The sequence below is a fragment of the Oryza glaberrima genome, chromosome 10 (genome assembly GCF_000147395.1).
Source record: "Oryza glaberrima chromosome 10, OglaRS2, whole genome shotgun sequence".
NCBI lineage: Eukaryota > Viridiplantae > Streptophyta > Magnoliopsida > Poales > Poaceae > Oryza > Oryza glaberrima.
Window position 1 is genome coordinate 7,814,668 of NC_068335.1, and position 72,089 is coordinate 7,886,756.

General features: G+C 46.9%; 1 protein-coding gene and 2 long non-coding RNA genes across 3 annotated transcripts; 1 reads left to right on the forward strand and 2 right to left on the reverse strand.

The window, feature by feature from the left end:
• The first annotated feature begins 10,380 nt into the window (after window positions 1-10,380).
• LOC127753504 (uncharacterized) lies at window positions 10,381-11,509 on the forward strand. The gene is made up of 3 exons (XR_008012583.1): window positions 10,381-10,621; window positions 10,714-10,780; window positions 11,348-11,509. It is a non-coding gene; the product is annotated as an uncharacterized LOC127753504 (long non-coding RNA).
• A 17,297-nt stretch (window positions 11,510-28,806) lies between these two features.
• On the reverse strand, window positions 28,807-29,941 carry LOC127753416 (uncharacterized). Its single transcript, XR_008012547.1, has 3 exons — window positions 29,882-29,941; window positions 29,578-29,637; window positions 28,807-29,139 (listed from the first exon to the last, which is right to left on the reverse strand). It is a non-coding gene; the product is annotated as an uncharacterized LOC127753416 (long non-coding RNA).
• Window positions 29,942-34,879: 4,938 nt separating this feature from the next.
• LOC127753363 (bifunctional riboflavin kinase/FMN phosphatase-like) lies at window positions 34,880-39,107 on the reverse strand. The gene is made up of 10 exons (XM_052278838.1): window positions 39,032-39,107; window positions 38,742-38,928; window positions 36,563-36,693; window positions 36,382-36,451; window positions 36,180-36,245; window positions 35,862-36,016; window positions 35,686-35,780; window positions 35,328-35,498; window positions 35,166-35,249; window positions 34,880-35,070 (listed from the first exon to the last, which is right to left on the reverse strand). Exons 1-10 carry the CDS (start codon window positions 39,105-39,107, stop codon window positions 34,894-34,896), a joined length of 1,212 nt encoding a protein of 403 aa, XP_052134798.1. The 3' UTR covers window positions 34,880-34,893.
• Between the last annotated feature and the right edge of the window lie 32,982 nt (window positions 39,108-72,089).

Sequence of the window (72,089 nt, forward strand, 5' to 3'; positions counted from 1 at the left end):
ATGGTTTGTGATGAAATTTTACTCCATGTGCGGCAGCGATTAATTTCTGTCTCTCCAAATACCAAGGAGGCGAGCAGTTTCGAGGAGCCAGGGAGGCGCACGGGAGGTGGGGAGCCGGCGCATCGGCCGTTATTCGGGTGGCGCGGGCAGATGGGAACGCTCGGCAGTGTAGTAGGAAAGGGTGAATTGGGCCTAGGCAGTGGATTGGGCTTGCCCATGTATATTGGGCTGCTGTTAACGGAAGGGAAGCTAGGGACTGCAATATGAACCGTTGCTATTTCATCTAATGGCTGTGGTAATTTCAGGTGACGTGGCTTAACCACGGATTAGCTTTGGGTCTTAACTATATAGAAAGAAGGAATTGTGTTCAACACCTCGAATCAGAGCTCCTTCTCTTGTTAAAATGGATGAGATTCCAGCTTGACATCTCACATGCAAAGACACTACTTTGTGTCCAGTTATGTTATTTCCAATGTTTCCTCTAGGATCAGTTATAAGCTAGTCTGGATTCTTAGATTTGCTCGGTAATGCATCCATATTGTTATCATAATTCATTTATGTATTGATTGGTTTAAACCTTGTATTTTGCAGGACTCGCAACATGGATGAAACAAGCCAAGAGCTTTCTTGTAGTTGTATTCATGCCTAACTATATTCATGTACATTTCCAATTTTGTAATGAACGAGTTAGATTACTTCCATTTGATCAATAAAGAGTGACCAACACTTTTCAATTATATATTGTGTAGGGTCGAACAAGACCAAAAAACCTACCAGAGGGGGTGAATGGTAGGAAAAACCAAAACCCAAAAACTTTTTGCGGAAATAAAAGTTACCCTCAAATCAATGAAGATCTTGACGTAGTCCTATCGCCGCCGGTCGGACCGCCCACACGCCGCCGGTCTGATCGCCACCTTGTCATTGGTTGAACCGCCTCCCTGTCGCCGGTGTGACCGCTGCTACGCCGCCGGTTAGACCGCTCGGTAAACTCCGGTCAAACCGTCGAGATCTGGATAATACGTATTGACGAAACTCTTGATAGTGGATCAACTTTGTTGTATCAATATGTATTTACAAAGTGCATCTAAAACACTCATCTCTCAACTCACGAACTAGGAACTAGGATTGAAACCTCGAAACAAACCCTAACTTTTCTCTCCCAAAAGTCAATATTTTCTAGCCTCAACCCCTCATCTATTTATACCCAAAAGTCCTCCTAGTACACAAAGTAGTGTAGAACTCCTATTAACTATAAAACTAAACCCTCCATTTCCAAATCAAATACAATTTACCAAAATTGTATTTTCCTCTCAAAATACTGCAGCCACCTCCAGCTGCCCAACCGAGTCGGACTCGGCCTGCGCGCTGCCTCCGACTGCCTCCCAAGCCGACACCATCCAACCGAGCCGACCTGCTGGCTGCTTGACTTTCCTTCCCAGCAAGCCAATCAAAGGCCATCATTCATCAACATACATGCATACTGCATGCATCTCTGTACCTGCACCCGTACAGCACACATGCATGCTACAATGCATGTATCGATCACACATGCGCATACACTACTACATATTCTTCTATCTGTGACGGGCTCTAATATGCTTATAAATAGCGGGCCGTCACAAGAAAGTCATCTCAATCGGGTCGAAAAGTGCCCGATTGAGATATGGTCACACAGACATATTAGATGGACATAAAACTTAAACCCGTCACGGATGACACCTATCAGAGACGGGCCGTAGTTTAGACCCGATTGAGATAACATTTCATATCTCAAACGGGCCTAAAGTTGCGGCCGGTCACAAATGACCATCATCTGTGACGGGCACCAACTTTAGGCTGGATTGAGATAGCATTCCATATCTCAAACGGGCCTCAAATTGTGGCACGTCACGGATGATGGTCATCCGTGACGGGCCACAACTTGAGGCCCGTTTGAGATAACAACTAGGCCCGTCATAGATGACTCATCAGTGACGGGCTATATACTTAATTTCTATCGGGCATTAACTAAAGCCCGTCACCGATGACTATTTTTCCATTTTTCATCTGAAATATTTATATTTGTAAGTTGACTATAGCAAAATAATTAAGTGCAGTATAATAATTCATTTTATGAGTCAAAATAATTTTACGGGTAGTAAATAATTTCAAATGAAAAAAATGTCAACAACAAAGTTGTATAACTTATCAAGATTTACAATTTTTAGTTTGGTCATTTTTCTATATAACATTTTTTGAACAGTTTGAATTTGAATTTGAAAATATGACAACTTCAAACAACATTTTCAAATATTAAATGATTTTAATTGAAAAAGTCATCAACAACAAAGTTGAATAACTCATCAAGATCTAAAACTTTTATTTTTGTTATTTCTTCATCCGACGAAATGTTAGTAATATTATTCACAAATTTTACATATATGTGTTATAGTTTATAAAACCAGATAAGAGATATGTCAATTTTGTGAACAATGTTACTATCACTTTGTCATATGAAGAAATGACCAAAATAAAAGTTTTAGATCTTGATGAGTTATTCAACTTTGTTGTTGATGACTTTTTCAGTTGATATCATTTAATATTTGAAAATGTTGTTTGAAGTTGTTATATTTTCAAATTCAAATTCAAATGGTTCAAAAAATGTTATATAGAAAAATGACCAAAATAAAAGTTATAGATCTTGATGAGTTATACAACTTTGTTGTTGATGACTTTTTCAGTTGAAGTCGTTCACTGATCTAAAATTCTATTTGAACTTTTCAAACTTTGAATTTCAAATTTCAAATTGTTTAAATAGAGCCAGATGGAGAAATGACCAAAATAAAAATTTTGCACCTCGATGAGTTCTACAACTTTGGTTTCGGTGACTTTTCCATTTGAAATCTTTTAATAACCCCAATTTGACATCCTGGCCTAGGGCTTAATAGGATTAATAGAATACTCATACCAACAAGTTACAACTACTTTTCCGGAAGCCAATCTCCAAAGAACTTTGATGTCTGGAGCAATTTTCAGGATGGGTGACCGACCCAGAAGTTTGAATTTCCCGCGTGGGTGCACACGAGTGAGGGCAGGGCTAGCCAAAAAATAAAATTTATTTATTTTTGGATTATACTCATCTGTGACCGGCATTAGTATTTTTTGGTTATACTCATATGTGACGGGCATTAACTAATGCCGGTCACAGATGAGTATAATCCAAAAATAAATAAATTTTATTTTTTGGCTAGCCCTGCCCTATAGTTAATGCCCGTCACAGATGACTCATCTGTGACGGGCTATAGTTGATGCCCGTCACAGATAAGGGTCATCTGTGACGGGCGCTAGTTGTGACCCGATTGAGATAGGTCATTCGTGACGGGCTATAGTTTGACTGGTCGTCTGGGTCAAAGCTATCTGTGACGGGCTTTAATTAGGGCCCGATTGAGATAGATTCATCCGTGACGGCCGTTTGCCCGATTGAGATAACTCTTCACATCTGTGACTTCTAGCCTGTGATGGACACCGTGCCCGATTGAGATGGGGTTTACTGCCCGATTGAGATGATGGTATCCCTTCTAGTGATACTAACACCAGTAGACACACGTATATGCATACTACGGCACTGTAGCACCATATACTTGTTGACGCTTTTACATGGTCAACACAAGATCACCTAACGATTTGCGGTGTAAACAATAGAGTCGCCAAAATCGATAGATCAAAATCGGTTAGTGAAACCGATTTCGAGATTAATTCACTTTCGCGGAATCAAGCGACTAATTTACAAGCAAATTAGAAAAGAGGATAAATATCGTACTTACGTGACGACGAACGACTAGTTTCCGAGCAAACTAGTAAAGGATAACCTCCTCGCTTTCATGGAGAAGCACGACCGTTTTTCGCGCAAAACGGTAAAGATTAACCAAATCCTAAGGTTGCTAGAATTCAGCCATGAAAGCAAAATAGAAAATAACAGAAAAGTAGAGAACGAGAAAAATAGTAAATTGATAGATTGTTCGGGGTCCATTCTAACGTGACCTCGCACTCTATCTCATGCTGGGCGCTTGGCCCTGATCAAATCAGTTTTTGCTTCGATTCCTATTTATTACATGTCCACCATTTTACATTCAAAAGCTCTTTTATCTAAGCTCACTGCTATCATTAGGAAATTTTGGTGGGCTGGCAATCAAAATGTGGAAGATAAGAAAGGTATCTGTTGGAGATCTTGGTCAGATATTTGCAAACCTCTCTCTCAGGGTGGGCTGGGCATTAGAGATATGTTACTTGTCAACCAAAGTTTGCTGATTCAATCAGCTTGGAACATCATTTCAAACCCCTCAGATCTTGTTTCTCAAATAATTCAAAACAAGTATTTTCCAAACTGTTCCTTTTGGAATGCTTCAAAAAATATTTCAAAATTTGTTTTCTGGTCTTCAATTTTAAAAATCAGACAACATCTCTCAACCTCCTCTATTTGGCAGCTTTCTCAAGGAAATATTTCGATTTGGAATCAACCTTGATGTCCTATTTCGGAATCCATTCATGAACATATTAAGTCTTCTGCTATGCAAAGCCACTTACCTTCAAGGTTCAACAACTGTGGGATGAAAACAAGAATTGGGACAGAAAAAAGAATTCAAGGAATTTTTGATGATCAGGCTGTCCAGGTCATTATGAAAATCCAGGTAAACAATGATCAGGTTGCAGATAGACTTTGCTGGAAGCACACTTCTTCAGGTGATTGTTCTTCTAAAAGTCCTTATAAGCATTTAATGGCTGCTTCTCATATGACTCATACTGCCATTCCCTCTTTAACTTTGGATCTTTTGAGAAAATCTTGGGCTGAAAATTTTATTCCTCCCAAAGTTAAAACCTTCATGTGGAGATTACTTCGAAATGCTTTGCCAACTGCAAATAACTTACATGCCAGAATCTCTGAAATTCAAAACTCTTGTGCTAGATGTAATATGACTGAAACATCTGTTCATCTTTTCTTTCACTGTGCTTTTGCTCGTCTTTCTTGGCATATATCCGATTTCAATTTGAACATTCAAATCATCGACAATATGAATTCGGTTCCAGACATTGTGGCTTTTATCCTAGCTACTTGTCCTTTTCCTTCTGCTTTGCAGAAACTTTCTATTTTGCTTTGGTTCATCTGGATAGCTAGGAGTGATTTCTATTTCAAAAAGAAGATTTGGGAACCTGTTCAAGTTTGCATAGCAGCAAATGTTATGGCTGCCAATTTCTCTCAAATTCTTGACTTAACTGCTAAAGATTGCCTTCATGATAACAATTACACAATGGATTATGGGTTTAACATTCCCCAGGGAATCAGATGTTTTGTTGATGCCTCTTGGAAAGATGATAAATTAGGTTTTGGGATCTTTGTTCATGATCCTCAATCGCATAGAGCTCTGTTTATTCAAGCAAGCTCTTCTATTCACACAAATGCTACTCAAGCAGAGCTTGCAGTTATTCTCTTGGCTCTTCGTGTTTGCAATTTGTTAAATTTTTCAGGTGTGGTGATTCTCTCAGATAACTTGACTCTTGTCAAGCTTCTTCGTCACAGAAACTTTGTTTCACAGCCGCATCACTGGAGCATTCGTCTGTTACTTCTTAAGCTTCAAGACTTCACTCAAAGAGATTCAGTTAATGTGGTTTGGATATCTAGAAACTTGAATAGGGTGGCAGATTTTCTTTCAAAAAAGGCTAGACAATCAACAAATTCTCAAGCAGCTCAATTAATCTGCCAAAATGCGAAGTGAGCATATCTCAACTGGTTAGGTTCCTTGTGGTGGAACCAGCCCACCCGGGTTCAAATCCTAGATTTGACACGGGTGCTCGCATTTATGGCTAATTATTCTTTCAGTGGTAGGCGACATACCCGTCGACAGCGAGGTGCCTGTAGTGATTTCGTCAATCTCAAGACATGCTGGCTCAGTCTTTCGGAGGTGCTCATAGGGGTAGGGTGTGCATGTGTGCGTTCATAGGGATGAGTGTGCGTACGTTGTGGCTCAGTCTTTCGGAGGTGCTCATAGGGGTAGGGTGTGCATGTGTGCGTTCATAGGGATGAGTGTGCGTACGTTGTGAGCGCCTGCGTTTGTATTGTGTTCTCAAAAAAAAAAAATTAATCTGCCAAAATGTAACTCACTCCTTGGTTCCAAATAGTTGCCCTTTAATGGCAGCCCTTTGTCCAGCTCTTTCAGCTGAGAATGATAAGATCCTTCATGTAATATGCTTCTAATGAATAAATTTCCTTTGTTCTCAAAAAAAACTTCCTCGCCGCTGCACGCGTTAATTAAAAAAAATTAATCTGCCAAAATGTAACTCACTCCTTGGTTCCCCTTTGTCCAGATCTTTCAGCTGAGAATGATAAGATCCTTCATGTAATATGCTTCTAATGAATAAATTTCCTTTGTTCTCAAAAAAAAACTTCCTCGCCGCTGCACGCGTTAATTAGCCTCATCAGATGGAAACCAAGGCCGAAGCTCCGGGCCAATCCTCATACACGGCTGTGCCTTAGCAATGCGAAATCATATGCTTTTGCTTCTTCGGATCAGCACCGGCGTACCTCTACTGCAACGATACACATATCTCCATTACAGGCCATTCACTATCCGGCCGTCCTCGCTGTCTTCCATACAGGAGACCATGCATCTACACAGCAGCAGCTCAGGTCGATCGATCAACTATCAAGCAAACAAGACATGGCTTATTTCCACGATTTCCGAACTGACAGAGTCAGCCTCCCAGCCATTTGCACGCATGCAACGTCTCCTCCCTGTACACATTAATTTGCACACATTATGTCCATAATGCACTGCTAATTCCTGTCCACATATATTCCAAAGCACCCTCAAGCAAACCCCTTAATAATTCCAACAAACTCAATTCTAAATAATTTGGCCTTCCCAGATACACTAACAAAAAGCCAAATTATTATGCAAACACATGCCCCCCCTATTTTCGGTATAAGTAAAACGTATAAATTTTGTTTTACCGAAAACACCATAAAATTAACCAAACCACAATCGTCCTCTCAGAACGATACTGCACACACGGTATCGGTCCTAAGCCCTTCCACAGTTGTTCTCTTAAAATGATACTCAAATAAGTATTCGTTCAAAGCATTAAGCTTCCTACCATGCATAAAGATAATATCTTCTCAAATGTTTCCCATTTAGTTCAAATTTTACTACTAATTCGGTTGTCCCTAATATCCATCTAACCGAATTAACTCAACTCCGGGCAATTCTTGGACCCAAAATATTTTGAAAACAACATATCTAAACTTAGATACATTGAAAACAACTCATCATATAGCTCAGCAATATAATACGTCATCCAACAAAGTATATCTAAAAATCATGCATCGCCGAACTTTTCAACCTCTCATTTAACCCGGTTTTTCAAATAATCAACCAAATACTCACTCTAATCATCCGGTCACTACTGACTCGGCAGTCCCTGATGATCCCCATGCCGAATCTCCTAGACCTATTAACCTATTTTTATTTTTACTACTACACCCGCTGCCATTGCTACATGATGGTTCGGCATCATCAACTAAACAAGCCTTAGATCCTGTTGAACTCACCATGGCCGAACCACTGCTCTACTCAAAGCGATGTGATACCGAATCCATTAATTCCACATGCAAATTATTAGTCACTATGAACCCACGCACACACCATGCTAGTGCTACTAGAGTACACTTGTGCAGAACAATACTATTCCTAAGCAATTCGGTACAAAATATGAATAGTATGGCACCGAATTAATTTCATGGGCACTAGGATCACTCTCAACCACGACGACTAGCAGCATCGGCTTTGCATTTGCAAAACACTCCCCTGATAACCTAATAGCCGGATGGCTGTCTTACCAAATAAGTATACAATTCAATTAAATCTAAACATTATCCTGCATAATAAACATGCATACCATCCGCACACACCCATTATGCACAAAACTAACATCGCTGCTAGAACCACACACAACACGCACACGACAACCTCACCACTAGACAAACCGGCTCGCATATTTTACATCCAAACTGCTAATTATAGCCGGTTTATCTATTATCAAAAACACACTCTACTGTCTTGATAACTAGAATCCTATTATGCCAAAGAATTTCCGTTGTTAATTTTTCCAATCAATGTATCTAAACACCGGTCCAAATAATGATTTAACAGTCCAAGAAAATGCTGAAATAGATTAATTAATCTATTGGACTATTAAAATACCGAAAGCATCTACACCCCTCACACCAACAACAACTAAACTTTCCAAACCGAATAATAGAGCATCTACTCGGTCTAAAATCCAAGGATACTCTAAACGGACTGATTGGGACCAATGTGTCATAAGCAATATTACTTGGTGAATATAAAACAGTACCAACTCCTTGCCAACCCACACAAAACATGACCGAAATAAATTCTAAAGAATAATATATATAAATACAAGAATACAAAATATCTCTAGCCCTTAACTATTTCGGTCTCTAAAAATTAATATCAACATTTATAGTAATTAGTCAATATGCATAACTATATGGTAACATCCCTCCATGATATAAAGACCCATATGACATCCAAGGATAAGAATAAAACCATGAAGGATAACCATACGTACCTGAGAATTGATTCCATGACATAGGTATCGGTGGCATAAGTGAAGAATATATATAATATGGTGGCGAAAGAACCTGATGATTAGATGCAAACTGTTGATTAGATGCAAACTGTTGATTTGGCGCACACCTCCTAACTCCTTTCTCATTCTTTGCCTCCACTTCAACTTTAACATCTATTTCATTCTGCACCTGAACACTTTCTTTAGGAACCCATGCCATACCTCTCTCCCTCAGCTTTTTTGCAGTTAGCTTGTGGAGCTGCTTCTTCTGCCAATTTGACAAGCCGTGTGAGTGTCTCGATTGGCTGCCATTACCTCCCGAGCTCTTTGGCGGATTCTGACTTGTTACTAACTCTGCCGAAGATGCCTCTCGCTTCATATTCACATGGTGTACATTTTCTACCTGTTGTACATGTGCATGCCCCCGAGGTACAATAGCCTTTTTCTGAACTGAAGCATTTTGTACACTCACATGTGCACCAGCAGCTAGGCTCTTTTCTTGACCTCTAGACTTTGGCACCCAGATTTGCTTCCTTGTTGAACTACCTCCCGCCTGTGCCGAAGACTTCTTCCTAGACCACCTAGACCTATTTCTTTTATCAAAACGGTCATCCTTAGCATATGACTTTTTTGGAGTTGCAAAATGCAATCGGCCTTCATCAATAGCCGATTGTATTTTCTGACAAAAAATATTACAATCACTAGTACAATGATCGAACGAATTGTGCCACTTACAATGAATTCGTTCTTTTAAATCTGGAAGCGATGGCATGACATAGTGATCAAGTAATTTAATATAACCATTTTTTACCAAATCATCAAAAATATGATCGCACATAATCCAATCAAAAGTATACTTCTTTTCCTTTAACTGACACTTTTGTGGAGATGGTTTTAAAGCTAAGCAAACGAATGGTTTAGATTTGCTATCTACCCATTCGGCTACACAGTTGCTTATATTTTCCTTATCAAATGATTTAGAACTATCCACTATATTAGCATTAGCCTCATTAATATTTTCCAATTTTAGTTTTGTGCTTCTAGCTCTAGATTGATCATAAGCAAACTGTCACGCCCTGAAGTTCCCCTCCTTGCTTTAAATTTGTTAAATAAATCACTTGAAGAAATTGTTTAAATTAACCTAGAGCTAATTCTTTAATTAATAAATGTATTTAATAATCGGAAATGGCATGTTGAATTTTTCTTGGGTTCTACATGTCAGAAAACACTAACATGATTTTTAGTGGAATTTTCAGAGCCTTATAAATAATTTTAACCAATTAAAAAGAGCATGTGCAATATTTTAATCCCAAGAAAATCCCTTCTCCTTTTCTTCTTTTTATTTTCCCTCTTTTTCCTTTGTTGGGCCGTCGGCCCACTCTTCCCGCGCCGGCCTTCCCTCGGCTGGGCCGGCCCAAGCCAGCTCCTCCATTCCCCCTCCGGGTCACCGACAGGTGGGGCCCACCTGTCGGCCCCTTCTTCCACCTCCCGCCGCCGCTCCCCAAGCCGGCGGCAACCGTTGCCGAAGCCGCCCGTGCCGCCGCTTTCTCCGCTCCACCTCGTGCCCCCACTCTACCCGCGTCCCGCGCCCACGTCGCCCCGCCCACTTCCCCACTCCTCCCGCTCGCGCGCGCATCCCGCAACAGCGGGATTCGAATTCGAATCCCCCACTGTCTCCCCCACCTCCCCACGTTGTCGGCGAGAAATCCGGCCGCCCCCGGCCACGTCTGCCTCCCCCCTCCACCTATAAAACGCTCCCCGCGTCGCCCTCTCTCGTTTTTCGCTCTCGCCGCCCTCTCCCGAGCCCTCTATCGTCGCCGCACCATTTTCCCCTAGCGCCGCCGCCCGCCGCCGACCTCCGGCAGCCGCTAGCTGCCGCTAGGGCTGCCATCTAGCCTCGCGACCGCCGCCTCCGCGATCGCCGGTGCCACCCGCTTCTCGGCCGCCGTCTCCCGTCGCTGGAATCCCACCGGAATTCATCCCTCCTCGCACACCGGTGAGCACCCCATTTTTCCCCACCTTCGATTGGCATTGCCGCTCACCATGGACCTTCTCCCTCCCTCTAACTCCTCTCGGGTCTCTCCTTAGGCCCTTCCGAAGCCCGTTCGCCGCTTGTCGCCGTCTGCCAGTCGCTCGCCGACCCCGTTCGTCGTCGGTGAGGATCTCCCCTCCCTTCCTCTCTCTCTGCCGTGCCGCCCGCCGCTTTTGCCGTGTCGACGCGCCTCGATGCCGCGCCGCCGCGTCGTCGCATGCCGCCGTCCGCCGTCGTGCGCCGCCGGTCGCCGCCGGTGGCCGTGTCGCGCGTGCCGCAACCGCTCGCCATAGCCGGTCGGTCGGCTTGGAGCCGAGCCGAGCCAGGCGCCTCGCTCCGCTGCCCTTTGAGCCACCTCCTCCTCCTCATGTTCCGCTGCCCGGTGGGGCCCACCCGCCGGCATCTCTCCCTTCCCCCTTGAGTCACTGACCGTGGGTCCCGCCTATGGGCGCCCCTGCTAACGTCAGCCTGGGATGCTTTATTGCGCAAAAAATGATTAAGGACTTTTCTTTTATAGTAAAAACACAGGTAATCTTCTAAAATTCATAGAAAATTCATCCGAGCTCCGATTAAGTCCATTCAAGTCTCAGTAAATCAAGAAAAATCTCTAGAATCCATTAAAAATGGTTTTGTTTCCTGTTTCAGTAGACTTATAGCATGTTTTGCTTGGGTGCTTTGTTTGTCGCGTAGATTTCGGCCGTTCCGTCGATCCGTGGTTTCTCGAAGACGTTGTGGTCTCATCAGTGCGAGAACAAGGCAAGTCATGCATTACAATTGATCATATTGTACCCAATTGACAAGTGTCCTGCATTTGTATTAAATGTTGCATTGATTTACAATATCATGTGGGATGGGTCCTCGTACTCAGCCATATATTGTTTATCTTATGCCATTGATAACTTGGGTATTAAAATGATTAGATGTTGGTTTAGGGAATGCTTAGCCATGCTTAGTTCAACTAGTACACAAAGGGGGAATCACATTAATGCATAGACTTTGATTATTGGCATAGCTTTGGATTAGTGTCACCGCAATGGTGTTAGTTAATTAAAATACACTACATGGTGGGCTAGGGGTGCATGGTTTTGCTAGTCGTGCCCATGGCGATTAAGGACTGGTTCGCGGGATGCCCTGGAAGAACTTATCGTACTTACCACAAGTCAGCGTGGGCAATGGCTGGGCTTGTAGTGTAGCTTTCCTCTAGCCGACGTACCCAGGCAAGGGTGGGCGTGATGGAGTTGGGTCGGCCGGGGTGTCCGGTTGATTGGCTTCCGGATTCACCGTGGCACGAGAGGGGACTGCCCGCTGCCTTGCGAGGAGTGGGGGTGAAACATGAGGTGTGGTGCAATTGGTTAGAAGGGGTTATGCGAAGGGTCTTGTCACGGCCTCTTTTTGGTATGTCGTGGTGGCATGTCGGCGCACGGAAACGTGTCGTGGGACCGTGTCTTGTGGGTACAGTTGTACACCTCTGATCAGAGTAAAACTATTCGAATAGCCGTGCCCGCGGTTATGGGCGGTTGACCAGATTCACCGTGATTAGTCTCAACCCTAGTTAGCTAATGGAACTGGTGTAGTTCAGGTGGTTGGTTGGGACATGGTGTAGCGTTGGACAATGATTGGTTAATATTGATTAATTTCTACAACTGTTTTACTGCTTTTAAATGCTAGCATTATGCAAATGAACCTCTAGCCTCCTTTGGTTATACCTTGCATCATACCTCCTCTTCCGGTATGACTTGCTGAGTACAGTGGGTAGTACTCAGTCTTGCTCTCTTTTCCTTCACACCAGGGCGGAAGTTCTTCCCAGTTGGAGCCGTCTCAAAGAAGTTGGTTTCGTCGTTGCTGTCAAGGATGCCTGTGGAATGGAGTCGCCCGCTGCAGGAGTCAAGTCTTCAGGCTTAGTTCGCTTTTACCTTTTCCGCTGAATTTGTAATCTTTTATATTTTTGTAAGACGTGGATCTGTATGTCAACAATTGTCGTTTGTGTACCCTGGCTGGTCCTAGACAGGGGTTTAATGCACATTCAGCTTAGAAATTCTGGTTCATGAATTTCTGAGCATGATAAGTTGGTATCAGAGCCTGGTTGACCGTAGGACATGCAAACTGGAAACCCTAAGAGCCCTTTGAAACCTTTTCATCTGCATATGCTCTTGCACTTGGATTTGTTTAGGAAAATTTGGGGTTCGTTCTTTTGATTTTTCGGAGAAAAATCTTGATCGCTATTTAATCGATTTCTCGGCTAGAGGCAGTCTAGGGTTTTAGTGAAGGTTTATTTGGAATTTATTCGACGGTCAGTCGGGAATTTGTTAGGTGATATGCACTAAGTCGTGTCTAGGTTCGTTGGGGTGCAATCTTTATGCGCATCATTCTTATCATGCATCAATTTCATGCAATAAGTTATGGCTTAGTCAGTGTCATTAGTATCTTTTTTTTGGGATCATGAATAATGTTCCATGCATAAAAATCATCATGCTTGGCTAGGTTCTTGAGTCATTTGTTGCTTTGTTTAATTTGGATTTGAGCATGCGTTGGTTCCTATCCCTCTGTCCTCTTTAGATGTCAGACCTGTTCTTTGATCGCAAGCGCCGCTCCGAGCTTCAGAGTCGCCACCTTTAGCCTTAACGTTTTCTTAGTTTTGTTTGCTTGCTAGTTTCTGTGTTTAGGTTTGTTGCTTGTGGGTTAGTCGGCGGTCGATATCATGTGTCAGTGGTATGACTGCCTTAATTAGGAGTTGCTTGTCTCCTTTTTAGTGTTTTAATTCAAGTCAGATAATTGCACATAAATTTATAAGAAAGATTAGTTTCTAAGCCATCTGTTTTCTTCCTTTCTCTTATTTCTACCTATCCCCCTCCAGATGGTGAAGACAAGGAATGATCCTCGTGACTCCAACGACGCCAGTGGCAGCGAAGAGCAGATCGATGGAGCACATACCAGTGGTGTATCTGGCAGCAGTTCATCTCCACCGCCTTAGAACCCAACGATCACTCAGATGATGACAATGATGATGCAACAGATGCAGCAACATTACCATCAGATGTTGCAGCAAGCGCAGCAGAACCAGCAGTTTGGTCCTCCACCATCGCACCTATCCAAACTGTTAGACTTCCTCCGTATCAAGCCACCTACTTTCTCAAGCACTACCAACCCAATAGAGGCCAACGACAGGCTCCGTGCTATTGAGAAGAAGCTGAACCTTCTGCAATGCAATGACCAAGAGAAGGTGGCTTTTGCTACACACCAGTTGCAAGGTCCTGCTTCTACCTGGTGGGACAACTAGGTCCTGCTTCTGCCTGGTGGGACAACTATGTGATAACCCGTCCAGCTGCAACGGAGGTTACTTGGGCAGAGTTTTGTCAAAGCTTCAGGAAGGCACAGATTCCTGAGGGGATTATGGCACAAAAGAAAAGAGAGTTTTGTGCATTGCAACAAGGAACCAGGACAGTTACAAAGTACCTGCACGAGTTCAACCGCCTTGCGCGCTACGCTCTTGAGGACATGCGCACCGATGCCGAGAAGCAGGAGAAGTTTTTGTTTGGCCTTGATGATGAGTTGACTAACCAGCTGATCTTCGGAGTCTATGAGGACTTTGAGAAGCTTGTGGACAAGGCTATCCGTCAAGAAGAGCAACGCAACAAAATGGACCGTAAATGAAAGGCAGCTTAGTTCAGGACTCCTCAGGGGAACAATCCGAAGCCTCGCTTCATGACGGGACAGCTAGGTGAGCCCTCCACCCTGATCATCCGTCAACACCGTCCTTACCACCCGAATAACTTCAACAACGACTACAACGGTGGCAGTCACAACAGCAGTGAACAGCACCACCACAACTCAATTCCACCCCCACTAATGGCACCAGCTCAATCAGATCTGCCAGCTATGCTGGCTCAGTCAGAACAGCACAAGGAGTCTGCAATAAAGCCAAGACCCTGCTTCAACTGTGGCAAGCACGGTCACTTTGCTGGCAAGTGTGCGAAGCTGAAGCGCGCTGGACCCAGGTTCATCCTGGCTTGCGTCAATCATGCATCTACAGAGGAGGCACAAACAGCACCAGAGGTCGTGTTGGGCACGTTTCCAGTGAACTCATATCCGGCAATAGTTCTTTTTGATTCAGGTGCAATGCATTCTTTCATTTCCAAGAAGTTTGCTGGGACACATGGATTATCAGTAGTGGAACTTAAAACACCGATGCGGGTTCATACCCCTGGAAGTGACATGAAGACAACACACTACTACCCCTCAGTGACTGTAGAGATCAAAAGATCACAATTTCTATCCGACCTCATCCTTCTCAAATCCAAAGACCTTGATGTCATTCTCGGGATGGATTGGTTGACCAGACACAAGGGAGTGATTGACTGCGCCAGTCGTACCATCGCCCTAACCAACGACAAAGGAGAGAAGATCACCTTTCATTGTCTAGTGCCACAGAAGTCTATAGTAAGTCTGAATTAGGCTGCTACTGAGGATCAGACAGAAATAGTGGAGAAAAGTCCCAAGAAGTTGGAGGATATTCCCATAGTACAAGAGTATCTTGAAGTGTTTCCTGAAGACCTCACTACCATCGCCATGCCACCCAAGAGAGAGATCGAGTTCCGAATTGATTTGGCACCCGGAACTGCTCTAATTTACAAGAGGCCATACAGAATGGCAGCTAATGAGCTAGCAGAGGTCAAGAAGCAGGTTGATGAACAGCTGCAGAAAGGGTACATCCGACCGAGTACTTCGCCTTGGGGTGCTCCGGTCATTTTTGAGGAGAAGAAGGACAAGACGAAGAGGATGTGCGTGGATTATCGCGCCCTTAATGAGGTCACAATCAAGAACAAATATCCATGGCCAAGAATTGATGACCTTGATCAGTTAAAAGGAGCTAAAGTGTTTTCCAAGATAGACCTGCGATCAGGCTATCACCAGTTGAGAATCCGAGAAGAGGATATTCCCAAGACAGTCTTCACCACTCGGTTTGGGTTGTTTGAGTGCACGGTTATGTCATTCGGACTCACCAATGAACCGACCTTCTTCATGAACTTGATGAACAAAGTGTTTATGGAGTTTCTTGATAAGTTTGTAGTGGTGTTCATTGACGACATACTTATCTATTCAAATTCTGAAGAAGAACATGAGCAACACCTCCGTCTGGTACTCGAGAAATTGAAGGAGCACCAGTTATATGCCAAGTTCAGCAAGTGTGACTTCTGGTTATCGGAGGTCAAATTTCTTGGTCACATCATTACTGCTCAAGGTGTGGCAGTGGATCCGTCGAATGTGGAGCCAGTCACTAAGTGGACCTCACCAAAGACAGTTTCTCAGATCCGGAGTTTTCTTGGACTTGCGGGCTATTACCGTCGGTTCATTGAAAATTTCTCTAAGATTGCCAGGCCCATGACTCAGTTTCTGAAGAAAGATGAAAACTTCAAGTGGTCAGCTGAGTGTAACCAAAGTTTTGAAGAACTCAAGAAAAGGTTAGTATCTGCACCAGTTCTAATTCTGCCAGACCAGACGAAAGACTTCTAGGTCTATTGTGATGCATCTCGCCAAGGGCTGGGATGTGTGTTGATGCAAGAAGGCAGAGTGGTCGCATATGCCTCGCGGTAGTTGCGTCCACATGAGAGCAATTATCCTACTCATGACCTTGAGTTGGCAGTAGTGGTTCATGCTTTGAAAATCTGGCGGCACTATCTTATTGGGAACCGCTGTGAAGTCTACACTGATCACAAGAGTCTGAAGTATATCTTCACTCAGCCTGACTTGAACCTCCGACAACGAATATGGTTGGAGCTAATAAAATATTATGACATGGGGATACACTATCATCCAGGCAAAGCAAATGTGGTGGCAGATGCTCTGAGCAGAAAGAGCTATTGCAATACCCTATGTATTGAAGGCATGTGTGATGAATTGCAGCAAGACCTTGAGCGTCTAAACTTGGGTACGTGGCTGCCCTAGAGGCACGGACTACGCTCGTGGATCAAGTCAGAGCAGCTCAGGTAAATGATCCTGAAATAGCTGAGCTGCAAAAGAATATGAGGGTTGGAAAAGCCTGAGATTTTCAGGAGGATGAGCACGGCACAATCTGGTTGGGAGAAAGATTGTGCGTACCTAAAGACAAAGAGTTGAAAGACCTAATACTCACAGAGGCCCATCAGACTCAATATTCAATTCATCCCGGCAGTACTAAAATATACCAGGACCTCAAAGAGAAATTATGGTGGGCCAACATGAGAAGAGAAATTGCCGAATTCGTTGCACTCTACGATGTTTGTCAGCGAGTCAAAGCAGAACACCAGAGACTGCAGGATTGCTACAACCTCTTCAGATCCCGGAATGGAAATGGGAAGAGATTGGAATGGATTTCATCACCGGTCTGCCCAGGACGTTATCGGGGCACGATTCAATCTGGGTAGTCATGGATCGACTCACCAAAGTTGCTCATTTCATTCCAGTGCACACTACCTATACTGGGAAAAGATTGTTAGGCTCTACCTTTCAAGAATCATGTGTTTGCATGGGGTGCCTAAGAAGATAGTATCTGATCGAGGAAGTCAATTCACTTCAAAGTTCTGGCAGAAACTGTAAGAAGAACTGGGGACTCGTTTAAATTTCAGCACGGCTTATCATCCGCAAACTGATGGTCAGACCAAGCGAGTCAATCAAATATTGGAAGATATGTTGCGAGACTGTGCAGTTGACTTTGGTGGAGCTTGGGATAAAAGTCTGCCTTATGCAGAATTCTCTTACAACAACAGCTATCAGGCCAGTTTGCAAATGGGTCCGTTCGAAGCGTTGTATGGTCGTAAATGCCGCACACCTCTCTTCTGGGATCAGACAGGAGAATGCCAACTATTTGGAACAGAAGTGCTAACCGAGGCAGAGGAAAAAGTCAGAATCATCAGGGAAACGCTTTGTGGGACTATACAGAATCTTGGAACGTAGAGGTGAAGTCGCTTACCAGCTTGAGCTTCCCTCCAACATGCTTGGAATTCATAATGTTTTCCACATCTCTCAGTTGAAGAAATGTTTGAGAGTTCCTGAGGAACAGGCAAGTCCGGATCACATTGAAATTCAGGAAGATCTGACGTATGTGGAGAAGCCAACTCGGATCCTTGAAACCAGTGAGAGAAGGACCAGAAATAAAGTAACCAAATTTTGCAAAGTTCAGTGGAGCCATCACTCAGAGGAAGAGGCCACCTGGGAAAGAGAACATGAGTTGAAGGCTGCCCATCCGCACCTCTTCGCCACCTCTTCCGAATCTCGGGGTCGAGATTCCGTTTAAGGGGGATAGGTTTGTCACGCCCTGAAGTTTTCCCCTTCTTCTTTCTTTGAAAATTGTTAAATAAATTGTCCGAAGAAATTGTTCTAATTAACCTAGAGTTAAATCCCTAATTAATAAATGCAATTAATAATTGGAATCGGCGTGGTGGAATTTTTCTTGAGTTCCCCATGCTCCAATACATTAACAAGATTTTTATTGGAATTTTCAGAGCCTTGGAAATAATTTTAACCAATTAAAAATGAGCAGGCGCAATATTTTAATCCGAGGAAAATCCTTTTCCTTTTTCTCTTTTCTTTTCCTTCCTTTTTTCTCTTGATGGGCTGTCGGCCCATCTCTCTCCCGCGCCCCCTCCCTCTTGCTGGGCCGGCCCAAGCCGCCTCCTTCCTCTCCCCGGGTCACCGACAGGTGGGGCCCACCTGTCGGCCCCGTCTTCCTCCTCCAGCCGGCGGCAACCGCCGCCGCCGCCGCCATTTCCCACCTTTCTCCGCGCCCCCACTCCGCCCTCACCTCGCATCCACGTCGCCGCCCTCTCCCCCGCATCTCCCGCACGCGCGCGCGCGCCCGCAAGTAGTGGGGGATTTGAAATCCCCCAACACCCCCTCTCTCTCTCCCTCCACTCCCCACATCGCCGACCAAATAGGGGCCATCCCTGGCTGTTTTCGCCCCTCAAGCGCCCAAAAAAATCCTTCCCCGAGCTCTCTCTCTCGCTTCCCCCATTCACCGTCCTCTCCCACGCCCCCTACTGCCGTCGCGCCGCGCTCGCCGAGCTCCGCCGCCGCTGCCCATCTCCGGCCACATGCCGCCGCTGCTAGGGCCACTGCCGCTAGCTCCGCCGCCGCGAGAGCTACATCGGCCACCGCTCGCCTGCCGTGCACCGTCGCCGTACCGCTCTCCCCACGCGTTGCCGCGTACCGCCGCCTCCGGCAGCCGCTAGCCGCCGCTAGGGCCGTCGTAGAGCCTCGCCACCACCGCCTTCGCGATCCCCGGTGCCGTCCGCTCCTCATCTGCCGCTCAGTTGCCGCAAATCGCTGCCAGAGCCCCTTTTCCCTCGTGTTGCCGATGAGAATTCCCTCCCCTCCCACTCCGGCCGACATTGGCGATCGCCGTGGACTTCCTTCCTCTATTCCTAACCCCTGTCTTTTTCTCCTAGGGTGTCGTCGCTGCTCGTCGGGCCGTCCGTTCGCCGGCCGTTGCCGCCGCTTCCATCCTCTACTCCGGTCGCCGCCGACCCTCCGGTAAGGAGCCCCTCTCCTCCCTCCTTCCCTCTCTCCTGCGCGCGCCGCCGCTTTCCGCGCGCTCGCCATCGCCTTCGGCCGCCGCCGCTGGCCTATGCGCCATCCGCCGCCGCCTCCCGCGCCGCCGCCTCCTGCGCCGTCGCCTGCCGTCGCCGCTTGCCGCCGCCGCCGCACCCTCATGGCCGGCCGGCCGGCTTTGTGCCGAGCCGAGCTGTGCTAAGCCGCCGCCCGCACCGTCCGATCGGCCTCAGGCCGATCCGGACCGTCGGTCCCGTGGACCCGCGGTGGACCACCCGCGTGGTCCTGGTCCACGGTGGATCGGCCGTCTTGTGCCGTTGACATGCGGGGCCCGCCTGTCGGCGCTTCCCCCCTTGCTGACGTCAACCTGGGATTTATTGCGCAATAATTAATTAAGGCCTTTTCTTTATTAGTAAAAACACAGTTTATCTTCTGAAATTCATAAGTAATTCATCCGAGCTCCGTTTAAGTCCATTCAAGTCTCAGTAAATTCATAAAAACCCCTAGAATCCATTAAAAATGGTTTTGTTTCCTGTTTCAGTAGTCTTATAGCATGTTTTGCTTGTGTGCTTTGTTTGTCGCGTAGATTTCGGCCGTTTCGTCGATCCACGGTTCCACGAAGTCGTTGCTGTGGGCTCATCAGTGCGAGAGCAAGGCAAGTCATGCTTTACATTTGATCATATTGTTTTCAATTTACAAATATCCCGCATTTCTATTAAATGTTGCATTCTTTTACAATGTCATGTGGGATGGGTCCTATTACTCAGCCATACATTGTTTACCCTATGCCATTGATAACTTGGGTATCAAAATAACTAGATGTTGGTTTAGGAAATGCTTATCCATGCTTAGCTCAACTAGTACACAAATGGGATCACATTATTACATAGACTTTGACTATTACCATAGCTTTGGATTGGTGCCACCGCAATGGTTTTAGTTAAATAAAATACACTGAATGGTGGGCTGTGGGTGCATGGTTTTGCTGGTCGCACCCATGACAATTAAGGACCGGTTCACGGGAAACCCTGGGAGACTTACCGTGCTTACCACAAGCGGGATTGGGTTACTGCTTGATCTGAAGTATAGCTCGACCCTTTCCTAGGCACTGGTGGTGAGGGTGGGCGTGATGGAGTTGGGTCGGCTGGGGTGTCCGGTTGTCCAGCTGCCGGATTCACCGCGGCGCAAGAGGGGACCTCCCACTACCCGTTGGGGGTGAGGGTGAAACCTTAGCGTGGTGTGGGTGGTTAGGGGAGGGTTATGCGGAGGGTCTTGTCATGATTTCCCCCTTTGTAGTATCATGGTGATACTTCGGGCCATAGCAACATGTGTGGAATCGTGTCTTGTGGGTACAGTTGTACACCTCTAGCCAGAGTAAAACTATTCAAATAGCCGTGCCCGTGGTTATGGGCGATCAACCAGATTCACCGTGATTAGTCTCATCCCTAGTTTAGCTTAATGAACTGGTGTAGTTCAGGTGGTTGGTTGGGCCTGTTGCAACGTGGTGTAGTGTTGGACAGTGATTGGTTAATATTGCTTAATTACTACAACTATTTTACTGCTTTCAACTTCTGTTTTTAAATGCCTGCTTTATTGCAAATGAACCCTTAGCCTCCTTTGGTTATATCCTGCACCATACCTCCTCTTCCGGTGTGACTTGCTGAGTACAGTGGGTAGTACTCAGTCTTGCTCTCTTTTCCCCCACACCAAAGTTGAAGATCTTCCTAGTGGGAGCTGTCCTGTTGAAGTTGGTTTCGTCGCTGCCGTCAAGGATAGCCTGTGGAGTGGAGTCGCCCCGCTGCAGAAGTCAAGCTTCCAAGTTTAGTTCGTTTTATCTTTTTCCACTGCATGTGTAATCTTTTCTATTTTTGTAAGACGTGGATCTGTATGTCAACAATTGTCGTTTGTGTACCCTGGTTGGTCCTGGACAGGGATTTAATGCACATTCATCTTAGAAATTCTGGTTCGTGAATTTCTGGGCGTGACACTTTTCCAGGTGGAGCTCCCACAGTTGAGCCCGTCGGCGCTGGTCTGGATTGCTATCTCCGACTGGGCGTGCCGGACTTCTGGGTTTGAGCCTAGCGCCGAACTCTTTGGTGCCATATTCTTCGCCACCGTGAATTCGAAGATGGTGATTACCCCGGCTGGAACGAAGAAGACAGTGTTCGGGAGCGTAAACTTTAATATTCGCCCGAGCGGTTCGATCTCTGGCCGGTGAACGCCGCCATGTCGAAGTAGGACCGCCATTGGATGGCGAGGTGGTTTTACCACACCATCCCCTTCGAGGTTGGTTCTGACTCCGCGAAAGCCCTTCGGTGCCGGCGCAGGGCGATTGCGCCGAACCGAAAACCCAAGATCACCGTGGACGGTGCTATGGAGGCGCGGTTCCCTCTACTGCGTAAGGTCTGCTCCCGCCTTAGCTGCCGTGACTTGGTGGAAGAATTCTGCATGCTTCGCATCTTTCCCCTCTCCCAGTCGTGGCAAGTCACAGTTGAGCAAGGCGAAGAGGTTGATGGTTTGCCGAAGTTGGTTCCCCCTGAAGGGACGAATGGTAAGACTGCTCTTTGTTATTTTGCTTTGTTCAACACTTAATGTGGCTACACCCTTTATTTTTGTAGTGTTGATCCTCGACCAGGCTGACGCCGAAGCCCGTAGGATGATCGGCGACGTGTCGGTCGTCGAGTATAGCTAGCTGCTGATGCGACAAGCAGCTGGCCGGGCGAACCGGGTTTACAATGACGAATTGCCTCCCCAGGCGAATCTCCACAAGGCCGACGATGATGCAGGACCTTCACGAAAGCGAACGCGCGGACAAGTGAAGCTTGCGCCCAGGAAGCGAAGGGTTCCTATTTCGTCTAATTCCGACACCGACGACGAGGACGACGTCGAAGAGCATGACGACGAGGAGGAAGGGGAGGAAGGGGAGGAGGTGGAGGTCGTGGCCGAAAAGGCCGCGGACGAGGCGGTCGAAAACCGCGTCGACACCCTTGGCTACACTCCTACTCTAAGCCTAGGTCACAACGAGACCGGGGTGGATTCGAACACCTCCCCCCTTTGTCGAAAGGAGTTGGATGGGGTGAAGGTGCTAATTGCGTTTTCGGCAGGCAAGGCAGCAAAGGGAGGTCCGGTCAAAAAGATTTCCAAAAAGAAAGGACTCGTCGATGTCGCTCGCGTCTTCAGCGATGACGAGTCTTCTGACGAGACTCCGACTTCGCCCGCTGGCCGCAGCCTGGACCTTTCGACTGCCCCCATTATTTCACTCGGTGCTGATGGGGCAGGCGGTAGCGCCACCGCCGAGGCTTCAGCCTCCGCGGAACGGATCGTGACACCTGCGGCGAGGGTCTTCGGTAGCCCTCTGCGTCAACCGGTTGTTTCGCCGCTAGTCAAGGCGAAGGGGAAGGGTGCGGCAGTCGAAACATCTGCCTCAGAGTACTCCCTTGCGGCGCCCCATTTCGCCCCTGGCGATTTCGAGACCCGGGCAGACCTTATTCCCTTTGTCGAGGGAGTAAGCAATCTTGTCTTACCTGCCAGCACCCCGAGCCTATTCACCGAACTGAATGAGTTCGATGAGGGGTGTTCTGCTATTAAAAGCTTGGCGGTTCGGGTATGCTTTTTCTCTCTTGTTGGTTTTCCTCTTCTTTTTTACATGTCTCATAATTAACATTTGTTCTCTTCGCCCGTTCCTATTTTGCAGCTCACTGTTCGACAGAACGAACCGTGCGGGCCCGTCTTGACGGATTTAAGAACCATCTTCGGGCCAAGGATGACGAAATAGGCCACAAGAACTTGGAGATGGAGGCCCTCGCCAACACCCTGAAAGAGGCGGAATCCAAAAACAAGCGGCTCCAATCCGAGTTGGAGAAAGGAAGAGAGGCTAGGGCCGAGGACGATCGCCTCAAGGCCGAACTGGAGAAAGGGAGAGAAGCCATAGTTGAGGTTGATTGCCTCCAGGCCGAATTGAAGAAAGAAAAGGCCTATTCTGCCGTGCTGACAGATTATTATAACCTTACTGAGCCGAAGATGGAGGCTCTTCGCCTGGAGGTCAGCAAGGCCGAAGCGAGCGCTGTGGAGGAGTCACAGCGGTTTTCGCGGGAGATGGCGAAAACTACCGAATCCGCGAGAACAGCGTGCCAAACGTTTCGCCTCGCCCTTACTGACATGGGTGCAAAAGTGCGAGGGGTCCTTGCCGAAGATGCCTCGGCCTTCGACTTCTTCGACTGGACCCAGCAGGCTGGTGGATCGGTTTCGGACTGCGCCATTGCGTACGGCGATTGCTGTCCGCGTGTATCGGCGGCCTTTACTATGGGTCTTCTGCCACAGTTCGGCTGTGAGCACGTTACCGAGTTCCCTAACTATGCGAAGGGGGACTAGGAGATCAGTGCGCAGAACATTTGGCCCATGCTTCGTGCGTGGCGGAAACAGTTCTGGCAGAAGGATGGCTGGTCCACTGCCAAGGCGCGCCTTTTGGAGCAACTGGCGAAGGCAGAGGCGGCAGACCTGTGCGAAGAAGAGGACGCGGCGGCCAAAGGGGGTGGAGGCGATGCCTAGAATCACCCAGAGGTGTGAGGCCCTGCGCCCTTTCCTTAGATTTTTGTAGTTTCCCTTCTTCTTTTTGTGTTCGCCGGGAGTGGCGAACGATGTATATTCGGCGGGCTGCCGCTAACCCTCCTTATTGTAGCCGAAAAAGGGGCCCTTGGATATTTTGAATATATGACACACTCTTAGCCACTTTTTTGTGGTCGAAGTCTTTGGCGTATTTATGATTACGCCTATTTCACATTATGCAATACTTTCTCTTTTTTCGCCTATTTTTACTATGCAATTCGCCTTTTGCCCTTTTTGCACTGTCTACCAGGGTGTTCGCCGAAAGTTGTGCATTCGGCCCCCTTCTGGGAGTTGGCGAAACCAAAACGAGAAATTTGTGGCATTAAAGGATTTGCCGAAGGTGCGATGCCCATTTTGGCCTACTTATCGTGAAATGGTGATAAACGACCGCAGCTATAAGGTTTTTAAGGTTGCCGGGTGGCTTCGGGCGCACCCTGGGCGAACCTTAGAAGACTACGATCTTGTTCATCCAAGACGTTTGGAGGATATGGCTCGCTTTTGGCGAAACCATCAGAAGACTGATCGGCAGGAGCCGATCTCCCAGCGTCGTTACAGTCTAGTCTGTGTTTCGCCCCCTTCTCCTCTTAAGGTTGTGTATGATATTAGTAGTGATGACGAACCTAGTTCGCCCGATCATTCCTTAGAGAGAGAGAGAGATCGTGGGGGCGAAGATGTAATTTATCTGTAAGCTGGGCTGTAACGCCATTGCTCCTTTCTCTTCACTTGTACCATTGTGATGTGTTTGTATTCTTCGATACATTTTTATTTAAAATCAATAAAGGTGTGTTTTATTTCCTTTTCGCTATTTTTGCATTGTCACTTCGCGTGCTTTTTGTTGTGTCGGAACGTGTCGGCCCCTTTGCATATATTAGCGAAATAGGTTTTGACTTTTCAGCTTTCGGCTTCCGTTTTCGATCCGTTTTGTTCTATGTTGTAGGAAGCACTCGTGCTTTCCTTTTGATCGAGTGTAACGGTGTTCGGCTAATTGTTCTCTGAAACAAGCTGTTGCGGTTTCAACCGTTCGGCGAGCGATGCTTCAGCCGATTCGTTTCGCCCCCTGGCCTTTTTCGCTGATCAAGCGTTTGCCTTGGGGTTTTTCCACAAATTATCAATCACACAAACAAATAAAAAGAAGGCAGAGGACACAAAGATTTTATACTGGTTTGGGCCTCCGTGGTGGATAATAGCCCTACATCCAGTTTTTTGTCTTTTTTCATTTTCCTCTTTTTTTTCTTTTTTTCTTTTTTTTCTTGCCGAGAGGCTTACATGGTGCCGAAGGGCTTACATAACTTGCTATTCGCGTCTGTTTTCCCCCGTGCCGAAGGCTACCATCAACTGTGCTTGGCCAAGAACTTGAACTGCTTCTCCGCCAAATCCTCGGAGCGATGTTGGTGCTGGGGTAAGGGCTTGGGTAGTCAACCCAATCTTGGCATATGCTTCGGCGAAGATGACATTGACCGAACTTCCTCCGTCGACCAGGATTCGCCGGACGTCGAAACCAGCTATCTCGGCTGAGATCACCAGAGGATCTTGATGCGGGAACATTACTCCTTCGCCATCTCCTGGCCCAAAAGAGATTTGCTGGTTCAGATACTGCGGGGCCCCTTCGCCTGCCGAAGTGATATTGTTGACCGTTCGGAGTTGCATCTTCTTTTGATGCTTCGACAGCTGGATCGGCGGGTCGGCCCTTGTAATCACTTGGATTACTCTGCGCTGCGCCTCTTGGCACTGATCAGCCGGGAGTGCTTGTTCTTGAGCTGCTTCATGAGGTGCTTCGACAGCTGCTCCCTGCTGCGGCCTTGAGTCTTGCATGCTACCATGTTGCCGAATGTTTCGGCATTGCTCCGTGGTGTGTGAAGAGAGTCCGTGTAAGGCGCAGTAGAGGTCTCTTTGGACCTTCTTGCGAACAGGCTGCTGATGGTTGCTTGCTTGCTGGGCGTCGAACTCCTTGCGGAGGGCTTGCACTTCTTCGACAGCCATCACAGCCTTGCCCGCACGGTCGGTTCTGAACTACCTCCAGGTCATGGGGGCTTGACCTTGCCTTGGCGACTGTCCTTGGATCGCCGGCTGGGACTGGCGAACAGCGAGAGGAGGTGGTTCGGTAACTTGAACTTGTGCTTGGGCTTGGGCAGCGGCGACGGAAGCATTATCATACTCAACTTGTATTGCTTGCCGTTGCTTGGGATCCTCTTCGCCCCTTGCGTACCCGTCAATGATGCGAAGTAGGTGTTCAAGCGTCCGTGGCTCCTTGTTGGCGATTTTTCTTGTGAGTATGCCCTCGAGTAGACCGGCCGAAGCGGCGTTTATGACAGACGCCTCGGTTATGTCTTGAACTTTGCACCGGGCTTGAGAGAAGCGACACATGTACTCCCTTATCGACTCCCCCGGCCTCTGGCGAATGCCGAGTAGATGCTGCTGCGTCTTCGGCTCCTCATAAGTGCCTCGAAAGTTAAGGACAAAGACATCACGCAATTGCTTCCATGAGTAAATGCTATTGGCTGGTAAATTGAAATACCAAGAACGGGCGATGCCGTCTAGAGCGAGATGTATTACCTTTGCCTTGGTATTTTCGTCGCCATGAGCCGCTTCGATCGCGGACTCATAAATGCAGAGGAATTCTTTTGGGTCAGTTTCGCCTGAGTAGCGTGGGATGGGTGGGAACTTGAACTGGGGTGGGATTGGACGGGTCTTGATTCCCCCACTCAGCGGTAGCCCCTTTTCGCCTCCTGCCCTATTCACGGCACCTTGCTGCGGGTAAGGCGTGGTGAAGGGCGAAATCACGGCTTGCGCGTGAGGTTGGGCCATGGCATTCGGCTGCCCGGCTCCGATTGGTGATGCTTGCTGAGCTGCCATGGATGGGTCGAAAGTCGGCTGTGACCATGTCATGGCGACCTAGTTTGGTGCTTAGTTTGCTCCGAAGCCTAGCGTTGGTGCTCGTGGCCGAACAGTTGGTGCCTGAGCAGCATTGATGAAGTCGAACTGCGGTACTTGACTCCACGGCAAAGCCTCCAGACCTGGCTGATTCGACGGCAACCAACTAGGCGCACCTTGACTTGTATTCCCCTCCGGGTGAGCCGAAGGGGTTGCAACTGAAATGTTGTGGGGTTGGCTGAGCTGCTGAAGGAAAGCTTGGAGCTGCGCCTGCAGAGCCGAAGCCCCTTCTGCCATTGTTTGTGGCACTTGGCCAGGCTGTTGAGGATGTACTTGGGCAGCGATCGGTTGAGCTTGCAGTTGCACGTGAGGGGCCGGATGCGCTGCTGCGGTCGATGGCTGCCCGGTGAAGTACATTGGCGCTTGCACGACTTGTCGCGGAAGGGGCTGGGTCGACACTTGTGAATAGACTTGGGGTGGGACATAGCCTGCCGAATACTGGAGGATTGGTGCCAAAGTGACCTTGGACCGCCTTGCCGCCTCGTATGCTTGCTGCTGTTCTTGCATTTGGCGAAGCATGTCTTGGAGTTGTGTCATGTTTTGTCGCATGGCTTACATGTCGGCTTCGGTTTGTGTCTCGGGGTCAGGGTTGCCTAGGGCTTGCACAGCGGCGAGCGCAGTTGGGGCTGCTGCCGGCTGCGACGGAGCGGCTTGGGGCACCAGCAGTTGGCTTATCGAAAGGATCTCCGCCCTGGTCTGGAGTGCCCTCGCCGCCGTAGCCGCCTTCGCCATGTCAGCCGCGTTCAGCACCTGCACAGAAGTGGCAGGGGCCGAAGGCGGTAGTGATGGCGCAGGTAAGGAAGCAGATGACGCTCCTACATCTTCGGCGACGGGCGCCGAAGGCTCTGCTCCCTCTTCGGCGGCCATATCCGCCCCGGCGTCGCTTTCCTTTCGCTTTGTAACCTTCTCCTTCACGACCTTCTTCGGTGGCATTCGCTCTCAGTAGTTTCGCTCAGAGGTCCTCACAGTCGGCGCCAGCTGTTGCCGAAACGACAACCGCATACGTTGAAAGACGTGGTTACTCAACAGTGGTTTGGAAAGAAGTAAAGTGTATTAATTAGAGAATTTTTCTTCGGATCCCCCCATTCCATGGCCCTATAAGACTATTTATAGCCCCTATTACAGGTTCTTACTACTATGGTTTTGGTTATACAGGGGAATTTACATGGTTACCCTTATGAAAGGGACATTTACATGAGTATATAGTGTAATTGAGGTTCATGGACCCCTGATGGGCCGTCGGGCGATCGTCTGCCCAATAGCCCCTAGGCTTGATGGGCCGGAAAAGGCTTCTTCGGCCCTCGCGGGGGCGAGCTTGCTTTAGCGAAGTCGTCTCCCTTCGGCGTATACTCTTTGCCTTGCATCCTTCGCCCAAGAGGCCTCTGGCTTGGTAGAGTACCCGCGCGATCTCTCGCCTCTCGCCGTCCTTGTTCCATAGTTTTCGCCATGGGGGGACTTCGCCCCGACTAACTTTGATGTCTCGGGCTTGAATCCCCACTCTTCGTATAGCTTTCGGCAGATCTTGGTCGAAGGGCCTCATGCCATACCGCCAACACTTATTATCACCAGGATTAGCCCTGTCCTACAGAGCAAGATTAAAAAATAGGGTGGGTGGTTGTATGCACTCCGACGAAAAGCATGAGCCTATTTGTTGAGCTAGGAAGACTCTCACTTGTTAGGCAGCTCAAGGATGTACGCTGGTTTTCTAGCAGCTTCAAGCCTCCAACTGTGTCTCTGTTCAGCAGTGAGGATCCCGAATTCAGCAGTGACGATAACATGAACACATCATGTAGAACTTTATGGATAGTAAGTTAAAAGACCATAAGCTTGTTAACTGGCAGTGATAAATGAATTTTGTTTGTGGAGACGCTTTTTTAATACCTTTTCATGCAAGAATTACTCTGAGTTTTTGTAATTCAGCATATGCATTTTTTTGGATTGGTTTTGAAAATTATACTTCATCCTTTGGCATATTACTTTCAGTTTTTTAGTTTGCAGACTACTGAGAGTTTGTGTCCTTCAATATATGCAATGAAGCAATAAGAATTTATCTTTGGTACCTTTAATAGTATTTTCAGTTTGCACAGTTTTGGAAGAAGAGTTCTCATAGTGTGAAAAATGAACATCAATAATCATCACTGCGCATTTCTCATTGTGAAGAACAAGTGCAAAATATCTGCTCATATGAATCGCACAAGGGAAAAATGGAAAATAGTTTGTTTACTTTAAATTCAGATGAGGAGATACTGAGGACGTCGAATGGAAACAACAGGATATGGGCACAAGAGGTCTCTGATTGGCGAGGTCACGCATGGCGGATCGCTGCTGCCAACGTTCTGAAAGCAGACGTTGAGACCTTCAGGGGATTAGGACTAAACCTGAAGCAGATCGAGCACTGGACCACCTTAGTGAAAGATCCACGGCTGTGCATGAAAAAATGGACCTGATCATCTAAAAACCCCTGTGCTAGATAACTTGGTATCAGCTTCACCCATAAGTGGAACAATAGAATACTTAATAGTGCTAACAACAAACCACCCAAAGTTTACATCTCAATAAATTGTACGTTTGCACTCATTTTTTTTTTCCAAAAAGCACACAAGCTCATCTAGCCTGAAGATTTCACCAGCACAGACAAGTAAGCATCTTTACTTATTCAAGACTATCTTGCAAAACTTAAGTCTAATGCACTTGTTTATCAATGCAACAATTATTAACTACCACTGAGTATTCAATTAGAAATAAGCACCTAGAAGATAGTGCTAATTATATTCTAGTATATCATAAATTATATAACAATTTAACAATGACACATTTTCTCAGAATTTCAGAATTAACATTCTCAGAATTTCAGATAGAACCTTAGAGACATTATGTTGAGCAGTTCATTATAGTGAGGCGCGGAGGGCGGAGTCTTCTCCCTGTACGACGAGGAAATTCTGTAATTAGAGTACCAGTTAAGGACTTTAGCTAGATATGTATTGAATGCAAACGATAACATCAAAGGTATGAACGTTTCAGGGGACAAGGGAGTTGCTTGGTTAGTACTACAAACACAATCAGCACAGACATTATAATAGTAATGAAAAACAGACGTGCGCTTATAAAAGAACTAATTATGCCATTAATGATGATGATAACAGTAGTTGTTTCTTAGCATCTTACATATTAAGCTATCTGAAGAACAAATATGACAAGTTAGCAGCCGACGGAGGTCAGTCGACGGCTCCCGATGACGATGCAGGTGGAGCGGTCGGCGGCTCCTGTCGATTCGGCGGCTGCGCAGCCCATGGAGGAGGTCGGTCGACAGCTCCCGGCGACGATGCAGGTGGAGCGGCCGGCGGCTCCCATCGATTCGACGGCTGCCACTAATGGAGAAACCATCTTTGCCCGGTCGACAAAAAGCACAATAGTCTCGGATACAATAAAAACCGAGACTAAAAATGGTTTTTAGTCCCGATTTATAAGTAGAATGGGACTACGTGATCTTTAGTACGTGATCTTTAGTCCCGGTTCACATGCTGTCAGGTGTTGTCAGGCCCCTCCAGGATCTTTAGTCCCGGTTGGTGTTACGAACCGGGATTAAAGATCAAAACGCACTATATAATCCCTATTACTTATCCTCTTTTCTCATCCACTCTTTTCTCATCCACACCAACTCCTCTCTCCCTCCATCTCTAATCTTATCTCTTCCCTTCCTCCTTATCTCTTTTCCTTCTTATCCCTTCCCAACTCCCCTTCCCAACTCGATCCGGTGTGCACAGCAGGAGGGGGTGGGCGGCCCGGCCGGCGGAGGGCAGCGCGGCGGCGGCCGGCGTGGAGGGCCACGCGGCGGCGCGGCGAAGTGGAGGGCTGCGCGACGGCGGCCGGGGAGGAGGAGAGGCGACAGCCGGCTCAGCCGGCCGGCGGCTTTGCTTCGTTTTTTTTTCTTTTTTTTTCAAAGAATTTGTGATCCATGTATAGATTGAGATGAAGAATCTGTGGTTCATTGTATGGATTGAGATGTATAATTTTTTTTTTGCAATCTCATTGTATGGATCTGAGATGTACATGATTTGTGTATTTGGGATGTTTCTTTGATTTGGGGTTTGATTTGGGATGTATAATCTGTAGTGTATATGATTGATTGATTTGTGTATTTGGGATGGTACTTTGATTTTAGGGTTTGATTTAGGAATACGAATCCCACCTAATTTGGGAGAAAATAAATTAGAGATTAGATAGTAAGTAAATGAAAAAAAAAACTATTGCCCACTCCCATCTTTAGTCCCGGTTGGTACCGGGACTAAAGATCGATCTTTAGTCCCGGGTATTTGAACCGGGACTAAAGATAGGGATCTTTAGTCCCGGATTCGTAGTCTTGGTTTGAAAATCGGGAATATAGGGGGGTTACGAACCGGGACTAAAAACGATTTCTCCACCAGTGTGCGTAGCCCATGGAGGAGGTCGGTCGATGGCTCCCGACGATGTCGCAAGTGGAGCGGCCGGCGGCGCCCATTAATCTGGCGCAGGCGCAGCCCATGGAGGTCGTTTCACGGTTCCCGATGACGGCGCAAGTGGAGCGACCGGTGGCTCCCGTCGATCTGTCGCCAACCCAGCCGATGGAGGCTGGGCTCCGCAGATCGTGGCAGCGCGACGGTGGTCTGGCGGCGGAGAATGGTGGTGGCGAGAAGGAACCGGCGAGGACTCCGACGATGTTTTGTCGGCGGAGATCGGGAACGGTGCGGAGGAGACCGACGAGCCGGGCGACGGTGATTTGGTGGCATCAGCGGAGCAAGGCGTGGCGGCGCGACGGTGGTATGGCGATGGAGAACGATGCCGGCGAGGAGGATTTTGCGAGGGCGAGGGCGGTGCGGGTCTAGGGTTTCGGCAGTGGAACGAGTTGGGGAAGCCCGATGAGGGCGGCATCGGGTGACGGGGTGAGTGCGAGAGAGAGGAGGGCGGTGATGGCAAACGGTCGACGGTGATGATGGTGCCGGCGCGGCGAGGTGGGGAGGTGGGAGGCGATGGGGGCGCGGGCGCGGCGATGTGGGGAGGCGCTGTTTCTTTTTTTTTCTTTTTGCGTTGATTCTGGATCTCGCGCGGCGCGATGGTGGTGCGGAGGTGGAGCGTTTCGCTCTGATCGTGTCGATGTACCTTTTCTTTTTTAGGTTGGATGGTGCGTCTACGTTGGCTTCACCATCACCACTATGAATTTTTTAGGTAGTAGAGATACAGTTAGTGGGCCGTATCTTTATAAAATAAGAGATTAGAAAAACAAGAGAATTTAGAGTTTCAATCGATGCCACAAAATCAACCTAAAATCTCATGGAAGATTACAAGAGTCTTAGTAGCACCTTAGGTTCTGGGTTCAACTCCCTATGGGAGCGAATTTTTTAGAATTTAAAGGCTTTGTGCTTCCAGTTGTTTGTGACATACCCGTCGACAGCGAGGCACATGTGGTGACTTCGTTGATCTCCAGGATTTGCTGCCCAAGTCTTTAAAGATGCTCATAGAGGTAGGGTTTGCGTGCGTGCGTTTATAGAGATGAGTGTGCGTGTGTTGTGAGTGTCTGTATTGTACTCCCTCCATACCCACAAAACAAGTCGTTCTAGGCTCTTGGCCCGTTTTCACAAAACAAGTCGTCGTTCCTTAGTGGGGTATAGTTTGGACGCGTATGCCCCTGATGCGAGAGCCGAGCGACGAGCGGCGAGGCAAGAAACGAGGCGACGTGATTAATGCCGCCTTAAGCTGAATGGACGTGATTAATGGCACACGCACGTCGCTCGCACATGCTCGCCGCTCGCACACGTGTGTCTCTCTTCCTCGCTGCCCGCTTGCCGAGCGCCATGATGGAGTACGTCGAGGCGCCGGAGTACGTCGAGGCGTCGGACTCCGTCGACGAGCGCGCAAACGAGCACCATGCAAAATCAGCAAAAAAACAAGCCCACCAATAATCAAACCCAGACACTAAGCCTTCAAACCTCGCTGCACTAGCTATTTAAGCTCTGTTTCTCAAATGAATGCACCCGCACCCTCATTTTATAAGGGCAGACAAGGAAGAATAGCCCCTGATTAATCACTCCTTGGTAAGCACAATCTTGTTCTAAACCACTTGTTTTGTGGGTATGGAGGGAGTACTGTGTAATTTAAAAAAAAATCTCATGGGTTCCGACAGAAAACAACCGTACAACTTTCTTGGAGAAATGTTCACGCAGTACGCGTACCAGGACCCACCCAAGCAAAATGTGTACCCAAGTTATTCATGTTCCAGAAAGATCTAGCCCTTGGACCGGCCGTTTCACGCACGCGAGCGAATCCGCGAGGCAGCAGCTTTTCCGACGCGCGGCGCGGTGGCGCCACAACAACGCAAGCCAGACCGCCGGCCACCTTTCTTTTCAGCAGGGGGTGAGTGGGGGTCGAGGGAATTATTGGCTGCCTGGATGACGACGGCCGGCGTTGGAATCAGGCAGAGGGAGTCGCATAACCGCACATCCATCCCTACGTCTACACTACGCTTGCAGCCTGTTGGAATCCTTTTTGCTGTGCGTGGAGATGAGGTTCCCAATTGGATTCGGGAAGCGTTGAAACACACGAGGGGTGTGGCCCTGATGGAATGGAATCTACTCATTCCGTTTCACAATATAAGTCATTTTAGCATTTTCTACATTTATATTAATATTAATGAATCTAAATAAATATATATGTCTAGATTAATTAACATTAATATGAATGTAGAAAATACTAGAATGACTTATATTGTGAAACGGAGGGAGTAGCTACCATCTTAACATCGTTAAGACATTTGGTTGCTAAACAGCGTTCTTGTACGCGGATCGAGCAATAAAAATCTTGGCATGCTTTAACAACAGGTACTGTGCTGATCGGAATGAATTCTTTTTTAGACTTTGGCATGCTTAAGAAAGAGTATCTTCAACCATCCGTCCAAATGGCATTTACAAAATGCTTTACAAAATGTATACCGCATCAGTCACAAAATACAGTAGATTTCATCTACTGTATATATATATAACATATATAGTTACATGAACAAAATCCCTTATGTTTTGAAAAAGGTTAGTATATATTAAGGTTGTGTTGTTTGTTACCTTTTCCAACTCACCTCTCTCTTTTTTCACGTGCACACTTTTCAAATTACTAAACGATGCATTTTTTGCAAAAAAAAAAATCTATACGAAAGTTGCTTTAAAAAATATTAATCCATTTTTTTAAAAAAAGTTGCTAATATTTAATTAATTATATGCTAATGAGCATATATTAACATAATTAACATGTGCTAATGAGTACATCATCCAAAATTTAGGACGGACGGAGTAATACATAACATGTACATTTGCATGTTCGCTGCAGATCAATGAAAGAAATTCACTAATTATGGGTGTTTAGTTCCCACACCAAAACTTTACACACTGTCATATCGAATGTTTTAACACATACATAGAATATTAAACATAAACAAAAAAATAATTGTTTACACTCAAATTTGGCACATAGGTTAGAAATTGAATAGAGTTGCCAAAATTTGGAATCTACTAGTTATATCCTCTAGATGGCTGGTCTCACCGTCATATTGTGGCCGGTCAGATCGCCGGTTTGTGGCCGGTCTGTTTTCGTCAGGTCTTAGGTTTCCTTGCTTGGGAAGGAATATTTCGGATTTCCATTAATTTCTATTTCGAGTTGGACGTGAAGGACATGTAGGAGACAAGACCAACCCCTATTTAAGGGCCAAGGCCAATTCTATTGGAGACACACGATCTAGTCTCAAGTAATTAGCCAATTGAATAGTTCTTTCACTTTTTTCATATAATTCCAATTAGTCGTCCATATTTATCGATTTGCGTCGTAAATCATTCGCCGCCACTACGAGAGTACGACACCTCTTCGTAGATTTGTCTTGAAAACCTTCCGTTTACCCACGAGACGGGTAGTTATCCATCGTTCTATCTAAATTAGCTCCGCTAGCCGGTTTGATCTACAAAATCATGACTAACGATCATGTTTAAGCAGGTAATATGCAAAATACGGTCGAAACCTAAAAACCCAACAGGCAAGAAATATTACCTTCAGAATTCATGGAACATAATTCTGCAGTACAAGCACAAGAACTGTAGGACTCTTTCTGCATCAACAACGCTGCAAAAGAGAATTCTTCATGTTTTTCACTTCACAACGTTGAATCACTTGGAATCTATCACTGACTGCTTCCCGTTAGCAGAATTGTCCTCCTTCAAGGAATTTCTTAGATACGGCGAGTCTGTATACTTGGCGTATAATGGTAAATTCAGGGCCTTCCCTGCTATCCTTGCATCCTCGTGAATCCTCTCTATCAAGCTCTCTAGTGAAGGAAAGTTGGCCTAGGCATTTTCATAACAACGTGACAAGTCAGGAACATGAATTCACCATATAGTGGGATGGCTTTTGCAGTATAAATAGTCTGGTTCTAAATTACCTCGGGTCGTATGTAACCAACAATAACAAGGCGCAGCTCCTCTCCATAAAAGTCTTCACCAAAATCGTGAAGCAACCATGGTTCCTACAACCGATGTCTTTTAGAATAAACTAATATACTGAGGTACTAAACATGGAAGGGGCTGTATTGAGAAACACTCACAATAGTCTTCTCCGTGTTATCAAAATAAGGGTTCCACCCAATGCTCATGACCATCTTATATATACCTCGCGTTGAAAGTCCAGCCCAGCCAAAGTATACCCCTGATGTATGCTCTGATAGTACGTCGGAAAAGTTTTCTGCAGGTAAGTTGGCTGCAAGGAAAATATATAGCTATCAGTGACAGTGCTCACAATGGAAATTGGGCATGCTAGTATTGAAAAAATTAATCGGTTGAGTACTTTGACATGGTCCAGCAAATAAAGAAAGTAGCACACTACATGAGAAAAATCATTCTTGTGATTCATAGAATGTAAAACCACAAAAGCCATAGAGCTCATAAACTACTCTCATAAACTACTGTTGGAATTCCTAGTACTTTAGAACCACGGCCGAATCCTTTAATCACAGGTCCACCTATAAACCATGGTTCTATTGGTAAGGTATCATCAATCCCTGCATATAAAATATGTCAATAGATAAGATAAAGATGCCTGTAATTTTCTAACAGAAGTAGTCCCAAGAGTTAGAACCTACAATCACTAAATGGCCGCAATCCCCATTTTTCAGGCATTACGTCAAGGAGGGAATTGATCACCTCATCAGCAGAACTGAATTCAGCAGTCCTTTTGGGGACTGAAGGTACAGCTATGACATGCATTCCTGCAGCTTTTCCAGCTGCAACACCTGGCCTAGCACACTCAATAATTTACAGTATTAGAGGTAAAGTTGTGAAGAGAAAAGTAGAATATGCACAGTTATGTTCAAGTGTAGATCAAGATAAAATGTACACAACTAATCATGAGGTGGAAAGTTGCACATAGGAGAACCATATATAACAGGGAAAAAACTTACAAGGAATCCTCGATTACTAAGCAATTTGGAGGATTTGTGTTCATTCGTTTTGCAGCTTCCAAAAATCTTTAATATCAACACCCCAGCAGTTATAAGGAATGTCGGAACAAAATCAGATCAAAGCAAAGGAAATGATATGAGATGAGTTCAAAAGATCCATAAAGTACCAGTAACGAAAATGCTATATAGCACACTGCCTTACATATCTGGGGATGGCTTCCCCTTCTCTACTTCATCTCCACCAACAATTGCAGAGAATGACTCTTTCCATCCTAAACATGGTGAGAATACAGTAATTAATATATGATATATCTGTCGACAAAATCAATGAAAATAACATGCAAATTAACGAAAAAATTTTACCCTGAAGTATGAGAGGTTACCTTGATGGCAGGAAATTTTTGCTTCAATGTTTGATCCTGGTGAGTTGGAAGCCAAAGCAGCTGGTACTCCATTACTCTTCAAATGTTTTATCAACCGATTAGCTCCAGGAAGAGCTTTTATGTTGCACCATCTGCAATATGAAATTCATTGTGAGAACACGACAATTTTTCCCTTTTTCTACACAATCTTCTTTGCACAGTACAATATGAAAATTTTATCTTTTGAACAATGATTTAAAATCTTTCCAAAACTTCAGCTTAAAATAAAATCTGCATAAAGGGCTTTACTATGTTAGACATTGGACAATTCTTCTCCATTTATATAAAGTACTCTGCACTATATAGAATGTTTCATGTTCAACTTGAATCGAAGGAGCTTAACAAACCAGATACTATAAGAAATTCGGCTATTTAGTGACACAGCCTACGTATAGTTTCTTCCACAGTGACTTACAAAGTGAAACTTGCATTTCATTATTTCAAACAAATGCTATACTAAAAACAGACATACTTCCTACATGGCACTGACAGTTTGACATGGTTCCATAACGTACTAGATGCTTGTTCATAGAGTAAGGTAGAAAAATTGAAATCCATGCTAATAAAATATAGAAGAATGTGTAAGGCCAACCTACTGATGACATTTTATATTACTATTATTTCCATGAATCATTAGGCACCAAATCCACCAGAGCATGGTGTGTTGATGCAGACATAGTAAAATAAGTACACCAAAAGAAGATATTTGGGAGATATCATTGAGAAGTGGTCTGTAAATGACATCTCTCATAATCTAAAATATTTACGGGAACAACTGGCTGGTAAAACTACACATACACCCCTTCTTAAATATTAAAAATATTGAATAGACCGATGGGGTCTGGCAACAATTGATTCGTAACAAGTACTTGGGCTCAAAACCTGTGTCACAAGCTAAGTTGAGTTTAAAGTTGGGGACTCACAATTCTGGGCCAGCCTTATAAAGGTCAAACGTGACTTTTTACGATTTGGCAAATTCATTATGAGAGATGGTGCCCAAATCAGGTTTTGGGAAGACAAGTGGTTGGGAGAAGCACCATTGCGAGAATAATATCCTTGTCTATACAATATAGTTAGGAATAAACATGATACTGTAGCAAAAGTGCTACAAAATTACCCTCCGAATGTATCTTGGCGAAGGGATCTCATTGGGCCAAAATTAGTGGCGTGGAATAACCTTCTTCCACGAATCGCTAACCTAGTTCTTACTCAGGATCAAGATAAGTTTCATTGGAATTTAACCCAAAATGGAGAGTTTTCAGTGAAGTCGCATTATCTTGCCTTGGTACATTTAGATTTGCCCAACATAAACAAAGTAATTTGGAAATTAAAAATACCGCTTAAAGTGAAGATCTTCCTATGGTATTTACGTCGTGGGGTAGTTTTGACAAGGGATAACCTAGCTAAGCGCAATTGGCAAGGAAGTAAGAATTGTTGCTTTTGTCACAAAGATGAGACAATATTACATTTGTTTTATGAGTGCAGATTTGCCCGTTTTGTGTGGTGTATTATACAAGTGGCTACAGGGCTTTTCCCGCTACGTGGTGTATCCAATATGTTTGGTAATTGGCTACGGGGAATTAGGAAATACTTGAAGTCACTTATCCTATTAGAGGCAGCCACTATTTGTTGATCATTATGGCTTTGTAGGAATGATATGGTGTTTGACAAAAGAAAAATCTCTTCTCCTTTACTGGTTATTTTTTTAACTATCCACTTCCTTCGTATCTGGGCTATCCTTCAGAAGCCTGGTTCACGGGATTTGGTTGCAGCAGCGTGTCAGCGCTTGGAGCAGGTGGTCAGGGAATGTTTTACCTAGGGACATGGGTGGCGGTCTAGCCTGAAGATTAGTGCTCCCTGATTTTTACTGTTTTCCTTCTCTTGTTACAAACTCTTTTGTGGGTTTATGTGTTTTGGCTATGTGCATCCTAGTTATGCAGAGGCCGGGAGTTTTCTTAGTATGGTTCTATCAACTTGATATAATCGTCTGAGATTAATAAAAGCTTCCTTTATAAAAAAAAACAAAGTGAATGCAACCATCATAGAGAAATGTACGAAGATTCTCCATTGAGATAGCATGGCAGTATGCAATTTACAAAATGCAGGTTATATGAGTGCTAAGAAGTTTCAGCAACAGTACTGTTCATTGAACATTGGAGTAAGCATTGAGAGAAATTCTTCTGTTGAGTAAGGGAGTCCATAATCTTCTAAAACAACAGCTGCTGCTTCATAAGGTGTCTTTCCAACTAATTTGTGAGCTTTCTTGCTATCCCACTTTTTCCCATTTTTGACTAGAAACGGTTTCAGCACTTGACTTACAACACAATCTGTCAAATGATTAAAACAAGATAAGAAAATATGACTTTGAGATAACTGAACGAAGCAAAGGTTAATGATAAACGCAAGCAAATTTTGCAACATTTTAATCACATGTGTTTAAGAGGGTACCATCTAAATCCAGAATGACATGGGAAATAAGCCGAGCAATGGGCTCGGGAGTTGCCATTTGCAAAAATTGGAAGAGCCTAGTGCCGCAATAGACAGGCTATTTGGGAAGCCCAACCTGACAAAAAGCCAAAATATTCAGGCCAACATGACATTGGTAATAAGATGTAACCATAGAAGAAAATTGATGTTAAGTAGTAGCTCATATAGTAGCCATATAAGTTAAGTAGCTGCTTTAACATAAAAGGTGAGTCCAGTAATGCGTTTAAGAACGGATATCATATTTTCAATTAATTATAGGTTTAAACAGATCTTACACTATGTTCTTATAACTAAATTAGTAAGAAATCAGAATTAAAAAAAAAGGGTTTCAAGCTTTGATGGAAAATGAGTAATGTTCGTAGGCAATTAGTATACATACATATTAAGCTATGTTTAGGGTCATCATCAAACAATTGGAACAATTAAACACTTCGAAATTTCCATACACGTGGGCTTGCTATATTTTGTAGTAATAAACTTGGAACTTGTTTCAAGCTGAGATTTTGTTCAAAATTGCTGCTCTGTTAGTCCCCAACTGATCACACAAGTTCACTCAGTTTACTCATCAAGCTAACGAACTAAACAATGGTGCCATGCCATCAACACTAAACCGAACTCTAAGAGGTGGCAAAACACTGGCATGACACACTAACGAATAACCATCCAACCCATGTGACGAAGGTGAGCTCAAAACCAGGAACCTTCACCAACCCAGCAGCAACAGTCTACTGCAAGACAGCTCGAAATTTGGTTGCATCTCCAACTCGCCTGCTTTGGGGCGTCCGGCTCAACCCCACCACGCTTGGGCAATTCACCGAACAGCTACCGCGAAGAGGTGAGGTGACTCTATACCGTCTCAGCAACAGCCAACAAGGGGCGATCCCACAATCTAATCCAATCCCACACCCACCTCCCTCGTTCCCGTAGCTATTGAACATGCATCGCCAACGCACGCGAACCTCGCTAATGGAAAGGAATCAACGGCGATGTATACGCACGCCGGGCGCGCTCGGCGGAGGAGAGGACCGGAACGAACGTAGCGGCCACAGTGGAGGAGGCTTAGCCCTGCCCAGCAGCTACCTCTCCAGCTCGCTTGGCAGAGGGAGGGGGATAAGAGCATTTCCAACAGTCTCTCCAAATCTAACTCTCCATTTAATTAGCAAGTCAAATTTGTTATTTACTCCAACAGCCTCTCTATCTGTTCTCTCTATTGTGAGTGTATGATAGTGGAATCCACATGTCAGCATCACCTCTTTCTTCTTCCTCATTTTCTCTCTCTTTTTCCCGGAAGGACTACATGGAGCCTCCATCGCCGCGCGCAGGGCCTTCGGCGAGGGCTCCCCGGCCGTGGCCGCCGCATGGAAGCCACTTCACCAACCCTGTCCCTCCCTCCCGCCACCGCCGCATGCAAGCCATCCTCGCCGTTGGTCCGGTGGGCGCCGCCGCTGCCAGGGCGCTCGTCGTCGCCGATGCCACCAAGAAGGCCGTCGCCATGCTCAAGGCACCTCCCTTGAATTCTGTTTTGTTCTGTACAAACGACTGAATTCTGTTTCAATTATCAATTTGCAGTGCATCTAGATATAATTTATTAACTGTTACCACCTCAATTACATACATACGCAAAAGTTTATTCACTTCAAAATTCACACACTAGAATCTATTAGTATCTGACTTCCGGCTAAAATGTCAAGATATCAGCATCAGTATACATAACTACATTCACTATCCATCAAAAGAATCCTGATTTTGTCTCACTCTACTTGCTTTTTTATATCAGGTCCTACAACAGTGAATGGCCGCCGTCGCCACCCCCGACGCCTGGCGCACCCACGACTGGCGGAAGGCCGTCGACTACCACGCCACCCTCCTCGCCACCCTCCTCGCCAATGGCATCCTTTCCCCGACCTCCCGCGCCATTTGCCTCGGCGCCGTGCAGGAGGCCCTCGCCATGCGGGAGCTCAGTGTCTCCACCGCCGTCGCCGTCGCCAGGAAGCGCTCCCCGCCGCTTGCTATCGCTGGGAACGACCGCCGCCTCCCCTTCCCGGACTCCTCTGTCGACTTCATCTAAACGGCGGCGTGCTCGTGGCCGGCGTGCCCTCCGATTCTCCCCCGGCCAATGCAGCTGAGAGAGAGGAAGGATGGCTGGCTGAGGCTGGGAGGAGAGCTGGGAGTGATGGTGGGACCCACCTTTGGCTAGTGGAGGAGGCTGGCTACATTTGGCTAGCCGGTGGAGCAATTTGGCTATCCGAATGCCTTGGCCATCCCGATGGAGAGTCTGTTAGAGCTTGTTTTTTCTCTGTGATAGCTAAATTTTAACTTGGAGAGTCAAATAGAGATTCTGTTGAAGATGCTATAAGCCGTGGGAGTAGGTGGGCGGGTAGAACGAACGAGACGGACACGAATACGACCTATGCGGGGGTAATGGCCGATCAGGCAATGGGAAGAGGCATGGGCTCGCGACCAGGCGGCGCGTGGAAGTGGGCCTCCAATGCGCCAGCGTTTACGGCCTCATGTGACGAAGCCCCTCGATTTTTTTTTGTGTTTATTATTTTTTATTAGAATATTTACAAAAATAATTTTCTATTTAAAAGTTTTACGAAACTAGTCTCCCATCGCCCTCTGGGAGGGCAAGGATTCCGACGTGGCAGACGGCCGTTGGCTGGGCGCAACTTTTTGCCGCGGCCCCCTTGTAGGCCGCCCTTTTGTAGGTGGCCCCCCGCACAGTTTAAATACAGGAGTAGGGCATTACACCTCACAGTAGCCTGAACCTGTATAAATCTCTTCATCTTCCTGCCGCGGGACCAGCTCGGGCCCCACGCGTACTCTCGCTTCCATCGTCCACTATACCTCGGTCACTGTCCAAGCGCCGACAAACCCCCTGGCCAAATCTCATAGTGGATTTTTGATACTGTTTAATAATTTCATCTTGATGGACATGTGGTTTGTTGATGTACACGGATTTTAAGTGTTGCAATGGCTTTAAATCGTTTGTTGCATACTTTGAACCAAATTATTTCATCTAGCGATCTGGCTATGTTAACAACCAAATTTGGTAATATCAGCGTCGGGAGAGAAGATTAGATCGAAGCAAAGTCGGAAGCGGAGATCGAGTTTGAAAACAGAGCAGGAATCGGCTGAAGTCCAGATCCGCTACGATAAGATCGGTTGGGTCTGAGTCGGGCTAGGTAAGCCAATGTAGCCGATCCCGACGATATAACTTGTACGCGACATTGGGTTCAAGTTAAAGTACTTCAAGATGATTGCCACGCACGGATAGAGTCCTGGGAAGGCAATTGTATCTATTAATTAGGATATCTTATGTAAATTCCTTATAGATAATTGTGGGCAAGAGTCTGCCGTAAAGACTTATGGTATCTTAGAGTTTGTTAGAGATAATAGTTGTGTCCGGTATGGGCATATCTTGTAATTCTCGGGTATAAATAGACCCCGAGCCCTATGTAATTATTAACACACACGTTCAATACAATCTTGGCGCATCGCCACCCTTTTTGCTTTAGTTTTGTTTCGACGAGTTCTTGCTTTTAGGTTGAGCTGCATCGATTTTGATCTTCAACAAGAGGTAAAATTTGTTATGACGGATTGCGTTCTTAGGATTAGTGCTTCCATCTTCATGACACTCTAATCTTGTTTATGTAATTCACCGAGTTATCATATATCTTACATAATCTCTAGCAATATCGCCACCTAATCTACTATCGGCCAATATCTGTATGCAGAAAGCAGCCGATTAGGTTAGATCTCGAAGTTGATCTAGATTATATAAGATATCTACCATTCTATGAAACTTCTAGCAGCTTGGTTGGCTAGATATCGTTCTTCTTTTCATAATTAATACTGCATCAGTTGAGTTTGACCTATTAAGTCGTGTTTAGAATATCGATCTCTAGCCTACCTTCTAGTTGCCGATTAGAATAACATCGGAGTTTCAGCCGATCGTATCTGATTTAACTATATTTATTCTATATGCTTCATTGATATGTTAAGTCTGCCCTTTATATCAAGATACTGCTATATCTAAATATGTTAGGCCTTTGTTTGATATATTATACCTGCTTTAATATCCTGATATAAAGTAGTATCAGAGTATTAGCCGATACACGCTAGATCTATTTAATCGGCTACGCTATAAACATATATAGTCCTGTTATTGATATATATTTCGATCTAAGTGATTTATACTGTCTCGGCATGATGACCGATCTATCCCAATCACTTGATTTAAGTATACATCGATATAAGGAGTATATAACGTTAATATCTACAGCCGATCGAGTAGATTTAGTCTTTCTTTACTTATTTATGACTGCCGATCGATACACAGATGACATCGGCCCAAAGATAAATGATATGTCATCGGCATCTAGCCGATCGGCTATCATTTATAGATTTAACCATGGTTTCTTTGCTTCTATTTCTTGTTGATTACAGGATCAAATCAACTGGCACGCTAATACATCCGAAGGCGAGCTTTGGACCTGGACTGGAGTTAAGCAGATCTCCCAGGCCACGTGTTTTCTGTCAACACGCTTTTGGTACGCCCGGTGGGACCTGTTAGAAGTCAGACGTCAATTCTTCCTCATGGCCGAGAAACAGCCACCACCACCATCAAGCCCAGGTTCCATTAAAGGCAAGGCGTCGAAGCTGGGATTGACTGACATCATTGATGACAACGTCATGCCGGTTCGCGTCTCAATTTGGTCAATTCGAGCCCATGCAGCAACAGCCACAAGGAGCAGCTCAGCAACGACCATGGGCCGATGTGATTGCCGATGTAATGAGGGAACAATTTGGACTTAATGTGATTGCCGAAGTTTGTATCGGCAGCCTTATCCTGAGTGGTTTGAAAGAGTCCCATTCCCTAATCGGTTTAAAGTTCTAGATTTCTCCAAATTTTTGGGGCAAGAGGGCGTGTCAACTTATGAGCACATCAGCCAATTCCTTGCTCAGTGTGGTGAAGCATCGGCTGTAGACGCTCTGAGAGTTAGGTTATTTCGGTTATCTCTGTCTAGATCATCTTTTACTTGGTTTTCCTCTTTGCCATATGGGTCGATCAATAGTTGGGCCGATTTGGAGAAACAATTCCACAGCTATTTCTACAGTGGGGTTCATGAGATGACGTTGTCTTGACAGCGATTAAGCAGCGACATGATGAACCCGTGCACGAGTATATTCAGAGATTCAGGGAGATGAGGAACAAATGCTTTAGCTTGAGTTTGACTGATGCTCAGTTAGCCGATTTGGCCTTCCAGGGTTTGATTCCTCTAATCAGGGAGAAATTCTCGTCCGAAGACTTTGATAGTTTATCGCATCTGATACAGAAGGTAACCCTGCATGAGCATAGGTCGGCAGAAGTCAAGAAAAGCTCTAAGAAAGTTAATCATGTTTGTCCATACATTTATGGGTCGGATGACGAAGAAGATGATTCTGAGATAGCTGTAGCCGAGTGGGTGAGGAGCAAAAAGGTCATACCATAACAATGGGTAAAAAGCCCTGGAAAAGAGGAAAAGTATGACTTTGATATCACCAAAGCTGACAAGATCTTTGTTGGCGGATGGCATGAGGCCCTTCGACCAAATCTGCTGAAACCCATGGCGAAGACTATGGAACAAGAACGGTGTGAGGCGAAGAGTCGTACGAGTGCTTTGCTAGGCCAGAGGCGTCTCAGGCGAAGAGTGCAAGGCGAAGACTATCTACCGAAGGAAGACGACTTCGCCATGGCAAGTTCGCCCCCCCCCCCCCCCCCCCGAGGGCCGAAGAAGCCTTTCCGGCGCATCAAGCCTAGGGGCTATAGGGCCGGCGATCGCCTGATGGCCCATCAGGGGCCCATGAGCCCCTATAACATTATGTACCACTGTAAATGTCCCTTTCATAAGGGTAATCATGTAAATTCCCCTGTATAACCTAAACCCTAGTAGTAAGAACCTGTAATGGGGCTATAAATAGCCCCCTAGGGCCATGTAACGGGGAGATCCCGAGTGAAATTCAAAATTTAATACACTTCGTTTTTCCAACCACTTTTGAGTAACCACGTCTTTCGACGTATGCAGTTGTCGTTTCGACAACAGCTGGCACCGACCGTGGGGACCTCCGAGCAAAACCACTGAGAGCGAATGCCACCGAAGAAGGTCGTGAAGGAGAAGGTTGCCAGGCGGAAGGAAAGCGACGCCGGACCGGACATGGCCGCCGAGAAGGGAGCAGAGCCTTCGGCGCCAGTGGCCGAAGATGGAGGAGGACCATCTGCTTCCACATCTGCGGCATCACAACCGCCTTCAGCCCCTGCCGCCTCTGTGCAAGTGTCGAACACGGCCGACATGGCGAAGGCGGCTGCGGCGGCAAGGGCACTCCAGATCAGGGCGGAGATCCTTTCGACAAGCCAACTGGTGGTGCCCCAAGCCGCTCCATCGCAGCCGACAGCGGCCCCAACCGCGCTCGCCGCCGTGCAGGCCCAAGTCAGCCCTGACCCCGAAACACAAGCCGAAGCCGACATGGAAGCCATGCGACAGAACATGACACGGCTCCAAGACATGCTTCGCCAAATGCAAGAACAACAACAAGCATACGAGGCGGCAAGGCGGACCAAGGTCACGTCGGCTCCAATCCTTCAGTATTCGGCAGGTTATGTCCCACCTCAAGTCCATCCGCAAGTGACGACCCAGCCCTTTCCGCCACAAGTTGCACAAGCGCCAATGTACTTTGCCGGGCAGCAATCGGCCGTAGCAGCGTATCCGGCCCCTCATGTGCAACTGCAAGCTCAACCAGTCGCTGCCCAAGCACACCATCAACCACCTGGCCAAGCGCCACAAACAATGGCGGAAGGGGTTTCGGCTCTGCAGGCGCAACTCCAAGCTTTCCTTCAGCAACTCAACCAACCCCACAGCATTTCAAGTACAACCCCATCGGCCCACCCGGAGGGGAATACAAGTCAAGGTACGCCTAATTGGTTAACATCGATTCAGCCGGGCCTGGGAGTTTCGCCGTGGAATCAAGGACCACAGTTCGACTTCATCAACGCTGCTCAGGCGCCAACCGTTCGGCAGCAAGCTCCAACCCCAGGCTTCAGAACAAACCAAGCACCAATCCAAGCTGCCATGATGTGGTCACAGCCAATTTTTTACCCATCCATGGCGGCTCAAGAAGTACCTCCAGTTGAAGCCGGGCAGCCGAATGCCATGGCCCAACCTCACGCACAAGCTGCGATTTCGCCCTTCGCCACACCGTATGTCATGTCCCAAAACGACCCTAAAATATATCCTTTAAAATTATGCTTAGAATAATTAAAATCCTTGTGAAAGCCTCCAAAAATTAAAATGTGCAAAGTAAAAGTCAAATAAGGCTTAGAGGATTTTTGTATATTTCCTAAAAGCCTAAAATATGTAAATAAATTTTAGTGCAATTTTCAGAGCACAAATAATAATTGTTAAGAAATAAACAAAGTTAAAAAGGTTTTATAAAAAGAAAAACCCTAAAAATCCCCCTTCCCTCTCTTGGGCCGGCTCGGCCCATCTCCCTCCCCCCTCTCTCTCTCTCCTCTCCCCCGCGGCCCATTCGGCCTCCCTCCCCGCGCGCGCGCCGCTGACGGGCGGGCCCGCCCGCCACCCTCGCTGACGTGTGGGGCCCACCCGTCATCCCTGTCCTCCCGCCGCCGCCGAATCCGCCGCATCCCGCCGTCCCTACGTGCAATTAAGTGGGGGGAATCATTCCCCGTGATCCCCTCCCCCTTTCCCCCCATTTTCCCCTCTCTCTCTTGCATTCAAACGGCCGGATTTGCTCCCGCAAATCTCGCCGGCGCCATTGATGGCGGCCGGATCTCCTGGCCGGTTTCCTTCCTCTCCCGGCCGCCCTCTCCCCCTTCCAACCCTATTTAAACCCTCCCCGCACCTCCTTCGCCCGTTTCCACCCTTTGCCGCGCCTTCTCCTCGCCGGAATCGAGCTCGCGCCGTTGCCCTCTCTCTCCTCCGTCGCCGACGACCTCCGGCCGGCCTTCTCCGCTCGCCGGGACCGTCTCCCGCCCCGGCGTCGCCTCCTCCGGCTTCGCTGCACCGCCGTCGACCCCGTCCACCCCCTCGCCGAGCTCGTCGACAGCCGGAACACCGCCGACCCCGTCGACCCGAGCCGCGCCGCCACCTTCCTTCGCTCCGGCCGTCTTTTTCGTCGTCGCCGTCGACCTAGGGTGAGCCGTGGACCGCCGCCTCTTTTCCCCCTTCCCTTCCCCTCTCTCGGCCGCTGCTCCACCGTGCCTATGGCCGCCGCCGGCGACCATAGGGGCGCGGGTGCCGCCTCCTGCCGACCGCGCCGGCGTGGCCGCCTTCGGGCGCGCCGAGTCGCCGCTGCGTGGGGCCCAGCCGTCAGCCGCCCGTGCCCTCGGGTGCGGCTGACGCGTGGGGCCCACGGCGCCGGCCGGTGTGAGCCCGGGTGCGCCCGGTCCACCGTGGACCATGAGGCTGCCGCGTGGGCCCCACTCCCGTGGACCCGATTAGCGCGCCCTCTTCCCTCGGCTGACGCAATAAATCCTTTTTAAATTAAAATTTAAATGAAGAAATTCACAAATATTCACTTAAAGAGCATATAAACTTCAAATGGCTATAACTTGGCCATTTGAACTCAGAATTGGACCGTTCAAGTCTCTAATTTTTTCTCAAGAAGTCAAGAACCCATTTTTGTGCTTTGTTCCTGCTTGTTATATGAAGTTTATTAGAGTAAAAGCCTTTTTCCTTTCCGTTGGTCGTGTAGACGCTACAGCTTCGGAAGATCCGCTCTACGTGGAGGTTGAAGCCGACGTTTGGAAAAGCGAGCAAGGCATGTCACATCATCCTTGAACATATTGAATCCCAGTTTATAAAATTATTTTGATTTAAATTATTGCATTATCGCTTTATTTAAATTCCTGCGTTATCACTGTTTTATTTAGCCATGCCTATTTACCTTTATTATGACCTTATTATTATTGCTATTGTTATTATTACCTTGTTCACCCTAGATTAAACAAAACCCCAACTAGTGGGTACTCTATTCATGGTACCACTAGTATGAATTTAGGTTGATGCTTCGCTGTTTAATTAGGCAACATTAGGTGGTTTTACAACTCTAGACTTTCGGAATATTCATGTCACCTGGACACTATGGAATGGTTGGATTATTGTGGAATTGGATTCACACCTCCCCCTCTATTCAAAATCCTCAAAATGGTTTTAGGCTGCGCTCGGGGTGCATGGTTTTGATAGTAGCACCTTGGCCATATAAGGACCGGTCTTCGGGCCTCTGTTGCAAAGCACTACCGTACTTCCACATGTCTAGTGGGTAAGGCTTAGTTTGTGGCTTAGTCTGGTTATAAACAAAAGTACACGGATGGAGATGGACGAAGTTGGGGGTCGATGGACATCTCTAGGGCAAATGAAGGCTACACGAGCTGCGGCCCGGTAGTCGAGATGTCATGGCATAGGGCTGGTGTCCTGCTGCTAGGGGCTCAGTCCTGCCTACCTATCCCGGAGGTTCCGGCCGTAGGTGGGGTTGGGTCGGTACTCTTGTCTATGGCTAGGATGGGTTGGAAACTATGTCACGTCTTCCGTCCGTATACCATGGTGGTATGTGGCACGTGGTTACACGTGAGGAAGATGTGTCTTGTGGGTAAAGATGTACACCTCTGATCAGAGTATAACCTATTCGAATAGCCGCGCCCTCGGTTATGGGCAAGCCTAGCAATGTACCCAAGTTAGTGTTTTAATTCTTAAAACCTGCTTAACAACTAAAATGTGGAATGGTTGGCCTGGGTTGGCTTGGGACGAGCTGGGACCCAGGGTCAGGTTGCCAGTTCCGTCCAAATCATCGTAGGCCTTGGGTTAAGGCAGGTTCGTGTGGGTTCACGGCCTTGATTAATAATATTGGATAGCTCTAGGATCGTATTTACAAAATAGCTTTGAGCAACTAAGTGTCTTTTAATGCTGTTTACTGCAAACCCTAACCCCCTATATTATAACTCCCTTGTACTCCCTTGCATTTATTCTGCACTCGTGGGTGTGTCTTGTACTCAGTCCTGCTCAATTTTTCCCAATCCTAGAAGAGGAGTTCTTGGATGATGAAGGCTTTGGTGTCTAGCTCGTGCCTGCCGTCAAGCGCCTGTGGTCGTCGCCCTAGTCTTCCGCTGTTTTTCGTTTGTCTTCCTGTGTGCTGGGCCTTCGCCGCCCATGTAATAAATTATCTATTTACGCTTCCGCTTGTTAAACTCTGTATTGTATCAACTTTTGGTGTACCTTGCCTCCTGGGACAAGGAATAATACACGCACGCAAGGAACACCCGTTGGGTGCTTTCCGGTCGTGACACCATACCCGCAACAAGGTGCGGTAAACAGGGCTGAAGGCGAAAAGGGGCTACCGCTGAGTGGGGGAATCAAGACTCGTCCAATCCCACCCCAGTTCAAGTTCCCACCCGTCCCGCGCTATTCAGGCGAAACTGACCCGAAGGAGTTCCTCTCCATCTACGAGTCAGCGATCGAAGCGGCTCATGGTGACGAAAATACCAAGGCAAAGGTAATATATCTCGCTCTAAACGGCATCGCCCGTTTTTGGTATTTCAATTTACCAGCCAATAGCATTTACTCATGGGAGCAATTGCACGATGTTTTTGTCCTTAACTTTCGAGGCACCTACGAGGAGCTGAAGACGCAACAACACCTACTCGGCATTCGCCAAAGGCCGGGGGAGTCGATAAGGGAGTACATGCGTCGCTTCTCGCAAGCCCGGTGCCAAGTTCAAGACATAATCGAGGCGTCGGTTATAAACGCCGCTTCGGCCGGTCTGCTCGAGGGCGAACTCACAAGAAAAATTGCCAACAAGGTACCACAGACGCTTGAGCACCTACTTTGCATCATTGACGGGTTCGCAAGGGGCGAGGAGGATTCCAAGCGACGGCAAGCTATACAAGCTGAGTACGACAAAGCCTCCATCGCCGCTACTCAAGCTCAAGCACAAGTTCAAGTTGCCGAACCACCTCCCCTCTCCGTTCGCCAGTCCAAGGACAGCCGCCAAGGCAAAGCCAAGCCCCCATAACCTGGAGAAAGTTCAGAACAGACCGTGCGGGCAAGGCTGTGTTGGCTGTCGAAGAAGTGCAAGCCCTTCGCAAGGAGTTCGACGCCTAGCAAGCGAGCAACCATCAGCAGCCAGCCTGCAAGAAGGTCCGAAAAGACCTCTATTGCGCCTTTCACGGACGCTCTTCGCACACCATGGAGCAATGCCGAAACATTAGGCAACGTGGCAACGCGCAGACCCAAGGCCGCAGCAGGGAACAACTGTCGAAGCACCCCACGAAGCAGTTCAGGAGCAAACACCCCCAGCCGAACAGCGCCAAGATGTACAGCGAAGGGTAATCCAAGTGATTACAAGGGCTGACCCGCCAAGCCAGTTGTCCAAATGGCAGAAGAAGATGCAGACCCGTATGGTCCACAGCATCACTTCGGCTGGTGAAGGGGCGCCGCAATATCTGAACCAGCTAATTTCTTTTGGGCCGGAAGACGCAGAAGGAGTTATGTTCCCGCATCAAGATCCCCTGGTAATCTCAGCTAAGATAGCTGGTTTCGAAGTCCGACGAATCCTGGTTGACGGAGGGAATTCGGCCGATGTTATCTTTGCCAAAGCATATGCCAAGATGGGGTTGCCTACCTAAGCCCTTACCTCAGCACCAGCATCGCTCCGCGGTTTCGGCGGAGAAGCAGTTCAAGTTCTCGGACAAACACTCTTGCTGATAGCCTTTGGCTCGAGGGAGAACAGACGCGAAGAACAAATACTGTTCGACGTCGTCGACATCCCGTACAACTACAACGCCATCTTCGGCCGTACAACCCTGAACAAGTTCCAAGCCATTTCCCACCACAATTATCTCAAGCTCAAGATGCCCGGCCCGACAGGGGTGATAGTAGTCAAGGGGCTTCAGCCTTCGGCCGCTTCAAAAGGCGATCTAGCCATAATCCATAGAGCAGTGCACAGTGTTGAGACCGAACCGCATGAACGGCCGAAGCACACGCCAAAGCCCACCCCTCACGGCAAGATAACAACAGTACAGATTGATGATGCCGACCCCACAAAGCTCGTATCACTGGGGGGCGACATGGGCGAAGGAGAAGTTGAGAGTATCCTAGAGGTGCTCAAGAAGAACATCGATATCTTCGCCTGGAGCCCTGACAAGGTGGGAGGTGTTCCGGCAAATCTCATCATGCATCACCTGGCAGTCAAGCCGGATATCAAGCCAAGAAAACAGAAGTTGCGCAAGATGTCTGCTGATTGCCAAGAAGCGGCGAAAGCCGAAGTACAAAAATTGCTCAGGGCGGGGGTTATTCAAGATTGACCATCCGGAGTGGTTGGCGAATCCAGTGCTGGTGCGGAAGTCAAACGGCAAATGGCGCATGTGCGTCGATTTCATAGACCTGAACAAAGCGTGTCCGAAAGACGACTTCCCCTTGCCATGGATCGACCAGCTCGTAGATTTAACAGCTGGATGCGAGCTCATGAGTTTCCTGGATGCATATTCCGGCTACCACCAGATCCACATGAACCCGCTCGACATCCCCAAAACATCCTTCATCACTCCATTCGGCACATTTTGTCACCTCAGGATGCCGTTCGGCTTAAGGAACGCAGGCTGGTGTACAAGGTCCTTGGCAAGCAGTTGGGGTGGAATGTGGAAGCTTACGTCAATGACATTGTCGTAAAAAGCCGCAAGGCTTTCGACCATGCGAGCGACTTGCAGGAGACATTCGACAGCTTGCGTGCAGTAGGCATAAAGCTGAATCTGGAGAAGTGCGTTTTCGGCGTCCGCGCAGGCAAGTTGTTGGGTTTCCTTGTTTCCGAAAGAGGCATCAAGGCGAATCCCGAGAAAATCGATGCCATCCAGCAAATGAAGCCTCCGTCAAGCGTACATGAAGTACAAAAGCTTGCAGGCCGAATCGCGGCACTCAGTCGATTCCTCTCAAAGACAGCTGAAAGAGGTTTGCCCTTCTTCAAGACCCTCCGGGGTGCGGGAAAGTTTAATTGGACACCAGAGTGCCAAGCAGCATTCGACGAGCTAAAGCAATACTTGCAAAGCCCGCCAGCTCTGATAAGCCTACCCCCAGGAAGCGAACTGCTATTATATTTAGCAGCTTCGCCGGTGGCAGTCAGTGCTGCCCTCGTCCAAGAAACAGAGTTCGGACAGAAACCGGTTTACTTCGTCTCCGAAGCACTGCAAGGAGCGAAGACAAGATACATTGAAATGGAAAGCTCGCTTACCCCTTAGTGATGGCTTCGCGCAAGCTTAAGCACTACTTTCAGGCCCACAAAGTCATAGTGCCATCACCGTACCCCTTGGGTGAAATACTCCGAGGCAAAGAGGTCACTGGCCAGCTCAGCAAGTGGGCGGCAGAGCTATCCCCGTTCGACCTGCGTTTCATTGCACGCTCTGCTATCAAGTCTCAAGTTCTAGCTGACTTCGTAGCTGAATGGACACCGGCACTTGCCACCGACCGTGAGCCCACCAAACAGTTCTGGGCGATGTGCTCTGACGGCTCGTGGTCGCACAGGGGAGCAGGCATTGCGGCAGTCCTCTTTTCGCCGAATGGTGTGCCGATTCGGAGAAAGCACTGACAGGCACTGAAATACGAAGCTGTTCTCCTGGGCCTAAGAAAGGCGAAAGCACTGAGAGTGCGGCGCTTGCTAATTCGAACCGACTCCAAGTTGGTAGCGGGCCATGTTGACAAATCCTTCGAGGCAAAAGAAGAAGGAATGAAGAGGTATCTGGAGGCTGTTCGGTCCATGGAAAAATGCTTCACCGGCATAACGGTCGAACACTTACCTAGAGGCCAGAACGAGGAAGCAGACGCCTTGACAAAATCCGCTGCTTGTGGTGGCCCATATTCACCTGGCATCTTTTTCGAAGTCCTACATGCTCCAAGTGTGCCCGTGGACAGCTCGGAAGTCATGGCAATCGACCAGGAGAAACTGGGCAAAGACCCATATGACTAGCGAACCCCATTTGTGAAACACCTTGAAACTGGCTGGCTTCCGGTAGACGAAGCAGAAGCAAAGCGTTTGCAACTCAGAGCCACGAAGTATAAGATGGTCTCGGGTCAGCTTTACCGCTCCGGGGTGCTTCAACCCTTGCTTCGTTGCATCTCTTTTGCCGAAGGCGAAGAAATGGCAAAAGAGATACACCAGGGGCTATGTGGCGCGCACTAGGCTGCAAGAACAGTGGCCTCCAAAGTATTCAGACAAGGAGTTTATTGGCCCACTCTGTTGAGAGTCTGCGTTGAGCAAATCAAGAAGCGCTAAAGTTGCCAGCGTCATGGCCGAAGCCAGACCACGCCCCAGTATGATCTGCAGCCCATTGCGCCAATATGGCCCTTCGCCAGATTTGGACTGGACATCATCGGAACGTTCCCGGTGGCTCGAAATGGGTATAAATTCGCAATTGTAGCTATGGAATATTTCTCTCGATGGATTGAAGCCGAACCCCTTAGGGCAATCACTTCGGCAGCAGTACAGAAGTTTGTATGGAAAAACATTGTTTGCCGTTTCGGAGTGCCAAAAGAGTTCATTACTGACAACGGCAAGCAGTTTGACTCCGATAAGTTTAGAGAAATGTGCGAAGGGCTTAACCTTGAAATCAGGTTCGCATCGGTTGCGCACCCGCAATCAAATGGGGCGGCCGAACGTACAAATGGTAAGATCCTAGAAGCACTAAAGAAAAGACTCGAGGGGGCAGCGAAAGGCAAATGGCCAGAAGAATTGCTATTAGTTCTCTGGGCCCTTCGGACGACCCCCACAAGACCAACCAAGTTTAGCCCGTTTATGCTTCTTTATGGCGATGAGGCAATGACCCCAGCAGAGCTAGGGGTTAACTCACCAAGGGTGATGTTCTCTGGGGGCGAAGAGGGGCGCGAAGTATCGCTCGAACTCTTGGAAGGGGTAAGAGTCGAAGCGCTCGAGCACATGCACAAGTACGCCACAAGCGCTTCGGCAACTTACAACAAAAAGTTCGACCCACAGAGCTGATGCCTGGTCATCTCGTCCTAAGGAAGAAGGCGAACCCAGTAGCGGTTGGCAAGCTTGAATCAAAGTGGGAAGGACCGTACCTCATTAAACACAAGTCCAGGGCGGGATCTTTTCGCCTAGCGACACTAGAAGGCGACGAGTTCGACCATTCCTGGAACGCCGCCTCTCTCAAGCGCTTCTATGTCTAGAATGGGTGGCATCCAAATCGCCAAACTTGTAAAAATGTACATACCGTCATGTAAGCCCTTCGGCACTATGTAAGCCTTTCGACAAAAAAAAAAACTGGATGTAGGGCTATTATCTACCATGGAGGCCCGAACCAGTATAAAATCTCTGTGTCCTCCGCCTTCTTTTTAATTTTCGTGTGATTGACAATTTGTGGAAAAACCCCAAGGCAAACGCCTGATCAGCGAAAAAGGCCAAGGGGGCGAAATGAATCGGCCGAAGCATCGCTCGCTGAACGTTGAAACCACAACAGCTTGTCTCAGAAAATAACTAGCCGAACGACGTTACGTTCGATCGACATAAAAGCAAAAGCGTTTCTTTCAACACAGAACGCTACAGATCGAAAACGAATGATGAAAAGCTGAAAGTCAGTACACCTATTTCGCTAATATACGCAAACGGGCCGACATGTTCCGACCTAACAAAAGCACGAAATGTGACGATGCGAAAGAATAGCGAAAAGGAAATAAAACACATCTTTATTAACTTCGAAAAAATAATCGAAGAATAGAAGGTTCACAACACGATACAATTCACCTTACAAGTAATTTACATCTTCGCCCCCATAATCACTATCCCTCCCTAAGGAATGGTCAGGCGAACTAGGTTCGTCTTCACTACTAATATCATACACAACCTTAAGAGGAGTAGGGGGCGAAACACAGACTAAACTATAACGACGCTGAAAGATTGTTTCCTGACGTTTAGTCTTCTGATGGTTTCGCCAAAAGCGAGCCATATCCTCCAAACATCTTGAATGAACAAGATCGTAATCTTCTAAGGTTCGCCCGGGGTGCGCCCGCAGCCAGTCGGCAACCTTGAAAACCTTGTAGCTGTGACCGTTTATCTCCAGGTCAAGGTCCGGCCGAGTCTCGAAATCACCAGGGGCGAAGTGGGGCGCCGCAAGGGAATATTCCGAGGCAGATGCTTCGGTGCCCGCACACTTCCCTTTCGCCTTGACTAGTGGCGAAATAGCTGGCTCACGCAGAGGGCTCCCGAAAAGCCTCGTCGCAGCCGACACGATCCGTTCGGCGGAGGCTGAAGCCCCGGCCTCGGCGCTACCGCCTGCCCTAGCAACGCCGAGCGGAACAAGGGGAGCAGTTGAAAAAAGGTCCAAACTACGGCCAGCGGGCGAAGTCGGAGTCCCGTCAGAAGACTCGTCGTCGCTGAAAACGCGGGCGATGTCGACGAGTCCTTTCTTTTTAGAGATCTTCTTCACTGGACCTCCCTTCGCCGCCTTGCCCGAGGAGAACGCAACTAGAGCCTTCGCTCCTTACAAATCCGTTCGTCGAAGGGGGGAGCTGTTCGACTCCACCCCGGTCTCGTTGTGACCTGGACTTGGGGTAGGAGTGTAGCCGGGTGTGTCGACGCGGTCTTCGACCGCCTCGTTCGCAACCTTATTGGCCACGGCCTCCTCCTCTTCCTCCTCTCCTTCCTCCTCGCCGTCGCGTTCTTCGGCATCGTCCTCATCGTCGGCATCGGAGTCCGACGAAGCAGGAGCCCTTCGTTTCCTGGGGGCAAGCTTCACTTGTCCGCGCATTCGCTTCCGTGAAGGCCCTGCATCGTCGTCGGCTATGTGGGGGTTCGCCCGAGGAGGCAATTCGCCATTATAAACCCGGTTCGCCCGCCCAGCCACTTGTCGAGTTAGCAGCTGGCTATACTCGACGACCGACACGTCGCCGATCATCCTACGGGCTTCGGTTTCAGCCTGGTCAAGGGTCAACACTGCAAAAGTAGAGTGTGAAGCTATGTCAAAAGTCAGATAAGGCGAAATAACAAAGCACAGTAGTATATAGCAAAAGAACAGTCTTACTGTTCACCCCCTCAGGAAGTAACAGGTTCGGCAAACCGTCGACCTCTTCTCCTTGATCAACCGTGACTTGCCATGACTGGGAGAGGGGAAAGATGCGAAGCATACAGAATTCCTCCACCAAGTCACGGTAGCTAAGGCGAGAGCAAACCTTGCGCAGCACAACGAACCACTTCTCCATAGCGCCGTCCACGGCGATCTTGGGTTTCCGGTTTGGCGCGATCGCCCTACGCCGGCACCGGAGGGCTTTTGCCGGGTCAGAACCAGCCTCGAAGGGGATGGTGTGACAGAACCACCTAGCCATCCAATGGCGGTCCCACTTCGACATGGCAGTGTTCACCGGCCAGAGATCGGATCGCTCGGGACGAACGTTAAAGTTCACGCTCCCGAACACTGTCTTCTTCGTTCCAGCCGGGGTAATCACCGTCTTCGAGTTCACGGTGGCGAAAAATATGGCACCGAAGAGCTCGGCGTTAGGCTCAAACCCGGAAGTCCGGCACGCCCAGTCGAAGATAGAGATCCGAACTACCGCCGACGGGCTCAGCTGCGGAACTTCCACATGGAAGAGGCGAAGGATCTCCAGCAACAACACGTTGCACGGAAACCGTAGCCCTGCCTCAAAAAAGACGGCGAACACCACCGTCCGATTGTCGATAGGTTTCGGCACTACGGCTTTCCCTGGGGCGAAAGCCTGCCCCTCAACCAACGCCCCAGAGCTGACCAACTTTGCCAGCTCGACGTCGTCCACGAGAGAAACCCCCAAAAAGGCGGTGCTGTCGTCATCGACTCGGCCGGGATCCGGCCCTTTCGCCGAAGCAGGGTTTGGTTTGCGAGGGGCCATGGCGATCGGTGCTCTTGCGGCGGCGAAGAAAGAGAATGGGCGAAACGCTTGAGGGGTCAAGAGTTGTTGTGGAAGAAAGGAACGGAGGAAGAGAGTGCACGCGGTAAAATGGCAAGTGTGACGGTGAAAAGGAAAGAGCGGTGGGAATATATAGCTCACCCGGGCAACCGTTCGCCTACCCACCAGTAATAAAGCGCCACGTGTCGCAAAGGTAGGTGAAACGGTAAATTCCCATCGTCCGAGCGGCATAGTAAAAAAGCCCGCGAAGGGAAAGCCCAATACTGTTCCTTTCGGCCCGGGAAAAGAAAATATATAAAAAATATATATAAAATATATATATATATATGAATATTCCACCAATCGCAGGAGGCGAAGCGCGGCAAAATAATACCAGTCGCACAAATAACAAACTTCATTCGCAGGAATAAGGTTGGTTTCGGCAGGAGCATCGATCGAAAGGGGGCGCCGCATACCATACCACATGGTTTGCACGGTCTCGGCCGAAGCTCCAATCTCACCCTTGCCCGTGAGGGGCTTGTTGGCGGATGGCATGAGGCCCTTCGACCAAATCTGCCGAAACCCGTGGCGAAGACTATGGAACAAGAACGGTGTGAGGCAAAGAGTCGTACGAGTGCTTTGCCAGGCTAGAGGCATCTCAGGCGAAGAGTGCAAGGCGAAGACTATCTGCCGAAGGAAGACGACTTCGCCATGGCAAGTTCGCCCTCCCCGAGGGCCGAAGAAGCCTTTCTGGCCCATCAAGCCTAGGGGCTATAGGGCCGGCGATCGCCTGACGGCCCATCAGGGGCCCATAAGCCCCTATAACATTATGTACCCCTGTAAATGTCCCTTTCGTAAGGGTAATCATGTAAATTCCCCTGTATAACCTAAACCCTAGTAGTAAGAACCTGTAATGGGGCTATAAATAGCCCCCTAGGGCCATGTAACGGCGGGATCCCGAGTGAAATTCAAAATTTAATACACTTCGTTTTTCCAACCACTGTTGAGTAACCACGTCTTTCGACGTATGCGGTTGTCGTTTCAACAACAATCTTTGATTTGCTACTCTGAGAAAAGCAGATTCAACTCCCTGCTGGTCATACAATCCCATCGGCTGAGGAATTAGGCAAGAAGAGATATTGCGAATGGCATAATTCTGGATCTCATTCTACTAACGGTTGCAAGGATTTTAGACAGCAAATCCAGGTTGCCATTGAAGGGGGAAAGATTAGGTTTGATGATTCCAAGAAGCCGATGAAGGTCGATGGCAATCCTTTCCTGTTAACATGGTGCATACAGCTAGTCAAGCAGCCGATAGGGCCTGTGCAAAGGGTTTTCAAGTAAATTCGACTAAGATTATCAACAAGTATCAAAGGAAGTATGATAAGCAGCAGGAGAGGCATTATGAAGAATACGACGATGGTTTTGATCCTCATTGGGGCAGCGAGTTCTTCAGATTCTGCTGGAATGAAGGGATGAGGTTGCCATCTATCGAAAATTGCCCTTGATGCAGTGATATCATCGAGGGCTCAAGTCAATCATATAATAGGAGTAATCGGCTAAGACAAGCAAGACTCCCTTTTCATCAAAGATTGGGTCCGATGAATCAAGATTGTGGCCAAGAGGATGAGGTAATCAGAAAGAATCAATGGTGTCCTTCTGGTATTTTCACAAAGAATCAAAAAAGGAGGGTCCAGAGATTGAGGAGCAGGGAGTGTTTTTAGGAGGTTGAAGAGGAAATCAATCATCGGCTGAGGAAACCAAAGCCAAGACAGGAGTGGCGTGTCAAGAATCAGGTTCCTGTAGCCGATGATGCTGCAGCCGGTGAGGCAAAGAGGCTAGCAAAAGGGAAAAGTGTTATAGCGGCACCAATTAACATGGTCTTTACATTGCCAGCTGAGTTCAGAGTCGATCAAGCTGATGTCGATGAAGTGGAGGAGGGATCGGCTAAGTTGGTTCTGTCACCAGAACAGGCAGTGTTCGAGAAACCCGAGGGGACAGAGAATCGGCATCTTAAACCATTGTATATAAATGGCTACGTGAATGGGAAGCCGATGTCTAAGATGATGGTCGATGGTGGGGCCGCGGTGAATTTCATGCCTTATGCTACGTTCAGGAAGTTGGGGTAGGAACGCCGAGGATCTCATCAAGACAAATATGGTGCTCAAAGACTTTGGTGGTAATCCATCCGAGACCAAAGGTGTTCTAAATGTGGAGCTGACAGTCGGCAGCAAGACTATTCCTACCATGTTTTTTGTCATCGACAGGAAGGGTACGTACAGCTTGTTTCTTGGAAGGGATTGGATTCATGCCAATTGTTGCATCCCTTCGACTATGCATCAGTGCTTGATTCAATGGCAAGGCGACAAGATAGAGATCGTGCTAGCCGACAGGTCAGTTAATGTTGCCAGTACCGATTTAGCCCTTTGGGAGATGGATGGCCTTGATTGTTTATCTGGAAAAGTCTGGGATGGAGATTTTCTGAAAGTGTCCGATTCTGATATACAGCCAATCGAAGATGGAGAAACCAAGCTATTACTTTGAGGGCGTCGTGGAGGGTTCGAATGTCTACGCCAAGGATACAGTAGATGATCTCGATGACAAGCAAGGTCAAGGTTTTATGTCGGCCGATGAGTTGGAAGAAATAGACATAGGTCCAGGTGATCGGCCAAGGCCGACATTTATTAGCAAAAAATTGTCTCCGGAATTTAGAACCAAGCTGATAGAGCTCTTAAAAGAGTTTAGAGATTGCTTTGCTTGGGAATATTATGAGATGCCCGGACTCAGCCGATCGATTGTTGAACATCGGCTACCTATCAAGCCAGGGGTTAGACCACGCCAGCAACCTCCGAGGGGATGTAAAGCCGATATGCTTGAACCTGTTAAAGCTGAGATCAAACGATTGTATGATGCTGGTTTTATTCGTCCCTGCCGATATGCTGAATGGGTTTCTAGCATAGTTCCAGTTATTAAAAAGAATGGCAAGGTCAGGGTGTGCATTGATTTTCGAGGTTTGAATAAAGCTACACCAAAGGACGAATATCCAATGCCAGTGGCCGATCAATTGGTTGATGCTGCATCAGGGAACAAGATTTTGAGTTTTATGGATGGGAATGCAGGATATAATCAGATCTTTATGGCCGAAGAAGATATCCATAAGACAGCTTTTCGATGCCCTGGTGCAATCGGCTTATTTGAATGGGTCGTCATGACTTTCAGTTTGAAGAGTGCCGGAGCAACATATCAAAGGGCCATGAATTATATCTATCATGATTTAATCGGCTGGTTGGTTGAGGTTTATATTGACAATGTGGTTGTCAAATCTAAAGAAGTAGAGGACCACATAGCCGATTTAAGGAAAGTTTTCGAGAGAACCAGAAAATATGGCTTGAAGATGAATCCGACAAAATGTGCTTTTGGTGTGTCGGCCGGCCAGTTTTTGGGATTTCTTGTTCATGAAAGGGGGATTGAGGTAACCCAAAGGAGTGTTAATGCGATCAAGAAGATCCAGCCCCCGGAAAATAAGACAGAGCTACAAGAGATGATCGGCAAGATAAATTTTGTTAGAAGGTTTATTTCTAATTTGTCCGGAAGGTTGGAACCTTTTACACCCTTATTGAGATTGAAAGCCGATCAGCAATTTACTTGGGGGGCAGAGCAGCAAAGGGCTTTGGATAATATTAAGGAGTATCTCAGCTCCCCTCCTGTTTTGATCCCTCCACAGAAAGGAATACCGTTTAGGTTATATTTATCGGCTGGTGAGAAGTTAATCGGCTCGGTTTTGATTCAAGAGTTGGAAGGGAAGGAGCGAGTTGTATTTTATCTCAGTCGACGGCTCTTGGATGCTGAGACTCGGTATTCCCCTGTGGAGAAGTTATGCTTGTGTCTGTATTTTTCGTGTACAAGGTTGAGGCATTATCTATTATCTAACGAGTACACCGTTATATGCAAAGCCGATGTAGTCAGGTACATGCTATCGGCTCCAATATTAAAGGGAAGAGTTGGAAAGTGGATATTTTCCTTGACTGAGTTTGATCTTCGGTATGAATCACCGAAGGCGATTAAGGGACAAGCTATAGCCGATTTTATTGTAGAACATCGTGATGATTCAATCGGCTCGGTTGAGATAGTGCCATGGACTTTATTCTTTGATAGATCGGTATGCACTCATGGTTGTGGCATCGGCTTAGTTATAATTTCCCCTAGGGGGGCATGTTTCGAGTTTGCTTATACTATTAAATCATATGCGACCAATAATCAAGCTGAGTATGAAGCAGTGCTTAAGGGGTTGCAATTACTCAAGGAAGTTGAAGCCGATACTATTGAAATCATGGGGGATTCTTTGCTAGTAATCAGCCAATTGGCAGGAGAATATGAATGCAAGAACGATACATTGATTGTTTATAATGAGAAGTGCTTGGAACTAATGAAAGAGTTTCGGCTGGTTACTTTAAAGCATGTATCTCGAGAACAAAATCTTGAAGCTAATGATTTAGCCCAAGGGGCGTCGGGGTATAAGCCAATGATCAAAGATGTTAAAGTTGAAATTGCAGCAATATCAGCCGATGATTGAAGGTATGATGTGCATCAGTATTTGAGTAATCCATCTCAATCGGCTTCTAGGAAGTTAAGATATAAGGCATTAAAGTATACACTGTTGGATGATGAGCTTTATTATCGGACGATTGATGGGGTATTACTTAAGTGCTTGAGTGTCGATCAGGCTAAGGTTGCAATCGGCGAAGTTCTCGAAGGGATATGTGGTACTCATCAATCGGCTCACAAGATGAAGTGGTTGCTTCAGCGTGCAGGGTACTTTTGGCCGACAATGCTAGAAGATTGTTTTGGATATTATAAGGGATGTCAGGATTGTCAGAAGTTTGGAGCAACTCAGCGAGCACCGGCGTCGGCTATGAATCCTATTATTAAACCATGGCCGTTCAGAGGTTGGGGAATTGATATGATCAGTATGATAAACCCACCGTCGAGTAAAAAGCATAAATTTATATTGGTGGCAACTGATTATTTCACCAAGTGGGTAGAGGCAATTCCTTTGAAGAAAGTTGATTCTGGGGATGCTATTCAATTTGTTCAGGAGCATATAATCTACCGATTTGGTCTTCCTCAAACTATTACCACGGATCAAGGTTCCATCTTTGTGTCTGATGAGTTTGTTCAGTTTGCCGATAGCGTGGGCATCAAGTTGTTGAATTCTTCACCTTATTATGCGCAAGCTAATGGGCAAGCCGAGGCGTCTAATAAAAGTTTGATCAAGTTGATTAAGCGGAAGATTTCTGATTATCCTCGGCACTGGCATACTCGAATTGTCATGGATCGATTCAAGTTCCTCCTTACAAACTTGTTTATGGACATAAGGCTGTTTTGCCATGGGAGGTTAGAATCGGCTCTCAACGAACGGAGTTGCAAAATGATTTAACAACCGATGAGTATTACAACCTTATAGCTGATGAGAGGGAGGATTTGGTTCAGTCACGATTGCGAGCCCTTGCAAAGGTTACTAAGGATAAGGAACGTGTTGCTCGACATTATAATAAGAAAGTGGTACCTAAAGATTTTTCGGAAGGGGAACTTGTCTGGAAGCTAATTTTGCCGATTGGTACTCGTGATAGTAAATTCGGCAAGTGGTCGCCGAATTGGGAAGGACCGTTCCAAATTCATAAGGTTGTGTCTAAGGGGGCATATATGTTGCAAGGGCTTGATGGCGAAGTCTGTGGGCGAGCGCTCAATGGCAAATATTTGAAGAAATATTACCCAAGTGTTTGGGTTAATGCGTGATTGGCTCGTATTGCCGATGCATGATAGCCGATGTGCTTACATCGCCTTGAGATGGCCGATATGGTTATATCGCCCTTAGTTGTTTTTCATGGTGTAATCGGTTGTGGTTTGCCGATGTACAATGGCCGATATTGTTATATCGCCTTAGTTGTTTTTCATGGTGTAATCGGTTGTGGTTTGCCGATGTACAATGGCCGATATTGTTATATCGCCCTTAGTTGTTTTTCATGGTGTAATCGGTTGTGGTTTGCCGATGTACAATGGCCGATATTGTTATATCGCCCTTAGTTGTTTTATAATTTTATCAATGCTCTTGACATTGTAAAACTAGGGGGGCATATATATATCAAAATGCAATGCAAAATTTTGGAGCAGATTTCAAAGTCATATTAATCGGCACAAAGGATTGTTAAGACAATAAAGTATCAGAGTGTCTCAGCCGATTACAAAAGTTCTAAGTCTTATTACATAAAGATTATTGAGATAAGTATCGCTGGATGGCCGATATAGCCTTCTGCCTAATCTGCTCTACTTCTTTTATGGCTTGGGCATCCTGAGCATCGGTTCCAGCGATAACTTTTAGAGACTTGGTCAGATCAGCAACATGTTTGATAGCTGATTTGAGTCTTGCTTTCTGTTCTTCAATAGACTTTGGGAGATCGGCTAGCTTTTTGTGCTCCATATCCAGCTCAGCGTTACATTCTTCAAGTTGTGCTAAGAGTTCAATCTTGCGAGCCTCAAGCCGATCAATGTTAGACTTGATTGGGCCTTCAGATAATTGATCAAGCTTGGACTTCTCTTCATGCAGAAGTTGTCGGTTGGCTTGGATTGTGGCCTCAATGTCCTTACGTTCTCGTCGTTCGGCTAGTCTTAACTTGGCTTTCTCCAGTTTGAATTGGTGTTGCTTAAGGTAAACGGCTAGAGTAAGGATATCGGCTAACTCATCTGGGATTAAGGCCTGAATCTCATGTAGCCGAGCCCTGATTGAGCCACAGTCAACCACCAAGCTGTCTAGCGATGATGCTTCTAGCCGATCCAAAATGCTTCCTAGAGTTTTCTTCACATCATCAGATAAAGGAGCCAAGGCTTTGCTTGTGGTATCTTCTTCCCCTTCATCAAGATAGTCTCTGATGTCAAAGGAGAAAAGATCGGCTAATACCTGTAGTGACAATTTAGAAGCAGTTAGAGGTTAAACAATTATAGCCGATCTGAATGCTTGTTACGACAAAAGAAACTTACTGGGATAGCAGGAGCAGCTGGTTGTTCTTCTTCCTCGACATGATGACTCCCCATAGCTGAAGGGGTTTGGTCACTTGACGATTGATGTTCAGAAGGAGAAGGAGGAGGGGAAGGCTGAAAGGAAACAAGTGTCAGACAGAATCGGCTGAAAAATTAACTAGTGGAAGTTAAAACTTTCTTACCGGTGGAGCCGGTTTAGATGTTGTTGCAGCAGATTTCTTCTTCACCGCAGTCTTCTTTTTCTGCAATTATAAAATTTGGGAGTGATCGGCTATAAGACAAGTAATTATGAGAGAAATTAAAGAAAGTTGCTTACTCTTGAAAAGTGGACCGGAGAAGAAGGAGTTGGAAGGGTTTGCTTAGGCGAAGCTGATGGTGTTCTTTCAGTATCACTTACTTCTGCTGCAGCCTAACCAACTTCGTCTTCAATTATCTCTTCATCTAAGGCTTGTTCAATAGATGGATCCAAGGCGAGCAGATCATCGGCCGGCTTGTCAGTTGGTTTGGTTTTCTTGAACTTGGCCTTTTTCTTTGGAGCCAAGATCGAGGTACTCACAGCTGAGGATCTGGTTTTCCTTTTTGGGCCTGCGTCGGCTGGTTCTCTAGTTAGGCCGTGAAGGAGAGTTGAGGTCTTGGGGGCATGGTAGCCGATAACAGGGGGAGATAGCCCACCTCCATTTGGAATTAGACCCGAAGCATACTCAATATTCTTGCCACTATTACTTTGATGAGGAGGGGAGGACTCTGTTGTCTGCAAAGCAGGAGCAAAAGATTGGTCAAGTAATAAATCGACTAATTGACTATGCAATTTGATAGTGACAATGTTTACCTGGGGTATGACGTCGGGGAACAGATCTATCATATACATTGTAGCCGATTGATGAAACAGATGTAGCTTCCATTCACCCCACCATCTGTCAGAGTTTTTGCTTCTGAATCCAGCCAACTCAATATTTTCAATGCTGCCCAGAGGAGGTCCCGATAGATTAAGTAGCCGATCCATCATTAGAGCAGATGCGATTTGTCCTCGGCACTGAATCTTGTCGGCGAAAAATAAGCCGATCGAGAGTTGGCCTAATCCAAGTTGTCTAGCCGAGCTCATTGGGTGATAAAACTCGTAGGAGACTTCGATGTTTCTCCCTTGATGAATGCCGACAGGAAGGATGCATGGGCTGATTGCGGCTATAAGAACTTCTCTGGATTTTTGGAATTTCTCGTGGTTAATATCTTCGAATCTCAAATCTGATGGAAGTTCGAGGTCTGCTGAGTCTTCATAAGGAAACCAGATCTGAGCATCTTTCTTAAAACCCTCGTAGAAGCTGCAGAACCAATCCTTAAGCAGCTCGGCCGATTGCTTTGCTCCAGCATCGGTTGGTGTGGATGCATATTCCCCATACGACATGCACCTGCTATGAGTGCGCTCTTCTCTATCGTCTCTCACAATCGGCTCTGGCATTGAGAACTCAGCTTCTGTTACAGAAGGCCGATTGACAACCTTCATAACTATTAGGTTTAACCAAGTTTGCAGTAGCCACCGGGGTCCACCTACTCCAACTACCGAGCCGACGGCTATTCTAGCCGATGCATTGTTCAACATCTGGTACAGATAGCCGAGAATAATTTAGCCCAAAGGAATTCTTTCTTTGACTCTAAGGCTTCGGCTACGAACTGCCAGTTGGTTGTAGGGCCACAACTGGATCCACAGAAAAGGAACTTTTCCAGGCACATGAGCAAAAAGGCTACGTGCTCTCGAGGATCCTTGGCCCATATATGCTGCCACATAGCCGGACCAACCACCTATGCTGTTGGTCTTGAAGTCGAATTGGTTCTTGGTATTCATGCTCATGGGGTTAGCCGATGAAGTCACATCTAATCTGGTAATCATGGTGATGTCGATTAAGGTTGGAGTCATCGGCCCCTGATTGAATAAGAAAGCATTGATGGTGTTTGACCAAAAGTAGGTGGCGGCAGCCATTAGAGGTTCGTCCTTAGCAGAATTGGCTATGGTGAGGGCAAGTGCTTGGCCGATGCCAATCTCATCCCAATGAACTTTCTTACTAGCCGATACACGCTGATACCAAGTGGACCAACTCTTGTCAGGTGTGGGTTTTTCGAGAGATTGCCAGGATTTAAAGGTGTTCTTCTAATGACCCAGGTTAGGGTTGGATAGCCTAAAGGGGATCCGGTTGGTTTCACCAGTGATGAAATCAGTGGGGTCGAGATTGCCGATTGGGCCAAGGCAGTAGTGGTTCTGGTGTGAAAGACTTGGAATTGCGACTTGGTGGGAAAGATGCTATCCAAAGGGTGATGGTTAGTATTTAAAGCACGGCAGTAACGGTCGGAAAACGGTAAAGTGCGAAACTTGCTCGGAGTCGATTTACAGCAAATCCGAAACATTACCAAATATTCTGGACTTAGGGGGCATGTGTTCACAACCAAATTTGGTAACATCAGCGTCGGGAGAGAAGATTAGATCGAAGCAAAGTCAGAAGCGGAGATCGAGTTTGAAAACAGAGCAAGAATCGGCTGAAGTCCAGATCGGCTACGATAAGATCGGCTGGGTCTGAGTCGGGCTAGGTAAGCCGATGTAGCCGATCCCGACGATATAACTTGTACGCGACATCGGGTTCAAGTTAAAGTACTTCAAGATTATTGCCACGCACGGATAGAGTACTGGGAAGGCAATTGTATCTATTAATTAGGATATCTTATGTAAATTCCTTATAGATAATTGTGGGCAAAAGTCTGCCGTAAAGACTTATGGTATCTTAGAGTTTGTTAGAGATAATAGTTGTGTCCAGTATGGGCATATCTTGTAATTCTCGGGTATAAATAGACCCCAAGCCCTATGTAATTATTAACACACACGTTCAATATAATCTTGGCACATCGCCACCCTTTTTGCTTTAGTTTTGTTTCGACGAGTTCTTGCTTTCGGGTTGAGCTGCATTGATTTCGATCTTCAACAAGATGTAAAATTCATTATGACGGATTGCGTTCTTAGGATTAGTGCTTCCATCTTCATGACACTCTAATCTTGTTTATGTAATTCACCGAGTTATCATATATCTTACATAATCTCTAGCAATATCGCCACCTAATCTACTATCGGCCAATATCTGTATGCAGAAAGTAGTCGATTAGGTTAGATCTCGATGTTGATCTAGATTATATAAGATATCTACCATTCTATGAAACTTCTAGCAGCTTGATTGGCTAGATATCGTTCTTCTTTTCATATTTAATGCTGCATCAGTTGAGTTTGACCTATTAAGTCGTGTTTAGAATATCGATCTCTAGCCTGCCTTCTAGTTGCCCATTAGAATAACATCGGAGTTTCAGCCGATCGTATCTGATTTAACTATATTTATTCTATATGCTTCATTGATGTGTTAAGTCTGCCCTTTATATCAAGATACTGCTATATCTAAATATGTTAGGCCTTTGTTTGATATATTATACATGCTTTAATATCCTGATATAAAGTAGTATCAGAGTATTAGCCAATACACGCTAGATCTATTTAATCGGCTATGCTATAAACATATATAGTCCTGTTATTGATATATATTTCGATCTAAGTGATTTATACTGTCTCGGCATGATGACCGATCTATCCCAATCACTTGATTTAAGTATACATCGATATAAGGAGTATATAACGTTAATATCTACAGCCGATCGAGTAGATTTAGTCTTTCTTTACTTATTTATAACTGCTGATCGATACACGAATGACATCGGCCCAAAAATAAATGATATGTCATCGGCATCTAGCCGATCGGCTATCATTTATAGATTTAACCACGTTTTCTTGGCTTCTATTTCTTGTTGATTACAGGATCAAATCAACTGGCAGGCTAATACATCCGAAGGCGAGCTTTGGACCTGCACTGGAGTTAAGCAGATCTCCCAGGCCACGTGTTTTCTGTCAACAGACTGTGTTTCACATTTTTTTAAGAATTGAAACAATCTTTAGTTATTTGCTAAAACATTGTTTTTTATATATAAGGTGAAATAACGCCCGATTTTTTGGAAATCGTTGTTTCATACGTTGTAGCAAAATGTTTCATGAAATGATTTGGTTGTGTTTTTAGCTTTTTAGAAGATTGAAACATTTTCGATCTAGTTAGTGAAACAGTGTCCGATTTTTGACCAAAAAAAATCAAGCACTCGATCTATTTTCCCCTCGCGTCGCACCGCCACCTCCTGCTCTCCTCCAGCGAGACGCCGCCACCTCCGCCGTGCCTTCCCCTCTGGCGAGATGCTAGCTCCACACTTCTCCCTCTCCTGAGATGCCACTTCCGCATCTCCCTTCTCGATCTGAAGTGAACCCCCCTCCCGTCTTCTTGCCCTCTCCTCTTTCTCTAGGGTTTCACATCTGGGAAAGATATGCAGCATGGCATGGATGAAGAGCTCCGAGGGTACATCGTGCTCCTCACTTCTTTCACCTAATCACCTCTTCTACTAGGTTGATTGGTCAGCTTCATGTTGAACTTTCCAAATTGTTTGTGAAGTTTTTGAACTTTTATCAAATTTTCTATAAATTTTCCATATGCACACTTGAATATCTAGAAAATTTTGTCGATAGTCCAAATTTTCTATGAACTCTGTTTTCTTTGTCATCAGATTTTTTCCAGCTAGTTAGTTCGTCCATCGAAGCCAGCCGAGCGTGGAGGTGGCAGATGGATCCTAGTAGGGATGGCAACGGGGCGGGGCGGGGCGGGGCCGGGTTGGCTGGAACAGCCCCACCCCGACCCCCGAACTCCCCACCCGCCCCTGACCCCGAGTTGGGATGCGGGTGGAAATCATCCCCCTCCCCCGACCCCTGCGGGGCCCCGCAAGTCCGCAACCCGACCGGGCCCCCCGCAGTGAGTAGCAACTCTATCCATTCAGCCCAAAAAAAGCAAGACAATCATCAGTTTAGCAAGGAAAAGTATTATATATACTTCACACATGCATACATGCTGCCACACAATCTGCCATCGGTCCCTAAATCAAACTACCACACAACTACACAAGCTACCATCCTAAACCCTAAATCATGTTCTAATTAGGGATGGCATCAGATCGGAAATTAGGGATGAAAGAACATAGAAATATAGATCAAGAAATACCTCTCAGAGTCTCTGAATCCTTCTCTCGACGCGGGTGTCACTGTCTCAGGCTCTCAGCTTCGCCGCGCCTCTGCTCCTCTGCGCCGCCTCTGCGTGGCCGCCGCGCGCACTGCACCGCTGCGCCTCTGCGCCGCCGGAAGAGAGGGGAAAGGAGGGGACGGGACGGTGGAGAGGGCGACCGGAGGGGAGTAGACGGCGGAGAGCCGGCTAGACCTGCGGCCGCCAGCTGCCTGAGTCGCGGGTGTCAGGGCTGTGTGCGGCCGGATGGAGGGGTGGGGGAGGGAGCCGAGGGGTGAGGGGCTGTGTCAGGTTGTGAGTATCTGATCCGTATCATAGTAATATTTTCCGATACTACGATATCTACCATACTGTAAATAAATCTACCCATAGGCACTGTTTGGCAAATGGGAAAGGGAAATGATTTTCCACCCATCTTTAAATCCTAACCATTCATTCTTGCTCTTCCATTTAATCCTAACCCTTCATTCATTTCCCAATTCCAATCCCAACCTCCATTTCCCATTATCCAAACATACTCTATAGTTGAACAAATGGTTTTACTCATTACTTATTCATCATATCACATATTCAACGGTGTAAAATCATCTGATGAGTTAGATCGGACGTCCCAATTGCGCGCCTCTCCTCCCTCCCAGATCCGCCCGTCCCACACATTCCTCTCTCCCGCACCGCATCCGCCGATCTGCGCCACCAGTATTGCCGCGATCTCCTCCCCAATCCCCACCCCCTCGCACGACGTGATCTCCGCCAAACCCCCCGCAAGGCCGCAACCCCGTCCCCTCGCATCGCGTTCCATCTCTCACCAAATCGCCGTCGCCTCACCCTCACGGTCGCGCTTGAAGTCTGCGACGGCCGCCGGACCAGGCCACCGTCGCCTCGCTCTCACTGTCGCACCGCATCCCCCGGTTCAACGCCGCTGAGATCGACTTCTCCCTCATTTGCGCAATTGCGCCGCCACCAAACCGTCGAGGACAATACCAACGACGCCTCGCCGATGTCCTCCGCGGCCGCTGCCGACCGGCACCGACTCCCGCCTCGCCGATGTCCTCTGCGGCCGCTGTTGACCAGCGCCGACTCCCGCATCGTCGCCTCCGCGTCACTACCGATGGGCACAGCCGAAGCCAGTGCTGCCTGCATGACCACATCGCCGCCATCACCCAGCCAGGCATTTCTTCTCCAGGTTTGTATTATCGATTCTATTTGTGCTATTCATTGGAAATGTTCAGCCTGATTCATATTTCAATCGGTTGCTAATTTTCCTTTCACATTTTACATGTTTTGCCTTGATACTCTCTGAGTCATTCTTCAAATATAAGCTCGTTTCTGAACCATGTATATCAGTTATTAATTCTATGGCACCAGAAAATTACATGGCTTCATCACATTTGAAGGCTACAGGTAATTTCATTTTTATGGAGTGATCATGCATAATAAGGGGATACGCTGCAAAACAAATCTCCTCTCCCTAGAGGACTTCTATATGGAGTGATCTATCAGACCAATTTAGTTTTGACTTGAGACTATCTATTAAAAATAGTGTAGAAAATATAAAATGGGAAAATAATGTACTCTTGCCCCTGTCTTCCTTGGAGATTATTTAAAGAATGTTATCAATGATATGCAAAGTTGGTGGATAGTGGAACTCAGGTTACTTCAATCAGCAATTATTATCAGCAAGTACCATAACTTCCTACTTAGGTTATCGGTTGTTGGCTAATTAGCTGGAATCTATCGGTATGTGTTGTCGAAATGACAACCGCATACGTCGAAAGACGTGGTTACTCAACGGTGGTTGGAAAAAAGTAAAGTATATTAATTTGAGAATTTTTTGTTGGATCCCCAGGGCTATTTATAACCCTGTTACAGGTCCCCCTATTAGGGTTTAGGTTTTACAGGGGAATTTACATGGTTGCCCCTATGAGAGGGACATTACATGGATATACAGTGTCATTTGCATTCATGGGCCTCTAATGGGTCTGATTGGCGAATGCTGGCCCAATGGCCAATGGTCCAGAGCGGCTGGGATGGCGAAGTCACCCTCCTTCGGCATGTACCCTTCGTCCAGGATGTACAGTCTTCGCCATGTGGCTCCATCTTTTGCCGTCCTCGCTCCATTGTCTTCGCCATGTGGCTTCGCCGTCTTCGCCAAGGGGCTTCGCCTCGGTGAACACCCTGAGCCTGAATCCTGGCTGGTCGCACGGTTTCGGCAGGTCTAGTTGAAGGGTCTCATGACATATCGCCAACAGTATGCATTATATTTTGTTTTTATTAAGCGGTTATTGCAAAACTAAATTGATTTCTTAATAATGGAAACAGATATCGCACTACTCCAAGCATATCCACATCACCTCGTAATTTTGAGGATGTCTTGCCGCCTTAAAGAGGTATGTATGATTGTATTCTCAAGGTTTTCTTGTACTCTCATTTTTTTTAATTAGGAAAAGATTGATTTCAGATCGGTGTACATTTTTGGATCAAAATATTTAGGCTCGTGTATTTTGATATTTGCAGTTTCCTCATCTACCTTCTAATAAATAAATAAGTGAAAATAGATGCCTTCACAATGTCTTTTCAATCCTCTTAAGTTGCAGCTAAATTTCATAAGTTCAGTAAACCATTTTTTACCTGAATCCTACAAAGGGTAAACAAAAAATATATGATCTAGGATTTATCCTAAAAAGGGCAATTAAAAAGCTGAACCTGGACTTATCCAAGCTCAAGGTTGGCTGAAGGTGCAAGATGAAACTAATTTAGGTCACACACATACATAGCGTAACCATGGAGAGTACCTCCAAAGATTTCATGAGTTTTACGAGTTGATGGTTTTACTGACTGCATTGGTCAATCTAAGAAGTGATCAAATTGTCTTCATTAGCATCAATTACTATTTTCCTGAAATCTGCCATGCAATTTAGAGTG

What these genes read in the sequence shown, in the direction of transcription:
- LOC127753363 (XM_052278838.1), bottom strand. Translation starts at nt 39,107, where the DNA reads ATGGCAACTCCCGAGCCCATTGCTCGGCTTATTTCCCATGTCATTCTG. An exon ending in AAGTACTAGGAATTCCAACA is followed by an intron (nt 35,499 to 35,685) that starts GTAGTTTATGAG and finishes TGTCACTGATAG; the next exon opens with CTATATATTTTCCTTGCAGC. An exon ending in ATAACACGGAGAAGACTATT is followed by an intron (nt 35,250 to 35,327) that starts GTGAGTGTTTCT and finishes CATCGGTTGTAG; the next exon opens with GAACCATGGTTGCTTCACGA.